Source organism: Plecotus auritus (genome assembly GCF_963455305.1).
Source record: "Plecotus auritus genome assembly, chromosome: 6".
Classification (NCBI taxonomy): Eukaryota; Metazoa; Chordata; class Mammalia; order Chiroptera; family Vespertilionidae; genus Plecotus; species Plecotus auritus.
Window position 1 is genome coordinate 139218391 of NC_137773.1, and position 72089 is coordinate 139290479.

A 72089-nucleotide genomic window follows, 5' to 3' on the forward strand; every position below is an offset into this window, starting at 1 on the left:
ACAAGCCTAAGATCAATATTCCATCAGCCCAAACCATCTCAACACCTTGAGAATCACCTGGCCACGTGCCACCTGCTATACAATGGGCAGCTATTGACCCAGACGTGCCTGCGCAGATATGGCCACGCTCCTCTCTGGTAATCTGGTCCCTCCTGATAACCCAGGCTTGGCAGCCAGAATGATCTCTTATCAGTTCATTATCTGCAGGGTAGAGAGTTCTATAACAGTACAATGGGTGCTTCAAAATAACACGGAGTTGTTCAAACCAAGTTTTCAGACTCTTAGAATTCCAAGGTTCTCTGATTGATTCTATTCTACAAAGTACTTATTTTAATCTTCGGCTGCGCTACCAAGAAATTGAATATTTTGATTTGTGATTTCGAAGGTTCATCCCCAGGGTTTTAAATCTTCAACGTTGGGAAGAGGTGATGTCTTTTTCTTTCCCCTGGGCATATTTCTATTTGCAGCTGTGCATGCTACCCACTGGCAAGCCATGGCACAAATTATTTTAAAAAATAGAAAATGAGAAGGTTGTTTTTTTTAAGTGCAGTATTAGGTACTGTAACCAAGTTTTCAGGGAAATAATAGCTATGTGTATGTTGCACTTACTCTGGGGAGGTAATCAAGCAACGGAGGAGGGAGGGGAGAGGAGAAGGGGGGGGAAAGGGGACTCCAGTGCTGTTTCTAAACTAGTGAAGTCTCTGCAAAGCCCCTCCCAGAGACGTGGCCTCTGGTGACAAAGAGCCAAAAGGGTGTCTTCTCACTAGTCTTAAGCTTGGCCTAGACCCCTGCACCCATCCTCCTCCCCCCAGTTGGTGCCTGGCTCACTCATTCACTTCTTATCTATGAGCTAATCTCATCTAAACTCCATTGATCTACATTCTGCTTGCCTCTGCAGAGCCTGTACCTAGTCCCCTATGTCCTATCTGGTCCCCGTCTCCCCAGGGTCTAGGCAGTCAGAGTAGTATACATGGGGCAGGCCCACAAGCCCCTCAACTCAGTCAAGCTGACTGCACGTGATCACCACATCAGTGATTATGTCACTGTCACCAACTCTGGGAAGAAGTACTCTCCCCACTTCTTCCGCCCTCCCCAACAAAGGGAATCTTATAGTGATAGTCAAGTACAGGAAGTGGGCAATGTGACCGATGCCAGCAGTTTGCAGCCATCTAGTAAACCTAATCTTCCCTAAACCAGGGACACTTAAGAGTAAATAGTTTGCACTTCTCCTCCCAACCAGAGGATAAATAGCTTAAATCACCCTACTCAGGGAGACAGATAGCAGAAATGTAATTAGTGCCATCTGCCAACCACACCCAAGGACAAATGAAATAAGAGAATAAATATCATTTTGGTACATCAGCATAAAGGGGATGCATATTCTATTGAAATCCTCCTCTAAGACCTCCCCTAAACGCCCAGGCTCTAAAACTCCTCAAAAGGGATGTCCCAGGAGAAGTCTCCCTCCTGGGAGCATGCCCTGGACTTCCCCTCCTCTCTCCTTCTCCCACAGGCGTGCATCTCCTAAAATCCAAGAGACCAATGAGGCTAGCAGCCAGGGCAGCAATGGGCAGTGGCAGTTCCTCCCAGGCACCCGTGAACCTGTCCCCAAGGCCCCCTTTTCTCTGACTTCTTAGTGAGCCAAAGCAGCCCAGCCTGGGCTCATTTCCCCACCAAGTTCTTCTCCTGTTATGCAAGGCCCCTCCTTGTGTCCCTGTCCCCAGCTTTAATAAACGTCCTCTAAAATTCACCTGGACTCGTGTTATGAAGTTTTTCCTGCACAAAATCAAGAACCAACACAGTACCAGCCAGCCATAGGGCCAGATCCCTGTCCAGTATCAGTTGGACTAGATGACTTTTGCTCTCTCCTATTTCTGAAATTCTGTGATTCTAAGAGAAATTCATGGAAAAACCTAATCCAAGGTTTCTGAACAAGGACCAATGTGACTTCTAAATGAGAGAGCTCCCCCTACTGGACATACACCTTTTCATCTCTGAATTTTGCTGTTTCATCAGCTCTTGCAACCAGGAGGCAGCAGCCTATCTTCTCCTACCAACTTTTTCTAGATCCTGAAGAGGCCACTAGAGACCGCATGCCACACCCTGGTTTGAGAATCAGCGGTGGGAAAGTGACATTGTCATAAGCAACGAAAAGACCACTGGTCAGAAGGAATCTGTGCCATCATCTACAGCAAGCATGTCAAACTCACGGCCCACAACGAATATTTTTGTGGCCCAGCCAATATAACAGTATGTAAGAAACATTTTAATAAGCATTGCATAACTTAATTTTTACAATATCCTGTTACACATAATTATTAATAACAAACTACAACATTTGCTAATGACTGATTACTATAATCGTGTTGCATTCATTTCCCTTATACATCTTATGTGAAGGCGCACCATTTCTTTCCACTAATACTAGCAGCAAATATTTTAGCAGCCAATTGCCACATCATTAGTCTTGTACTGACTTGTTTGCTGTGCTAGACAGGAAATATTTCATTTTCGGAGAACAAGAAAAATAGGTTTATTTGTGTTACGCTTATTAATTTGTGCAGTTATTCAGTGTCTGGTAAGTTAATGTTCAAGAAAAAGTATTAATTTTTATTAAAATGTTCTATTATTTTATGTTAACGATACTCATTTATTTCAGCCCTTTGTATTCAACATGTCTCTACAGAAATAAACCTACCTTTCTATGAAAATTGAAGCTTTTGTTTTTTTTCGGCCCACAAACTTAAACCTTGTTTATTTGGCCCTTGTTAGCCTTTGAACTGTCTGCACTGAACACCTACCACATACATGGAGGACACGATGCTGAGAAGTGAACACAGACCAGCACTAAGAAGTACGAGACCCTATAAGCATGTATGACATGGATTTACGACCTGTGTGAGTGAGTGACACAGGGCCCGTGGTCCAGGACGGCTTCCAGGAAGAACTGACTTTCTAGGATGATGTCTGAAGGATGAATGGAACAGGGTAGGTGCTCACTATTTGTAAAAATTAAATAACTAAGACACCCAGCCCATCATTTTATTTCAGTTACGCAGTGTTTTTTGCCTGCCTGCTCCTGGATAGACTGTGGGTGCTCTGAGGACAGGTACCACAGCTTGTATAATACCTGGTGGCCTGTAAAGTGAGTTATTTAAACAGAGGAAACCAGGTGATTTCAGGCTCTACGTCACACTGAGTAGTTGAGTATTATACCAGAAACCTGTGCTGCCTGTATTTTCACCAATATCACTTTGACTTGAAAGTAATGGAAATGTGAGTGGCATTTAAAATTTCGTCTCCAAATATGGCTCATTGGCATCACATTTAAAAGAGCTTTGATAATGGGGACCCCTCCATACCCATTTTGAGGGGATAATGCATGAGACTCATGAATAGCCAATGGGGTGGGAGGGAGTTAAGACAATTGTTAATCTATGCAGCAAAGGTACAGACAATATCTGCTTTAATGAGAAGGAATGGAAGAAAACACACTTATTGAGCACCTTCATTAATGCAGACATAGGTCTGCCCACTGCATTGTGTCCTTATGATAAACATGTGAAATGGATTTGGTCAACTTCAATGGGTAAATTGACATACATTAGGCCTGAGTCACAATGGTTGTGTATGTAATAACAACAATTACATTTCTGTCAGCCTCCTCCAATTATAACAGGACAAAAATAGATTTGGAGCCATTACCATGCACCAGGCTTAGGCACAGTAGTTTATATAAGAGCATCGTTGACTTAATCCTGGGTACCACAATTATCCTTCCTTAATCTAAGAAATTCCATAGCCTGCCTGGAGCCACATAGCTGTAGGCTGGTGGAAGCAGGACTCTTCATCGGCCCATCTGACTCAAAGGCCAGGTTCCTGGCCACATGCTACGCAGTGTCCCTGAGCAGGACAGGTCTGGGGGACTAAGGAGACTTGGAGCACACAGGAAGTCATTCAAAGGGAAACCTTGTTTTTAGCCTGTCCTAACTCCGTCCTATGGCCTGTGCAGAAAGCTAAAAACAAAATAGTCACCCCTCTGTTCAGACAGGAAGGGAAGGGGTGAATTTGTTCTCGGAACCTCGGCTGTAAAAAATCCTAATGGGAGAATTCGAACTTTGTAGATGATGTCGATGTGAATAAAATGCTCTGGGTTCCTGCCATTGAACTTTTAGGCTCATTGCCATGTCTGACCCCTTCACCATGTTCTGTTAAAGCAGGACTTTGCTAGAAGGACATGGAAGTTTAAACTATAAGATCAGGGGACAAGCCCCAGAGCTTAAACAAGGATCTGTGAAAGCTTTTTACCGTCTGCCTCTCCAAACCAACCCTGATTCGTCTATGTGAATGCCATCCACACTCCTCCCTAGCTGGCCATGCCTGTTCCACACTCTTGGACTTGACCCCATACTCACCTCCTAGGACACTTGGTGTATTCCTCAGGGGCAGAGGCTGAGCTTCATTCATCTCTATGATCCCCAGTGGCTAGCCCAGTGGCTCATCCAGAACACACGCTCAGAATAAGTTAGCTGCTATGACAGTGCCCTGGTCTGCTCGGGCTGCCATAACAGAATACTGCAGACTGGGAGGCTTCGACAGCAGACAGTTATCTCTCACGGTTCTGGAGGCTGGAAGTCCAAGATCGAGGTGCCAGCAGAGTTGACTTCTAGTGAGGACTCTCTTCTTGCCTGCAGACGCCACTTTTCACGGGGTCCTCATATATCATTACCGCTGTGCACACATGGAGAGAGAGCTCTGGTCTCTTCTTGTTATAAGGCATCAGTCCAATTCAATTAGGGCCCTGCCCTTATGACCTCTTTTAACCTTAATTACCTCCTTAAAGACCCATCTCCAAAGACAGTCACATTGGGGATTAGGGTTTCAACATATGGACCTTGGGGGTGAAGGTGGAACACCATTTAGTCCATAACAGATATTATTACCAATTTCACCATCAGCTTGCTTACTCATCTTTGTATTTCCAGTGCCAGTGTGGCCCCAACACAGAATAGAAGCTCCAATGAATATTTAGTAAATTCAATCCCATTTCACGTACCTACCGACTAGCTGGCAGTCAGTGTGAACATCCCTGTGCCACACAAAAGAAAAAAAACACAAAAAACAGCCACAGAGCCTTAAAGATGTAAGTTTCCTGGGTCTGGCAGGTAATCATCTATTCTTTCAAGCTGGAGATATTTATGGAGGTTGCAAAAATCGAAAATGAGATCTGTCAAAAGAGAGAGAAAAATGAATACAAATGAGTGGGTCAATCAATAATCAATCAAGGTGTGCTAAGTGTGGGTCAGAGGTGGTTGCAGCTGCTTTTTCTATTGGCCCCAGACCTTATGAGCTGAAGCATGTTTTTGAAGTTCTGCTTCTTAATTGGTTCATCAGACATACCATTAGGGGATTATAAATCATAAAAAACTGGCTCTTACTGTGAGAACCACAAGGGCTTTCCATGTAGATGAGGGCATTTGCAAAACAATCAGGACAAAAGACATTAATTGTAATTAGACAATGACTGTGATGCCAATATTATGTACATTCATTATAACATAAATGCCATTTTTCACACATGACCTCTAATTCATCAAGTTGTTGGAGGCAGAGAGATAAATTTCTGCTCCTGGAATTAACTGGAGTCATTGACTCTTCTTTTATTACCAAAAAATTAATATCTTGTGGGTGGCCTGGGAAAGAGCCATTTCAAGACATGTTCTTTGGGATCAGATGAATTGGATTCCAATTCCCACTGTGCCACTCCTTACCTGACTATCCTTGGAGGAGATATTTGCTGTCCCTGTGTCTCAGCTTCTCGCCTGGAAAAAAGAGGCAGAATCATGAGCAGTGATTAGATGTATGTGAGAGTTCTTTGCTTGTATTGAATAGCTGCAATATCCTGCCTCATTCAAACCCTTTAACCTTTATTCCCAAAGAGTCATCTCATGACCAAGGGAGCCCACATACACTACAGTCTTAAAAGAAGGTAAAAATCATCAGGCCCTGGCTGGTTTACTCAGTGGTTAGAGCATTGGACTGCAGACCAAAGGGCCCTGAGTTTGATTCCCAGTCAAGGGCATGTACCTCGGGTGCAGGTTTGATCCCCAGTGCTGGTCAGGGCACGTATGAAAGGCAACCAATCAATGAGTCTCTCTCACATCAATGTTTCTCTCTCTCTCTCTCTCTCTCTCTCTCTCTCTCTCTCTCTCTCTCTCTCTCTCTCTCCCCTCTCTCTCACCCTCCCCCCTCCTCCCTACCCTCCACTCTCTCTAAAAATCAATGGAAAAAATATCCTCAGGTTAGGATTAAAAAAAAAATCACCAGAAGTTCTTTACACTCTAATGCAGGCAGTCTATATAAAAATCAAACTTCAAATGAGAATGTATGCTGTGAGTCAAACACATCCCAGGGCATGGAATTATGGCCCAAACCAGCACAGTTCATCTGCAGGAGCCACTACTTGACTCATGACACTAAGGTCACCAACAGCTGGGAAGGGAAGTCCCAGGAGTGGCACTCTGAGGAAAATGAAACACAGAGAGGTTAAGCAAGCGAACTCAGGTAACATAGGTGTAAAGTTGTGGAGTGTGGATTTGAACCCAGGTCTGAGTGAACACAGAGGTTGAAGGTTTACCTATTATGCTACCATATTTGCCCACTGAGTAAACATCACTCTAACCTCACCGCCTTTGCTTTTTCCAAGAAAAGCCTTAAAGATGCTCTGATAAAATTTAGGACAGAACAATGGACTACTGCATCACTAGGTACACCTGGAATGTATGTAGCAAGTAGCTAAAATCCAAGCAATTCGGCCAATCCACAGGCTGCTATTTCCTAAGATGTCCAACAGCCAACCTGGGCTGATACTTCATGGGGGCCTCTCAATTTTGAATCACATCACCCCAGCTCTGGTGCACCTTCTCTGAAAATATAGTGGCCAACATCTGGAGCCAGGTGAGATAAATTAGCCCCTCATCCAGATGCTTTGATGTTCATTTTTTAAAATATTTTTTGTATTGATTTCAGAGAGGAAGGGAGAGGGAGAGAGAGATAGAGACATCAATGATGAGAGAGAATCATTGATTGGCTGCCTCCTGCTACCCAACACTGGGGATTGAGCCTGAAACCTGGGCATATGCCCTGACTGGGAATCAAACCATTAACTCCTGGTTCATAGGTCATTGCTCAACCACTGAACCACACTGGCTGGGCTTGATGTTCATTAATGTGACAACATCTTATTAAGAACGTGTTATGTTCAGAGTACTACATGAGCTGGTATCTGGTAGGGAACTGTCTAGTTTTTCTTATCTTCCAGATATGTTGTATAATAAAAAATAAAAAAATGGTCTGAGCCCTCATAGAAAAGAAATAAGTGGGGGGAAATGACAGGGATTATAAAACAAAGTCTCAGACTAATTTGCATTGAGCTAGCAGGATTTATTACTAATAATAACATAATGAGGTTCGTGGAGAACTATGGCATGTCAAGGGATATAATGAATGCTCTATGTATACAGCAAGTCCTTGAAAAACATTGTTTCAATCAATGTCATTTCATTATAACATTGATGAGATGCTGTAGGAACTTAACTCTTGTTTATATCAAAATTGATTTCATTATAAATTAATTCGCTTAAAGTCGCAGAACCTATCAACGACGTTGAATGAAGACTGATTGTATTGGGTTACAGGTAATCTCTGCACCAGTTCCCATTTGAGACATAAGGATTCGGGGACTGGAAGAGGTTGGTCACCAAGGAAATGGTGAACTCAAACTTGTGACCGCTTGACGGCAGAACCCTCACTCAGCTGTCCCCTTAGTGACTTTTCTATGTCTTTGCTACTCTACTCAGCCAGGCACATGGACCAGCTGCATCTGCCTCCCTGCAGCTTGTTAGATATGCAGGATGTCAGCCTCTCCCCAGATACTGAACAGGAATCTACACGTCACCTGGGTCCTCAGGTGAGCATGTGCTAGCTGTTCTAGGTGAGGTTCACAGACAGCTTGCCTCATATCACCCAAGTGCCTGTGCGAAAGCCACTTAACCTGAGCTCCATTCCAGGTTTACTAAGTAAGATTCTCTGGGTGTGGGACCCAGGAATCTGTATGGTAGCCAGTTCTTCAGATTCTCCTAATGGCACAATAACATCTGAAAACCAATGCTTGGTGCCATCCCTTCCTTGTAAGGTCTAGATGTGGGGTTCTATGTTTTCTTTGGAAGGTGTGTCCATCTGAGGGGTCCTAGGAAGACAGTCACTGTTGCTGCCTCAGAATACCAGGGAAGCTTTCAACCTTCCTGTCAAAGCCAATGCAGCCATTCCATCCAATTCAGCAAACATGTGCTGTTTCCCTACACTCAGCATTAGGATCAGGGGAACACAAGGGTGGACTCTGAACCAGGCGGGTGAAAAGCAAAGACACAAGTAAATGCCACCCAAGGCACAGGATCCTAATGACACAACAGAGATGCACACCATCTGCGTCAGCTCTCCCGAAATGCGAAGCCCGCTGCCCTAACTCAGCCAGCTGGCCACATCTGGCCCCAGAGCCGCCATCCTGACCAGGGCAGCAGCCCGCCTGCAGTCTGAGCTCCTCCTCTGGGTGCAGCCTGAGGTCAGTGAGACTCGTGGACAAGAACCCTTAGGTCCCTAGGAGCTCCCGGCCTGTGTCTGCACACCAACCACATTGGCCTTATGTATTCACCTGGCTTTGGCTTTGGTTTTCCTCTTCAGATGTGGAATAATCTACTAAGATTAAAGCTTTGTGCTCTGTCAGGTACAAACCCCTGCTGATGTCCAACAATGGCCCTGTCAGCTCCCTGGAGCGGGCCAGCTTCTGGATTTTGAGCATTCATTCATTCATTTCACAAACACATGCCCAGGATGGAGATACTGTACCACAGAGATACAAGACCGACTCTGTACTCTACACCTGGAAATCTTACTTAGAAGCTAACAGGAGGACAGACAGTCAATAATTAATTACAAGCAGAGCCCAATGCAATAAAGGGGCAGACCAGGGTCCTGTGAAAGTGAATAATAGGGGAGCCACACTCAATCAGGGGCGCTTGGAAGGCTTTTCCGAGGAAGTGAGAGTTCAGTGGATACCTGAAGATCCCCCAAGATGGAACTGGTTACCTGCACCCCTGCCATCTGTTGCAGGTCAAAAAGGCTTGCCACTGAACATCCACTGCTCTGTTATGCTAATGGCCACGTAACATGCACTGAACATCTACTGTTGTGAACAAATGAAGCTTTGTGCTATATGTTACGGACTGAATGTCTGTGTCGCCCACAAAACTCATATGTTGAAGCCTTAATCTTTCATGTACCTGCACTTGGACAGGGGACTGCTAAGAAGTAATTTAGGTTAAATATGTCATAGGGAGGGGCTCTGATTCTATAGGATTAGTGTCCTGATAAGTAAACACCTGAGAGCACACTCTCTCTCCCTCTCTCTCTTCCTCCTTCCCTCTCCCATTTCCTTTCTCTCACTCTTCTTCTCTCCCTCTTTCCCTCCCTCTCTTTATCTCTCTTCCTCTCTCTCCCTCTCTCTTTCTGCCAAGTGAGAAGGGAGCTGCCTGCAAGCTATGAAGAAGGTTCTCACCAGAAACCGAACCCTGTTGATTTGGGTTAGGGCTGGATTATTTGGGGAAATACAACAATGACCACAGACCAAAAATAAAAAACCACCAACACATACATACATACACACACACACACACACACACACACACACACACACACACACACCACAAGCCAATTTTCTGAGGCCAAGTAATGGCATGTGGCATGTAACCTGAACGCTCTCTGGTCCCGTGAAACTATAGTTCTCAAAGCTGAAGTCACCAAGATTAAAGAAGAATGTGCTCCAACTGCCTGAAATGAAACTCCCCATGCTCTTGGCCCTGTGGTTTCTTTGCAGATATTTCACACCCATTTTCAGCCCCTCATCTCCAGCATAAGGCAGGTGACTGAGCTCTGGGACTCATCTCTGAGGGGCATTTCAGTAGACAGCATTCCAATGCTGCTTTGTATCTTTCCCTGTGGATTATTTCAGCATGTCTGATAATCATTCCCTTATTCTAAAAACCTTGTAATGACCCTCCATGTCCTACTTAATAAAGTACAAACCTCTTCCCGGCCCGTGTTGCTCAGTGATTGAGCATCGACCTATGAATTAGAACGTTACGGTTTGATTCCTGGTCAGGGCATATGCTGGGGTTGCTCACTCAATCCCCAGTGTGGGGTGTGCAGAAGGCAGCCAATAAATGATTCTCTTTCATCATTGATGTTTCTATCTCTCTCCCTTTTCCTTCCTCTCTGAAGTCAATAAAATATATTTTCAAAAATAAAGTAGAAACTTCTTAGCCTGTGCAAAAGATACTGGTTGCAAACAATAGAATCAGACTACTATGTATCAGTAGCACCCATTCCTGTTGTGGGCATCTCATCAATGTCTCCAGACATTTTAGGGGGCAAACATTTTAGGGAGAACCACTGCTGTAAGTATAACCTCACTTCCAGGTGCCCTTTCTTCTGAACTCTGGGAGGCCTTCACCTGGCAATCTCCTACCCATCATGCATGGTTGGCTGAGACGGCACCTCCTCCTGAAAGTTCTCACTGGCCTTGCAGAACTGATTGGGTGCCCTTCTCTGACGCTCTTCTATACCCCTACTCACCTGGATTGTGTGCCTGTCATACTGTAGGACAAGCACCTGATAATGTCTGCTCCTTGTAGACTGAGTCCCTTGTGAGCAGGGCCCATCTATTGATTGTTCTTGTTCCACGCCTATGCTTGGCGGGGTGAATTATAACAGGTAGACATCAGATAACTCTTTAGGGACAAAGAATGTGGGCAGGTAATATTAGCACCACTGTGCTCTGAGGTCAAGGCTATTAACTGACTTGCTTATCCAAGGTCATAAAGCTAGTTAAATTGTTTGCTGCTTTTATTTCCTTAATTTCTCTAAATTCCAAATATTTGTCTCCATCTCCATGGAAATTAGCCAGGTCAGAGTCATCCTTGCTCACCTGGCCTTCTTATAATTCTGGTAGTATCCCCTCCAGCCCTGCCATCTGATCTTCACATGCCAGTCTGCTGGTCTTCCAAAACACAACCCCTCTGCCCTCACCTCCCACCTCCATCATAGCTCTAACTTGAAAGGAAAGCACCTTCCCACCTCTGCACCCCTCTCCACCTCCCTCCGCCACTCCCCACCCCCCAGCGTGTACACCTCTAGAGGCACATTTCAGATTTTCCTTCTGTTCCACATGGAGCAACTCCCTCCACATCAGGGCCTCAACACATACCTTTCCCCTTTTATGAAATGTTCTCTCTCTTTTTTTTCACCTTATAAGCTCTTCTATTCTTCATGCTCTCAGTTCTAAGGTCACTTCTCTTCCTTCTTTGCCACTTCACAGCATGAGCTAGATCAAGTCCCCCTCCCTCCCATTGTAAGCTGTTCTGCCCCCATACCTTCCCTTCACATCACTTATAATTTAGAACTGCTTGTGACATTATGTGTTTGATGTACAGCTCTCAACTCTACCTCTAAAATATAGACTCTACAACGATTCATCTATGTTTCTTTTGCTCACTAGAATTATACCATTACATTACACATGGGCCTGGCATAGTAGACACTTAGTAAACATTTATGGAAAGAAGGAAGAAAGGAAGGAAGGGAAGCGGAAGGAGAAAAGAAAGAAAGAAGGTAGAAAGGGGGAAGGAAGGAGGGGAAGGAGGAGCACGCAAAGACACGAATAGTCAACAATACTAAATCCATAGAATTATCACTGGTAGCTTTTATACTGTGACATTCTTAAAGAAAATGCCCCTTGACAAGAATGGCCAGACCTGCTTCCCATATTAAACCATCCACTCATCCAGTAAGCAACTGTTGTTTGGAATCTGCTACACACACACAAGACATCGCAAATCAATAGAGTGTGTGACCTTTAAAGGAAATGACATTTTGTGGGATATATTGGCAGCAGGGGACACAGGGCACTTCTGGGGCAGCGTGTACACCTCTAGAGGCACATTTCGGATTTTCTCTCTCATACCTGCCTGCACCTGGGCTGTGGTTGCACCTTCCCCACGTGAAAACCTGAGGTCAGGCCTCCTTTCTCCTGCAGACAGAGAAGGTCTTTGACTTTTGACCCTTTAACCATGGCACAGACCTTTGGCGGGTCACACTGGTCAGGCAGAGGGTGGGGGCGGTGGGAAAAGGGGCTCTGGAATTGGACCAGTGAAGGATGAGAGCTAATGGAGAAGAGCAGGAACAGCAGGGTCAGGAGGTGGGGTAGTCTCTCTCCCTGTCCTTTAAGCTTTCTCTGATCAAAGATGGGAGAGAAGTGAGACCTGGCTTCTCCCGGGCTGGTTCTCAGCAAAATGGGTGCTTTAGGACAAGCCTGGCATTGGGCAGCTGAGGGTCAGTCACCCTGATGCTGTCTACTCCTCTGGCCCCTGCACTTCTCCATGGCCTCTCCCTACCCGCCCATTCAGGACACCCAACCACCATTCCCCAAATGCTCCACTGTGGAAATCCCACCTGTGGTAGTTAATTTTATGTGTCAACTTGACTGGTCCATGGCACCCAGTTTTAGGTCAAGCGCCAGTCTGGATGGTGTTGTGAAGGAATACGTAGGTGTAATTAACGTTGATATTGGAAGACTCTTAAGTAAAATAGCTTACACTCCATAATGTGGGTGGATCTCATCCCATCAGATGAAGGCCAGAAGAGGAAAGACTGAGAGTCCCAGAAGATGAAGGCATTCTACTTTCCAGGCTGCCTATAGATTCAAGCTGCAATATTGGCTCTTCCCTGGATCTCCAGCCTGTATGGCCTTCACATTTGGGACTTAATATACCCCATAATCGTGTGAGCCAAATCCTTAAAATCTACCTATCAATCTAACTATCCACACGCACACGTATGTGCGTGCACACATGCACACACACTCTATTGTTTCTTTATAGAACCCTAATATACACCATTCCTACTCCTTCGAAGCACAATGCACAGCTCTGGGTTTGGCCCTCTGGACTTGCTGGGACAATCTGATTTACTATTTCTGGCTGCAGCATTAATAGATATGAACAGAGTATGAGATTACCCCTCTGGAAGAATACTCGTTGTAGCTAAGGCCTACAAGTGTGTTCACCGACTGATTTTAATCACACACCATCCCAAGTAAGGAGAGCAAGTATTAGTGTGTCCATTTTTTAAAAAAAGGAAAGTGAGGTTCAGAAAGTAAAATAGTGTGTGCAAACTCATGTGTCTGATGAGTTGGCAGCATTAGGACTCAAACCCCATGTGTGTGTCCCCAATTCAGGGCTGTTTCTGGAGCCATATAGGTCAGCCTAGAGCCAGGATCCTGACATTACATGACCTAATGCTGGGACCTTGAGACATGGATTCTGGCAGAGAGAGACGCTGAAAGATGTGGTAGAAAGAGCTTGGATTTCTATTGAGTCAGACCTGAGATAAGCATCTCAAATGTGATGCTACCTCCCTGTGACATCATCTCATCCTTCTTGACCTCAGTTTATTCATCTCTAAAATGAGGGGATTGGACTAACTAGGTAATTGATTTCTAGGAGGGTCTTTCTCTCTCCTTATGCAGCTTCCAAAGTGCCATGACTAGGGAGAAAGGGCCAAGCACTCATAATAAACTACACCCAGGAAGGCATAAAGGTGTCTAGTGTGTGTGTGTTGTTTTTATCACTTCTCCATGCTGCCAGGGTCTGTTCTGAGTTTTTTCACCCTTAACACCTGTGTCTGACACATCCTTCCAGCTCATAATGAGCTTTCATTCAAGCCACTGATCAATAGCAGGAACCAGCAGGTCTGTCTCTCCTGCTTGTTTTCTCTATCTTCAATCTGCCAAGACAGATTAGGCTATTTCCAAGGTCACTCAATATTCGGGGACAGAATGGAAAGATATCTGGTGGGCTGTTCATAGAACAAGACTGCAAACAGACAAGATGAGAGCTCAACTGTATGTTCCATGGCAGATTCAATTGTCATCAAGGTCAAGAAGGGTATGTTTTCTTACTGAACCTTTTCCTACCTCAGACTTGCTGGCTTGTCCATCTGCTACCAAGTCAGCATCCTCCCTAGTAGAACACCAACTTATAAACACCGGACCAGTTGCACCATCCAGAGGTGCGATATAATCTCATGAGCCGAGGTGGCCCTTCCTATGCAATCTGCTTCCACAGTTTGCTGAAACATTCATTACGAGGCTAAATAAAGTACAGGACCTGGCACAGTCCCTTTCCTTGCCAATGGAATTCTGAGATTTTGTTGCAATGGCTGAGGTCTAATTCTTGACAAGTACTTAAACTCACCCAATAGATTCTATGGCAGGGGTGGGCAAACTTTTTGATTCGAGGGCCACAATGGGTTCTTAAACTGGACTGGAGGGCCGGAACAAAAGCATGGACGGAGTGTTTGTGTGAACTAATATAAATTCAAAGTAAAGGAGCGGAGGGGAGAGCAAGAGAACCGGATAGAACAGCCGGATCCGGCCTGCGGGCCGTAGTTTGCCCAAGGCTGTTCTATGGAGTGCTTGTAGAGAAAGAGTCTGCTCAGCCTCCAACCTCTAAAAACATGCAGAGGTTTCCTTGTTCAGAGAAACAATACAATAAGCACCGTGTCACCATATTCACTCCATTATTTAGGAGGAACTAGAAAAAATAAAATGTGGAAGAATACAAGTGAAAAAGAGTTTTCCATTTAACCCTGAAAGCATTGGGTCAAAAGCTGTAAAGATGAAACCCAGGTTGCAATATATGAAATATGGAAAGGAATCTGTCTCAACTCTTATTATGGGTTGAATTATATCCCCTCCAAATTTATATATTGATGTCCTAACCCTCAGAACCTCAAAATGTAATTATAATGGAGTTTAAACTGTAACTTTAAAGAGCTAAATAAATTAAAATGAGGTCATTAGGGTGAGCTCTAATCAATGTGACTGGTGAGCTTATAAGAAGAGAAAACTTGGACATAGTCACATTCAGAGGAAGGATGATCTGAAGTGATACGGGAGAAGGGGGCCATCTACCAGCCAAGGAGAGGGGCGTGGAACACAGCCTTCCCTCAAGGCCCTCAGAGAGAACCAACCCTGCCAACACCTTGATCTCAGATCTAGCTTTCAGAGCTGTGAGGAAAATTATTTCTGTTGTGTATTGTATGCCATGCAAGCTGTGGTAACTTTGTTCCAGCAGCCCTAGCAAATGCATTACACTCTCTCTAAAGACCCTGCAATATTTGATAAGTAACTGAAGTACATTCAGATGTAGCATCCCCTTTCTGAAAAGGCTTACAATGTCAACAAAAATGGTCAGTGTTTCAAAGCAGATGCTCTCTAGAGGAAAAATAAATGTAAATACAATATCCTATCTAATAATCCTATCTAATAAAGAGGAATATGCTAATTAACCATCACTCCATCACAAATATGGCTGCACCCACAGCTGAGGCCAAGTTCCCATAAGGAGCCTTACAAGCAATCAGCAGGGACCTGAGGCTATGCCCTCCCCCGCCCCCATAGAGCTTGACAGGGGACCTCAGGCTGCGCCCCCCGCTCTAGTGTCAGGCTGGGGGACCTCAGGCCATGCCCCCCACCTTGGCACCAGGCCAGGGGACCTGAAGCCATGCCTCCCACCTGGTGGGGCTTGACGGGGGACCTCAAGGTGCGCTTCCCTTCCTGGTGCTGGGCTAGGGGACCTCAGGCTGCTCCTTCCACCAGGTGGGGCTTGACAGGGGACTTCAGGCCACACCCCCCACACCGGCACCAGGCTGGGGGACCTCAGACCGAAATCCCTGCACAGCGGGGCTTGACAGGGGACCTCAAGGTGCACCCCCAGTGCTGGGTCAGGGGAACTCAGGCCGCGCCCCCCACCCTAGCACCAGGCCGGGAAACCTCAGACCCACCCCCCACCCAGCGGGCCTTGATGCGGGACCTCAGGCCGTGCCCCTGCCCCAGCACCGGGCCAGGGGACCTGAGGCTATGCCCCCCTGCCTGGCTGGGCTTGACAGGGGACCTCAGACCACACCCCCCACCTGGCAAGGCTTGACAGGGGACCTCAGGCTGTGCCTCCCACCTTGGCACCAGGCTGGGGGACCTCAGGCCACACCCCCCACCCGGCAGGGCTTAACAGGGACCTCAGGCCTCGCCCTCTGCCCCAGCGCCAGGCTGGGGGACCTCAGGCCAATACCCCCACCCCGGTGCCAGGCCAGGGGACCTGAGGCCACGCCCCCTGCCCGGCGGGGCTTGATGGGGGACCTCAAGATGCGTTTCCCGTCCTGGTGCTGGGCTAGGGGACCTCTGGCCGCACCCCCCACCAGATGGGGCTTGACAGGGGACTTCAGGCTGTGCCCCCCCCCCTTACCCTGGGACCAGGCCGGGGAACCTCAGGCCGCACCCCCCGCCCCAGCACCAGGCCAGGGGACCTGAGGCTGTGCCCCCCTGCCTGGCGGGGCTTGACAGAGGACCTCAAGGTGCACTCCCAGTGCTGGATCAGGGGAACTCAGGCTGCGCACTCTGCCCAGCAGGGCTTGATGGGGGACCTGAGGCTGCACCCCCTGCCAGTGGGGCTTGACTGGGGACCTGAGGCTGCACCTCCCCCGCCCCCACCTGGCAGGGCTTGACGGGAGACTTCAGGCCATGCCTCCCACCCAGCGGGGCTTGACAAGGGATCTCAAGGCACGCCCCCCACCCCGGTCTGGGTTGGGGGACCTCAGGCCATGCCCCCCGTCCTGGCGCAGGGCCAGGGGACCTGAGGCTATATCCCCTGCCTGGCGGAGCTTGACAAGGGTGGGATTGGCCAGGTCTGGATCTAGCCCAATGGGGGCGGGGCCAGCCGGGTCTGGGTCTCATGCGATTTTGGGGCGCATGTGGGTGGGCAGGGACTTGACTCTGGGTCCATGGTGCGCCCCAGACTCTGACAGGAGGAAGGTTTTCATATACATTTTACTAATTTTCTTTCATCTCTGACACTTCTATTATAGAGAAAGGGCAAATAGCAATATTAAATGATTTCCTCTAATTAATCCCCTTTTAATGTGCATGAATTTCATGCACCAGGCCACTAGTGTATATATAAGAGAGGATAAGAGAAGAGAAAAAGCAAGAGAGAAAGAGATACTTTCTCCAAATCCCTTATTTTTTATGGTACTTGAAAGCTGTCAGAATCAGCTCTGTGAACAGTACCTTTGTCAGATGTAGTGCTGGGTGCTGTTCAGTGATTCATGTATTCATTCTACAAATTGGTTATTGAATGTCCCCTATGTTCCACACACTGTTCTCAGAACTGAGGGTACAGATGTGGATAAAATCACTGCTCGCACTGAGTTTACCATGTAGTAGGGGAAATAGGTGATAGACACATAAGTATATAAATAATATGTTAGGCAGTGATATAAGCTATGGAGCCAAATAAATCATGGAAAATGAATAAAGTATTGAGATTTGACATTTTAGACAGCATGAACAGGGCATGCTGATTACTGACCCAATGTCTTTCTGCTCTTTATAGCAGGGAGTTGGAAGCTTAAAAACTACATTTCCCAGATTCGCTTGCAGCCAGGAGTGGCTAAGTTCAGCCAATGCTCCCTCTGCCAATGGGAAAAACTGATAGGAGACAGGAAGGCGGGAAGGCAGGAAGGAGAAGGAGAAGGAGAAGGAGAAGGAGAAGGAGAAGGAGAAGGAGAAGGAGAAGGAGAAGGAGAAGAAGGAGAAGAAGGAGAAGAAGGAGAAGAAGGAGAAGAAGGAGAAGAAGGAGAAGAAGGAGAAGAAGGAGAAGAAGGAGAAGAAGGAGAAGAAGGAGAAGAAGGAGAAGAAGGAGAAGAAGGAGAAGGAGAAGAAGGAGAAGAAGGAGAAGAAGGAGAAGAAGGAGAAGAAGGAGAAGAAAGAGAAGAAGGAAAAAGCCATAGTCTTTTTGTTTCTGGTAGCGCTTTAAGCAACTGCACCTACCAAGGCCTGAGTAGGGGTTTACTCAGTTCCATATCAGAAGAGTGATACTGATAGCAGTTAATGACTCTGACAGTGGTGACATCAGGAGAAGGTCTCTTCTAGCTCCTGAACACCATTGGAAGTGAAGAGTCTGGTCTTCCTGCGAGGCCATGGTGGTGGTGAGTCTGGCAGCAGTCATCTCTGTGGCACAGTGAGCATGGGTGCTAAGTTATACTATTTCTCCTTTTCTCTTCCAGCCATCCTGCTGTCACTAAGCTTGGTTTAAGCCCACCTATCCCTTCTGCTATACTAGCCCTTGAAATCCTCTCTATTAAATTCTGTTTGAAATACCTACAGTTGTTCCCGTGTTTCCAATTACCAGACATTGACCAGTACAAAAGGTCTAAGAAAGTGACATTTGAGTAGAGACTTGAAGAAAATGGGATGCGCTTTGTGAGTAACTGGGGAAATACAGATCCTGAGGCCACTGAGATGAGACTATTTCTCTAAAAAGTTTCAGGCTTCCCTATTGAATATGTGGGAAGGAAGAGAATGACAATGTAAGGTGGGAATTATCATAACGCTAAAGGGATATTAGAGTCCAACATGAAGAAACTGTGGGAACTATTATTTAAAACAGAGGCTGACTGACTATGGCCCACAGGTCAAATCCAGCCAACCATCTGTTTTTACAAATAAAGTTTTATTGGCACACAGCCCATAACCCAATAACTTACATATTGCATATGATAGCATTTGCACTTCAATGGTAGAGTTGAGTAGTTAAAGAGAACTTATAGCCCATAGGCCTAACATATTCACCTTTGGCCCTTTATAGAAAAAAGTTTACCAATCTTGATTTAAGGAGTAGTCATCTCACTGATGAAGTAAAAGTGATTTCAGATACAAAAGTAACTATCCATGGCTAGTAAAAAAAAAAAAAATGTAGCTTTGACCTACATAATGTAGAGTCTTGGTACAAAGTGAGTAGAAGGATGATGAAATAGAAACCTGCAACCATTATATTACATACCTTGTCACCTCAAAAAAATCTGAATATTGTCAGGAAACTATCAACAAGCACCAGGCAGTGATTGAGGCAATGAAGGGAGGCACTAAAATCCTCAGTGGCATGATTTCTTGAACAAGAAAACACCTGATTAAGTGATCAGAACAAAGCAAAAGCCTGTGTCCAGGAAGTGGTGGGAATCCAGGGATACTGGATAAGAGAAAACTTCAGTTTTGGAAAACCAATTCTAATCCTAAACCCTGGGGCAGGAGGGGAGAGAAATGCATTTTCAATACCAATCATATCTTTCCCCAAATGAACACCCTACTCCACTTCATCTTTCCTTCTTTTTGCCTAGGTTACACCCCATTCTGAGCATTGAGGTAGAATAGTAAAAACCCATCTTTGAATATGGAAATTTAGCTTGTTTTCTTAAAATGTACAGAACCAGAAACTAACATCTGCATTTCAGTCTTCAGATTTCCATGGACCTTGATGAGCCAAGAGGCAGTTAACACAAGCATTTCAGGGTAAACTCAGTTTTCTATTGGCAAATAAATCTTTTTATATTAAGGTGAAACAATAATAATCATTTTAAACAATCATGTAGAGTGTGATTACAAAATAGCTCATTTGGAAAGAACATTATCAGCTTATGAGATCCTCAGAGATTCTAAGATGGAAGGTGCTATGGATAAAACCAACTGTTATGGGCTTTGTTATTTCCGCAGCACACGGAAGCAAAATTCACATTTTAATACCGTAATGAGAAAACAATGCAAATTCTGATTAAGTAAAAAGTGAGAGCACTTGTTAAAGACAAACACAACATCTCTCATATCCTTGCTGACATTGAGGGGAAATTGCAGGAGAGGTTTCCAAACTCTCAGAGCTCCTCAGGTACCATTCAGCTCTGTGCACTCACATTCTGAGCACGCTCTCTTCAGCATCTGGGTAATAGCAAGGTTTTTCTAGCAAATGCAAACAATTACACTTTGCAATATTCCACTCAGTTGCTGTTTACCCAAGGTTTCCAGAAAAGAAAATTCTGTCTGGCCTAGTCTAAGTCTCGCTGAGCTCACTTCAATGGTGAGTTTTCCAGAACAGTGGTAACCTCCCTGACGTGGACTTCTTGGTAAAATGTCAACACTGAGTTACTCAACCATCAAAGGAGCAGAAACCTTGAGTATTGTTGCCAAGGTTTGGTTATGTGTCTTCTGAGTTCTAGAGTAACTCCTAAAATAAGAAACAACTAGCATTCATTCACTCAACAAACAGTAACTGAGCCCCTTTCTTGTACCAGATGCTATTCTAGGTGCTGAAGACAGTTAGGAAGATAATAGTCAGAATTCTTCCTTCATGGAACTTCATATCTAACATAGATTGGAAAGACAATGCATTATATCAATAGTTTTATGAAAAGATGTATCTAAAAGTGTTTCCTCCTGAATATGGCAGCCATCCTCATTAATCTTATTTATAAAGGACAAATATCATTTACTTTCTTTCATAACACAATTATAGCTAGTTTTGAGCAAAGCCATTATCCAAATTATGAATTCTTGACATCTGAACCAATGCAACTTAATCCTAATTGTACTGGTAAAGACAGTATCTACTTTCTGAACTATTCATGAACATCTTCTCTGCTCCTGCAGGTTTTTCCTTACTGCCACGCACATCAGGCCTGCTTCTCCACAAAGCAGAAATTGTGGGTGCTTGGAGAGTATATTCTTATTTTAATTGGCCTTTTACATTTTCATGTTCTTATCTCAATTCCCTCATTAACCCACTACAATCTGGCTTCTACTTCTGTCACAACAGTTGACTATTGCCAAGTTTATTAATGAAGTCCCTGTTGCCAAACCCAACAGTCAAGGACCATTCCTGTTTATTGATTGCTTTGCCTGGAGGTGAGCGCCCTCTCTTATCCTTGTCTTCCATGGCACCGCATGTTTGTGATTTTCCTCTTACTTTCTTGGCCTCCTTTGCCACTAATTCTCCTTTAAATGTTGCGATTCCCCCAAGGAGGTGTATACCACCTATTCTCTTGGCTTCATACTCTTCCTACTAGCTTTTATAACCATCTTTGTGCCAATGACTCATGAATGTATGTGTCCAGCTCATGCCTCTCCCCTAAACTAAAGTACAACATGCTCAACTGTCTACTTCACATTTCCCCTTGGATTTACCATCATACCTCAAAATCAACATATCTAAAACTAAACTCTTGATCTAATTCCCTATCCCTGTTTTTTCCAAAGTCCTCTGTCTCCATGAAAAGCAGCACCACTTGTAAAAAACCGTCCTCTTTCCTAACCCACCACATCCCAGTCAATGTCAAGAGCTACTAATTCTACTTCCTAGATATCTCTAGGACCTACCCAAACCTACTATAACTAGAGTCCAAGCCAACATTTCTTTTTTCTTGACCACTGCAAGACCTATCTCCCATATTTACCCCTTTCCAGCCAATTCTCCATATAGCAGCCAGAGTGATCTCTTCAAGTCTGATAATGTTTTCCTGCTTCAAATCCTTCAGTTACTCTCAACTGCTCTTAGAATAAAATCTAAAATCCTTAACCTAGTCATGCCTGATCAGGCACCTGCCAATTATCCTTTGCTGATCAATCAAATTGACCTTTCATTTCCTCAAATAAGCTATACATTACCTACCTCAGGACTTTTGCACATCCTCTTTTTAGTGCCTAGATTGCCCTTCCTGCTCCTTTGAAATTTAAACTTAAATGTCATTTTATCCCCAGACTATGTCAAGCACCCCTTTTTCCAAGCATAGAACTCACTGCACATCCCCATTTCTAGCACAACATTTGTAATCAAATGACTGATGTATTTCTCCCATACAGGAATGTCAGCTCCGTGAGGGCACAAAATAACTTAAGTACATTTGAAAGAATGAGCGAGTCAGTGAATCAATAACTAAAAGAGTTTTGAGAACTTCCTATCATCTGGAGCGTGGCATCCCATGACTTTCAGCCCAGATACCGCATGACTGGTGATTAATGAAAGCCTTCATGCATTATCTAGTGTTTACATGGAGGGGAGAAAAAAGGTTGCTTTGTTATCACAAGCAAGTAAGCCACACGAGAAAATGCATGTTAATTAATCCATGCTCATAGTTAATTAGTTAATCAGTTGTGTGTTCTCCCAACCTTCTTTTTCTCTATCTTCTCTCCATAATACAAGCAGTCAAGAACTCAGCGAGAAAAACAGCATCCTGTTGTGTCAGGTCTGGTCCTAGCTGGCTCAGAGCAGTGACCAGCTATCCCATCTCAAAGGACTGTTACATCCTTTCCATATATCTTACCCCCCGCCCCCAATGCAAGTGTGCACTGAAAATATTTTAAAAGTCAGTGGTTGGCACTAGCTGGATTCCATTCTGTTTCACCTTCTTTGACCTTCTGCTATGTGTGTTTTTACTTTTTTCAGATCTCCAACTTCTAATCCCCTCCCCCCAATACCATCCATCTCTAGTTATGTCCTTCTATATCAGATACACTACTCTAGTGTGTTAGGTAGTTATTACTGTATATCAGATCAGTTCAAATTTTAGTGGCTTAAAACAACCACCATTTATTATATCTCAAGTGTGTGAAGGTTGGCCAGGTGAGCTGGGTTTGGCCAGAGGAGGCTGTGTTCCACGTTTTCTCACCCTCCTGAGACCAGGGGGCTCACCTGACCATGTCACTCTCAAATCACTGATCAAGATGCAGGAAGTGAAAGTCCCAATATAGAAGTCCAAACTGAGCTTCTGCTTGTGTCATATCTGCTATCACCTCATTGGCTATAGCCAGTCACGTGCCCAGGCCCAGAGCCAAGGAGTAGGACTGTCACCCTTCCCCTGAAAAACTGCTGAGGCTAAGGCTGCCATCTACTCTCCCAAACTGATTTGACATCCATTTGAACACAATCTTAGTATTCCATATAGAGCACAGATTGAAGACAGACACTCTAGCATCCCCTACCTCTTTACTCTCTTGTCCCTTTAACTAGCTCTCCTTCCTAGTTGGTCTCATTTTGAGGATGAGCATGAGACAGCATGGTTCATGATGACCACTTGATAGTGAAGACTAAAAAAAAAGGCCAATGGTTGAATGTTCTACTTTAAATCTTTTCTAAGGTGAGTTTCTATCTCTAGGCAGAGAGAAATTTCTTTTGAAGGCAAACAAATGCTAGCTATATTGGTGTTATCTATGCCCTTATTATACAAAATGTAATCCATACACCAGCAACTTGCTGGAAATGCAGAAGCTCAGACTCTGCCCTAGACCTCCTGAACCAAAAGCCACCTTTTAACAAAATCCCCATGTGATTTGCATATATGTTAAAGTTTGAGAAACACTGAACTATGTCTTGACTCCTTCAAATTCAGGAAAAGAACAAGAGATAACTTTGAAAATGATGATTCCTGAAATCAGAGCTGACCAGTTCTCACTCTTTATAGGAATAGAAATGGGCAGCATAGAGCAATGATGCTATTGCCAATAGACTATTAGACTCAAAGCTTTGGTTTTCAAAATCTCCCATGGGGATGTGGACAATGCATCCTTCAACAAACAGTCTATTTCTTTTGAAATCATTAAATTTCAAACAAATTACAAGAAAGGTCAGGCTGAAAATTAAAGCTATAATTTTATTGGGTGACTCCTGTTGGGCGGACAAAGCTGTTTTTCCTCACTGCTTTACTTTTATTGAATTTCTGGGTCATTTGAAAGGGGAAAAAAAAGATATGCCCAGAGTGAATGATATACAGTGTTTGAGTCAAAGAAAAAGTATAAAAAATTATCATTAATTGTTAAATACTAGTTTATGATGGATGACAAAAATAACTCAGGAACCGTGTAGAAAAGAAAAGCAACCAAGCAATTTTCTTATGTAGGAATAATATGCATAGCAAATATAAAAAAGAAAGTGAATTTTCAAATATAATATACCTATGAGGAATGTAGGGGGAAATATGCTGCATGTAATCTGGACAAGAGCAATCTATCTCCATCTCCATCTATACCTCCATCTATATATCTATATCTATATCTATACCTATATCCAAATCTGTATCTATATCTATATCTATATCTATATCTATATCTATACCTATATCTATATCTATATCTATATCTATATCTATACCTATATCCAAATCTATATCTATATCTATATCTATATCTATATCTATACCTATACCTATATCTATATCTATACCTATATCTATACCTATACCTATACCTATACCTATATCTATATCTATACCTATATCCAAATCTATATCTATATCTATATCTATATCATCTATATCTATACCTATACCTATATCTATATCTATATCTATATCTATACCTATATCTATATCTATATCTATACCTATATCTATACCTATACCTATACCTATATCTATATCTATACCTATATCCAAATCTATATCTATATCTATGCCTATACCTATACCTATACCTATATCTATATCTATACCTATACCTATACCTATATCTATATCTATATCTATATCTATATCTATACCTATATCCAAATCTATATCTATATCTATGCCTATACCTATACCTATACCTATACCTATACCTATACCTATATCTATATCTATATCTGCAAAAGCCTCCTGTATCCTTTTGTAATTCCTCCCTTTCTCCATCCCTTTCCCCAGGCAACCATTTAGCTGCTTTCTGTTATTATAAAATAGCTCACGTTTTTTACAGTTTTATATAAATGAAACCATACATTATGTATTCTTTCTTTTGGTCTGGCCTCTTTCACTCAGCATAATGATTTGAGATGTATCCATATTGGATCAGAACTGGATTCCTTTTTATTGCTGAGTAGTTTCCCGTTGTATGACTAAACCATCGCCTGTTAATGAGACTTGGGTCATTTCTATTTGGGCAATTAGAAATAAAGTTGCCATGGAAATGTGGGTAGAAGTCTTTATGTGGACATATGTTTTTCTTTGTCTTGGTACAGTACATACCTAAGAGTAGAATGACTGGACATAGGGTAGGTGTGAGTCTAACTCTTTAAAAAGCACTGTCCAACATCTGCTGAAGTGGTCATATCATTTCACATTCACACCAGCAGTGTATGATAGTTCTGGTCCCACCACATCCTCATCAACACTTGATAGGGTCCTTCTTTTTCATTTCAGCCATAAATGGGTGTGTAGGGTTATTTCACATGGTTATCATTTGCATTTCTCTAATGAATTAATTACTCTGGCCATATTTTCATTTTCTGATTGCCCATTGATACATCTTATTTTTGAAGTGTCTATTCAAATATCAGCCCATCTTTACTGGGTTATTTTGCTTCTTATTATGAAGTTGTACAAATTCTTTATATATTCTGGATATAAGTCCTTTATCTGATATAGTTTATAAGAAAATTTTAAAGGTTCTTTCCTATTATCACAATTTAATATTCAATGGTTTGGATGTATTCCTGAGGATTTGGATACTTGTAATTATGGAATCGAATGCTACAAGAAGTATTTTACTTTTCACTCAATTATTTGTAATTCATGCAGATGTAATCCACTCAAGAGTGCATACATGCAATGTAAAGAATTCCAAAGCTTATTTATTTTGTTTTTCTAAGACTACAGAAGTTTAAAGTATACACAGTGGCTTTATATTAAGAGCAACTATTTTGTCCACTGCCCAGTAGCTGTGGAAGAAATGGATGCTACTTGGGAAAAAAAAAGAAGGAAAGTAAAGTTGTCATAGAGAAAGGAATCTTGTACCTTAGGGGCCCAAACAAGTACATGCCCTAAAAGGCCTCAACATGCTAAAAAGCCTGATTTAAAGGGGTCATGAGGTGATTTCTAAGAGATCACAGACATGACACTGGACAATAAAGCCAGGTCTCACTTAGAGACCAAACGAATAGGTTTGGTTACTGGTCAGTGAGGTCATGGGAGCTAAAAAGATCACAGAAATGGTCAGATAAGGTCAATATCCCTGGGTTCGTAGCCAACACCGAGTCCCTCAGGGCACAAGGAACTCAATGCTTCCTTAGGTGTTGGGAATGTGTCAGGCATTGTTCTTGAGCTTGAGAACAAAGAAGGGGGAAAGACAGGATTCCTGCCTTCAAGTTGCTCACACTCTAAGGAAGGCAGATTACTTTAAAAAAAGAAAGGGAAGCCTAGGAAGAGAATCCAAGAGCAATTGAGAGCAGCAGGGCCCATCAAACAGAACAAGAACAAGGACGAGCCATCGGAGCCCAGCACAACCAACAGTGTGGTACAAACTGTGATGCATGATGCTTTTTCTGGCATCCCAGCGCAGACATCTTCCCCAAGGGGAAGACTTGGGGTAACAGATTCCAAATAAGGCCCAAGGGTAGAACCAGAAACCAACAAGATAATAGCAACATTGATGGTGTCAGTTAAGGGGCAGAAAGCCTCATACTTTGGAAGATTAACTTAGACCACAGAAAGACATCCCCCAAATTGTTTTCCTGTGATCAGCCTGTTTCTGGACCTAGATGGCTGGCCGCACATGAAGGCTGGCAAACCAAGAACAGAATCTAAGAAATGAATGACTCCAAAGAGCCATTGCCTCTCACTACCTCCCTTAGCTAAGACCGTGCCTGTCTCTGAGATGGTTGTATTATAATTGCTATAATCATATGTCCAAGTTCATTGTTTGTCAAAAATTCTATGGGATATTATTTAGACTCTTCTTACACTGAGTCCCATAAAAGAACCACAAAAAAAACCAGGAAGGAAATCCAACGATCTGTGACAACATGGATGAACCTGGAGGACATTATGCAAAGTGAAATAGCCAGACACAGAAAGACAAACACTGTATGATCTCACTTACTAATACATGTGGAATCTAATAAAGGCAAACTCCTATGATCAGAGTGTAGAATGCCAAGGCCTTGGGAGTGGGGGAAATGGGGAGATGTGGCTGAAAGGGTACAAACTTTCAGCAGTAAGATAGTGAGTTCCAGGGATCAAATGTAAAGCATTCTGATTATAGTTAGCAATGCTGTATTGTGTACTTAAAATTTGATAACAGAGTAGATCTTAAGTGTTCTCACCGCACACAAAAAAAGAAGAAAGTAACTATGTGAGATGATGGGTATGTTACTTAACTTGACTGTGCTAATCATTTCACAATGCACAGTATATCAGAACAGCATGCTGTACACCTTAGAAATAAAATCACATTTACAACCTAAAAATAAATAAATAAACTTTAAAATAAAAATATGGTTTAAAATATTATATTTAAGACAATGGCTGAGAGGTTGTGCAGCAAGGAGTAACTCAAAACCTCAACTCAGAACTGTCCCAATGACAGTGCACTGCCTCTGGAGTGAAGGCAGCTTGGTCCACTGATTAGGCCCTGAACATCAGGACTCCCCACACACAGCTGTCCCCCAATGCCAGAGGTCTCCACCACCAAGCTTCCCAGAAAATGGGATTCATGCCCAGCCTGTTTCCTCCTGCCACTTCACTCAAAATCTCGCCTGTGTTTGCATCTCATTGGCTGAGCCAGTCACATGACTGAGCCCAGTAGCAAGGGAGTCTGGGAAACTTAGTGTTCCACTCCCACCTTGGGTAGGAAAAAATCATATTGTAGGAAATTCTCCTAACGAATGACTTTTCAGAAGATTCTGTGTGGCCACAAAACATAACAAATGTCCACTCTGTTCATGGGCACATCTATCCAACCCAGCCCGCAGTTGCCACCCTGGGGTTGTGAGCGGGAAAAGAGGGACCGGAATACCCATGACACAGGTGTGACAACGCATCTAGTTTTACTAAACATCATACTCCTTCCCACCCAGTCAAGTGGTTCTCACTAATGTCCATTTCTTCTTATCTCTTTACAGAGGTTCAAGTCAAGCTTCCGCCATGGAATGATGGATAAAACTGAGTCTCGAGACTTAGCTAGAGAACAAGCCTACTCTCCTTTTAAAGAGCTTTTGTCTGCTCCACACACGATAATGGTTATCTAACCATTGCTATCGTATTTGGCATGTACATTGAAACTTGTAAAAAAAAATATTCTTTACTTCTACGGGTGCAAAGCCAAGAGTCTGAACCATGATAAAAACACTGGAGGCCACAGAGAGCGGGGAAGTTCCAAAGACTAACAAAGGTTATTTTTCGATAATCACAGACTGAAAAGAAGGTCATGTTGGCAAGATAAGGAGACTCTCTGAAAAGAGGGAATCAAAGCAACCAATTAAAATGAATCTATACTATTAATATCACAGAGGTGTGAAATAAAGACTAATGATTATAGCCGAAACCGGTTTGGCTCAGTGGATAGAGCGTCGGCCTGCGGACTGAGGGGTCCCGGGTTCGATTCCGGTCAAGGGCATGTACCTTGGTTGCGGGCACATCCCCAGTGGGAGGTGTGCAGGAGGCAGCTGATCGATGTTTCTATCTCGTCGATGTTTCTAGCTCTCTATCCCTCTCCCTTCCTCTCTGTAAAAATATCAATAAAATATATTTAAAAAAATAAATAAATAAAGATTAATGATTATAAACCAGGAGATAGAGTTAAATTGTCAGGTAAATGGATATCTTAATATCAGGTATCTTCTGATATTATAATGAAGTCAGTCTAAAAATGTTCCAGTAGGCATCTGTCTATCTTTACAAAAAAATGTAGTACATTTGAAAAAGAATACACACACACACACAAAGGAGCAGCAAACTTCTTTGTTTGTGGAATCCTCATTTAAAAAAAAACAACAACATAAGAAAAGTAACTCTATAAGGCAAAGTTAGATGTAACTTTTCAAATAAGTTTTTCTAGGGAAAATTCTCAGAAATGCTTTCTTCTTGAGAGCAACCCTTTACTTAAAATGCTTTAATTTTACTTGACTGTCTCAATATTTCAAAAAGATAAGCTTTTAATATCCAGATTGATGTTCTGGGTAAATATCCAAAGCCATAATTAATGTGCATTATGAATATAAAATATAATATACAGTATATTCTATTTTGGATGCAATGTTTTATTTTTTATAAAACAATGAATATATGATTTGACACATGAAAAAGCAACCAAAAATTTATTTCATAATTAAGTTTTTAAGTTCTTATTAAGTGGGGTAATGCATACAATTTCAAACTAGTAATAGATTTCTCTTAAGTGAATTTAATATGTGCATAAAAACACTTTGATCAAAATAAATATCTTAAGCTTGACAGCGTTAAAAATATGCCTAAGATTAGCTTCAGAACTGTCAGAAAACTTAGAAAAGTTAAGCCTTCTGTCCGCATAGTTTCTTAAAGAGCCACTTCATTAAAAAAAAAAAAAAAAAAAAAAGATCCTCTTTCAAACAAATGTGTGGCCATCACCCTGGATAAACTCCTGACCAGCATGTAGCCGGCAGCCTACCTCCCTAATCCAGCACTGCCTTGCTCATTAGCAGCAATAGGGCCCCATATGCCTCGTAAGCATGACTTTTCAATGCATCCTCTTGAAGGAATGGGGCTTTGCATTTTCCAAGCTTTCCGGAAAAAAAAAAAAAAAAAACTTTTCAAAGAAACTTTATATATTACACACAGCCACCTTTTCCCTGCTTCTGTGGACCTGCAGGACCCACACAGGCTGCTTTCATTATGCAATGAATGTTTCCCAAGTCCAAGCCGCACCTGCAGAGACAGAGATGAATGAGAAAGGGTGGATGCTCACCAAGGAGGCGATTGATTTCCCTGGTACAGCTGCTAATCACGTTGGTGACATTAAGCCTGGACAGAGAAGAATTACACTCTCAGCAGATGGTGACAGTGCCCTTTACTTGCAAGTTCCTGGGTGTAGAGAGCTGGTCCTGGACAACATAGTGAAGTTAGAAAAGTTCCCCAACTCGGCACACTCTCTTCCCCACCTCCAAGCACCTGGGAGCTCACACTATTCCTCACAGGGAGAACATCCCTGCACTCCCCTCAGCTGCTCGGAGACCCGGGTTCCATATCTTTAAAGTGGGGATAACAATATTACAATTTTTGTGTTTGATAAAGGAGCTAATGTAGTGGCTAGGTCCATGTGCTAGGCTAGTGGGAGGTATTGTTCATTTATATCAACATAGGTAATGTCAACCCTGTAGTATTGATCATATCTGGTTACTGTCCTGTGCTAAACTGATAAGCCTAGCCAACGTTACTCATTTAGAGCATCCTCTTCTACTCTCACTAGCTCCAGAGCCAGGCATAACTGACAGTGGCTTTACACACTTTTGTAAGTACTATCCATTTAGTTGTTACTATGCACCAAGCACTGCGAAAAGGATTTAACACAAAAAACCTCATTTAATCTCTGCAACAAACTGAGGAGGGAGGTGCTAGCATCCTGTGTGGTAGGGACAGCAGGGAAGGAGTGGGAGCACTTCCTAGTGCTCCTCGAACACCATGCAGACAGCCATCGACTCCATTGACATGAAGGACTCTCTTAGAAAGCAGACGTCTCCCACATGTGATCAGAAACAAAGTGTGTGGTGCACATCCTGAAGATGGACATGCAAATCTATTCACGTCCCACCACCATCCTGTTCTGTCATCTTGAACAGTGACTTTTATTTTTTCTTAGACTAAGTTTCCTCACATGGGAAGCAAAGGCTAGATGTTGTCTACAGTTTTTTAAATCTCTAACATTGTATGTAGACAGTTACATAAATTAGTCTCACTCTGTTGCAAAACACAGGGACCCATCTGAGCTAGCTCTTGAGGCAGGAGTTTGTCATAGGATGCCCAAAGCTAGAATCAGAAAGTGGTCCAGCCCCAAGACAGCTCAAAGGCCAGCCATCAAATCATGGGCGTCTCAGCTTTTCTTGAGCTTTGCCTCTATTGTTCTCTTTGCTCTCTCCACCAGGGCTCTCCACTTCCAATGTTTCTCTGCTGCTTTTTTCATGACCCTAATATCAGTTTGCACATTTTCTTCCTCATAGCATTCTATGGCCTTTTTGCCCTCACCATTAGCTAGGTAAGCTTCCTGGTTTTCCAGTTTGCTGGAGGATTATCTGATTGGTCCAAGCAAACATTTAAAGCCAGGCCACATGGTCATTGGTCACTGCTCAACCTATGGATTGGTTGTTTCCCAGCTGCTTTCAGCTGGGATCAGAGCCACTTCATACAAAACAGTGGAGCAGTTTTCTCAGGAGAAGAAATGTTCAGGGAGGGCACCAGAATGTCTAGCATAGCTACTAAACCATACCAAAGTCTCAATGAAAAGATCTGCTTTTACCACAGAATGGTAGCTATACATACAGTAGCTCCACATACTGCTGTGGCTAGAACACACACACACACACACACACACACACACACACACACACAGCTGACTCACTCATGCACATGCACATGAAGAAGCACAAATTCTGTATCTGTACAAATGTAAATGTAAAACATCCATTTTTCTATAATGCCTTAGAAAGAGGAAGCAACCCCTAACATCCAAGAGCTGGCCTGGCACTGCCAGCGAGCCTTGGATGTTCTCTGCTGAACATAAACAATTTCACAAAGATCAGACTCAGACACGGCTGCTTTGTGAACATGGTGGGTCAGGACAAAAACGAAACCATAAGCATGTCTGAACACAGAGAAAACACGAACACTGTCCAAGACACCACAAAAATAACCAGACATCCCTCTCCTGACTAATATGAGTAACTGCTCCTTTCTTACTAATTACAGCTTGAGCCTCTGTCTAATCTTCCCTCCTTCTGGATATAATGTATTAAGGCACCAAACAGAATTACCCCTGCATCCTGATAGCATCCAATCACAGCACAGCCCCACTTCCTTAAACCCCACTCCCAAACCATAAGACGCCAGGCTAAATCTCATCTAAGTCTTTTCTAACACTTTCTAACAGAGACACCTCATGGTTCACCACAATGAGTAATGAACATGACTTGTTCAACTGCAGGTGTGTTCTCGGTGGTCTTTCACTGGAGGGCATTCACATGCTTTATACCTTATGAAGCAATTTCATTTATGTGACATTCACTCAGTTAACCTCTCACCTAGTATCACTAGTCAATAAGTGAAGCAACTAAGGTGCAAGGAAAGTTACCTGAGGTGCACAACTGGTCATCAGCAAAGGCCAAATTTAAATATAGGGCTGACTGATTCTAAACCCACTGCTCCTTATTCTGGAAGGAAACAACCTCCTCAAAGCAACTATTTTCCTTGGAAAAGTTATAGAAGCCAAACAGTCTCATGTTTCTCTCCTTCCACCCCTTCCTGCTTTAAAAATCAAGGTGAACAACACAAAACTGATTATTATTTTTAACCCAAAGTTGTGATCAATTAGAATCTGAGGCTTGGCTAGAAATAAGGGCCATTCCCATAATTTAGGAGAAAATGCCATTGGCATGGGAGACAGCGGCCCTGGACCATATACAGCCCCTGGGGACGTCTCCATCTCAACACCAGCCAATCTGGACCAAGCTGACCATTTACCATCCTTCTCCCTCTTCCCTTTCTCGGGAAAATGGCAAAGATCCAGTCTCCACTGCTATTCAAGCAGGTGGACAGGAACACGTAAATGGAAAAGTCATCTCAATGTGTACTTTCTATGAAGAGTTGCTCCTATAAATGAAGTACTAAATGACAGAGTTAATAAAACATTGAGAAAGATGCATTTTCTCACCTGAGAACTTAATTGCTACAGCACATTTAACAAGAAGCTCGACATTCTATTTCATAATAAGTGTTTTATTCTCCAATTGCACCTTTGATTTATAAACTGCAGGGTAAGGGCCCATCATTGTCCACAGGGAACATTTCTCTTCCTACATACCAAGGTTTAATTTACATACATCAGACTAAAACTAATTTATTTGACCATATAACTCAAGTGCCATTAATTCTGTCATTATAACTTTGAAAAATTAACTTTGAAAATAAATTAAGCCATTGCCCTTCTTCACAAATACACATATCCTTTGGGATTTTGTACAGGCCAAGGGCTCAGATTATCACTATGAATGGCAGTTAGAGAAGATTCCAACTTATGCCCTCCATAATGGTATAAACCAAGATTATAAATAACAACATTTTTCTTGATTCCTTATAAATATTTTTAGGACTTACTTTTCTTAGCAAGGCTAAATGGGGGTTTAAGTTATCAATCTTAAAAGAATTTTACCAAAGGATTTTATATGATAGAAAGCATGCACACACCTTGTTTTAAAAAATATATGTTCTTAAATGTTCCATCTTCATCAATAAATATTATTTAATATCATTAACAAAGATTATATTTTGACTCTATCAATCAAATCTCAGCCAAGAATAGGTGGTACACTCAAAATCAATACCCTTAAGAGGGTTTACTTATACCAAGAGATGGATTACAAATGTGTGGACATAGGACAATCCTGGGGGGAGGCGGGGCACATGTACCTGGGACTTTCAGCGGTGACACCAGGTGGCCCTTAGGACAGAGGGACCAAGGCAAGGAGTGGTTTCCAGATCCTGGAAGGAGGGAGTCCAATAGTAGAGGCTGCCTCTAGAGGAGCAGCGGCTTACTGTGGGATGAGGAATACACCTGTTCTAAAGAAGCTCACAGAGGGAGGGCAAGGGAGTGAAGACCCTGATCTCACTCTTCTCTCTCCTTTCATTTTTTTTGGGGGGGGAGGGAGGATGTAGAACTACCATTGGCCACAGCCAACTGGGTGGGAAAGGGCATGTGGAAGATGCCAGCACTGTGCTGAGGACAGAGTTGTCTGCCCTCAAGAAGCATGCAGTCTTTGGAGGGAGAATTAGGTAAGATAGAGTACACTATGAATAAACATTATAGAATTTTAGGGGAAGACAATTTTAAACTCTAATAACATGTCTTTTTTGCCTGTAGAGGAGCCCTTCTCTGTTTGGTAGAAGCACCCTTCTTTTCTTTAGCATAGTGGTTCTCCAACGTTAGCGTACATGTGAGTTACCAGGAGAGCTCAATAAAATGCAGATTACTGGGCATGACCCACAGCATTTTTGATTCAGTTGTTCTGGGGTGAGATTTGAGAATTTTGATTTATTTTTTTCCCATTGATATATAATTGACATATATATCTATATAGTTCAGGTGTGCAACCTAATGATTTGGTATTTGTATGTATTGCAAAATAATCACCACAAGTCTGGTTAACATCTATCACGGCACAGTTATAATTTTTTTCTTATGATGAGAATTTTTAAGACCTATTCTCTTAGCAACTGCAAAATATACCACACGATATTATTAACTACAGTCACTATTCTGGGTGTGACATTTCTAACAGGTTCCTGGGTGATGCTAATGTTGCTGGTGTCCAGGAACCAGTTTGAGAACCAATGCCTTATGGAAGTTACCTGTCTGTCCTCCCTGTTCCAAACCTCAGTCCCTATGGCTCCCATCAGGCTATCAACTTCTCACCCATCCACTGCTGGTCCATGACGCAGGCCTATCCAATCAGTATCGTCCATCACTCTGAATCCCACCTCCAAGGGCTGCTCTGCATTGGCATTAGTCTGTGTAAAGATCTCCCCAATCTCTCCTTTCTTCTCCTTTCCTGGAGACTGGCCCCACTCTCACATGCTCACTACATTATTTACTCAGGGGATTTATCTTCAGGAAATGATTCAAAGTCTGTTCCAAGATTTAGCAATAGGATATCCATCACATTATTAACCAACAAAATATCTAGTTATAGTGGGGATTTGGTTAGATCAAGTATGATATGTCCACCCAACAGTATACAACAAAGCCATTAAAAACTTGAATGCAAAAATACATTTCTTGATATAGGTGTTCACAATACATTAAGCTAAAAAAGTAAGTCACAAAACTATTTGTAAGATACTGTCCCTTCTTAAATATATATGAAGGTTAATACACCATTGTATTAACTGTTTCTAGGTAGATGAGATTATGGTTATATTTTAATTTCTTTGTTTGCCTGTCTGTTCCTTTTTAAATGAGCATGGATTGCTTTGGTAATAAAAAACAATAAAAGAAAATTTCATTTTGAGACACACACAGAGTTCTCATACTGACTGTATCTAATTTAAGGGCCCAAAAAATAAGCAACTATTTTCTTCTGTTTTCTCAGACCTCTGTGGTCCCATAAAATCCAGATGTATTGGTTATAATTAGGTTTTGCTGCATGTGACCTCAAACCCAAATTAAGAGAAGCTTAGAACTGAGGTTTCATTTTCTCCCATAAATCTTATGGGTATTAACAGTCCAAGATAAACATGACAGCTTACAAATCCCAAGGCACTCAGCCATCTCCCAGGCTTCCACTTTACTGTTGCTGTGGTCCAAGATAGCTGTTGGAGCCTTGAACATTGTCACCATTCTAACCAGTAGACAGGAGAAGAGGGAAAGAGAAGGAAATATTCTCCCACTTAAAGACACTTGCCAGAAGTATATACCACTTCTGCTTTGACCCTGTGCACTGGCCAAATCTCCCCATTAACCCTATATAATAGGTTCTATTAATATCCCCATTGTACAGATGAAGAAACTGAAGCACAGAGAGCTGAAGTAATTTGCCCAAAGTCACACAGCTAGTGAGTAGTTTGAATCCTAACTTGAGCCTTCTCGTTTCTCTTCTTAAACCTCACCAAACTTCAGGTTCCTTATCAGCAAAATGGGGATAGTAACTCACAAGTTTACTATGAGGATTAAAAGATAAAAAGCATATGAAGTCCACAGCACAGTCCCTGGTACAAAATAAGGGTTCAACTAATAGTTCTCTTCTTGAGATTTCTTTCCTCTTCCTCCTGCTTTACCTCATTCCTTCATCTTAAATGACGACTCCTTGCATTCCACTTTGACCGATCTACAGTATGACAACCTGGAAGTCATTATAATGTGTTCCCACAGTAGGTCCTCGGGTTACGTCGGAGATCCGTTCCTACGGCGCGACATAACGCGATTTTCGCCGTAAGTTGGAACCCACCTACGTCAGCACCTACGTCACTCACATGGAGCACACACACAGCAGTAATGCAGTGAAACAGTAAAAAAAAAAAAAAAAATTAAAAGAAAGATAACAATTCCTGATCTTTACTTGTGGTAAATAAATAAAAAACATAAAGCACATATGTACAGACATCGAAATGACTGAACTTATTTTTTTTATAAATAAATGGGAGATGGCAACATAATCACGAAATGACGTACGTCGAATCAGACGTAACCTGAGGACTGTCTGTATTTCCTTTATCTATAGGGTCCACCTTAAGTGAACTTGAAAATACTATAAAAAAAAAGAATAAAAAACTCACACACTCAAGATTTTAAGCTAATTAGGGAGCCAGCATTAATAACGGTCCTCAGCAGGGAATTCTTTTTTTACAAAAAAAATAAGTGTTCTTCATTTATACCCCACCTTATTCCAAAATGGATTTGAGATAGTTTCCACGAATGGATATGCCTCAGAAAGATAAATTAAATTAACAGGAAGAAAAATAAAACAAGGAACCTGATTTAGAGCCATCACCAAAGTCAGTAAGCTTCCTAGGGCTGCTCCACTAATTTGGCTGAATTTTTCAGAAGAGAATATTGCAAAGAAGCCGGAGTGGGTCATGAGTCACAGTGTCCACGGGGCTGAGCCCACTAGTGCTCAAGAAAAGCCCTTAACACGGAGGCCAGAGAAAGATGCCTCCCTGGGGATCCAGAATGAAGACACCAAATACTAACAAACACCATGCCTGGCAGCCCCCAGAACAGCCTGAAGACTCACTTCCTAGTTGCTATGTTTTGTAAAACCAGGGCTCAAGTTAGCATCATCTATTGTAAAGCCAGGGTTCAAGTTCGAATCATGTATTATTTAAGAGGCCCCTGGAGGGCTGAGGAATTAATGCTGGTATTCATGCTGCTGCATTAGTCACATGCAAGGAAAATGTGAAAGCTGAAAAATCAGAAAGGCCTTCCAGCCCAAAGGTCTTGAGGCTATTTATCGGATTCCATGGATTCCACGGAGATGTCAGGAGGGAGGGGAGGGCTGGGAGCCCCTGAGAGGGCAGGGTCTTGCACTCCACATCCCTGGCATCAACCAGAACAAAGTCTGGAAACCACAATGGCCTCAGCGCAGTGCAGCAATTCAGTGAGCAGACTTTGAGTTATTTGGAGGCCTGAGAACTCAGGTCAGGATTCAAACTACTCATGAGCTGTGTGACTTTTGGCAAATTACTTCAGCTCTGTGTTTCAGTGTCTTCATCTGTACAATGGGGATATTAATAGAACCTATTATTTAGGGTCAGTGGGAAGATTACACTGCTTGATGAAGATAAAGTCCGGTGACATTGTGATTTATAATAAGTATATTATATTTAAGTTTGGCCTTCCCTCATGGTTCTTGGCTCACATAGTAGGCACTCAATAAATATTTGTTAAATGAACGACAGAAAAGAACAACGCAGAGAAAATGGCATAATAACAATATATAGTTCATATTCCTCTAATGAAAATAGCTAACATATGTTAAATAAATTTCCTAACCTTAGAAGACAAAATCTAGGAGAAAAAATTTATTTGCAACAATGAAGCTATATAATGAACATGCTTTGCTTTTTTCTGCAATTTCTAATCATTTTTATTCAAGTGTTTTATAAATATTTTTAAAACTTAATGAGTTTTCAAATGCTTCAAAATAGTAGGGAATTATTTTGAAACATTCAAGTTGTTTCATAATCATTTTCAAAAATTTTAACTAGTCAGCAAGCTTAGAAAATAAACTAGTTCAATATCTAAAACTGTACTGATATTGTGCCTTAAAATGTTAGGATTTAAAAATGAGGAAAAACAGTTTGGAAATAATTGTGAAAGCCAAATGTTTTCAAACTGATCATGCTTGAAATTTAAAGTTTTCTTTACCTTTGTGAAGAAGGAGAAAGAATAAATCAAACATCTCAAAACCACTTAAAAAGCAACATTTCCAAATTTGGGGGGAAAGCCAATTAAAAAATGTCAAGTACACTTTTTATAACCTTGTACTTGATGGTAAAGACCTGAAAATGTATCTGTCAATAGAAAAACTAGAAATAAATAAGGCATTTCAAAGAGAAATATTTCAAAATAATATCAAAGATATTCAGTGAAGAAAGTAAATTGCAGAATCATAGGTAAATCATAATCCCATTTAGATTTTTTCTAGGAAGTTGAATGTGTAAAATATACTCATGCATTTGCATGTCTGGAGCGATAGTAGCAGTGGTTGCCCCTGGAGTGAGAGACTGGGAGGGTTAAGTGAACACGGGGACTTTATTTATCTCCCTTTGTACTGTTTAAAGATTATTCAAAATGTGATGAGTTATCTACCGAGTTGTGGTTTTTTTTAAATATAAAAACCATAAAAACGGTTTCAAATATTTTAATCATCAGAGGGTATGAGATACTAAGATGAATTAAATTTATTTGCAGCTTTTGAGGGATTTAAAATACAGTAAAACAGCCAGAAATGTTGAGGAATCATTGTTCTACGATGTAATAAGCTCTATGACAAAGTTCAGGAGATGTACAGATAAAGGAACATCTCAATCTGTTAGGAAGCCTTCCCAGAAGATAAATGGGCCAGTTCTTGAGGGACACCCAGAGCTGGGTCAAAATATTTCAGGCAGGTTAGCATGAAAGGGCACCTTGGGGACACAGGTGGCTGTTTAGCTTGGCTGGGGGATGGGCTCAAGACTCCTCCATGGTTATCCCTAGGAAGGCTGGGTCCAAACTGGAATGAGCTTGGAATAAATAGGAGGTAAATAAGTCAATACATCTTTTAAACTTCTTACAGTGCCAGTCTGCTGGTGATGAATATTTTCTGCTTTAGTATATCTGAACACATGTTTATTTCACACTTTCTTGAAATATATTTCACTTGGTATACAATTCTATGTTTACCGTTTTCTCTTTCTTTCTGGAATAGATTCTTCCTAAGAGCCTCCTGAAGATACCAACCCTGAGTAACCTTGGTTTCAAATCTCTAGCCTTCAAAACTTTGAAGGAATAAGTTTCTGTTGTTCTAAGCCACCTAGTGTGTTCATTTGTTTCGAGTTGTAAGAAACTAATACAGGTATAGATCAAAGTTCTTTTCTTTGCATATGGGTATCTAATTGTTCCACACCATTTGTTGAAAAAACTATCTTTTATCCACTGAATTGCATTTGCAACCTGCATAATAATGCAAAAACTAACTCCAAACAGATCATAAACCTAAATGTAAACCCTAAATCTATAAACTTGTAGAATAAAACATAGAAGAAGGCTTTTGTGAGCTTCAGTTAAAGTTTTTTTAGGTATGACATCAAAAGCATGTTCTATGAAAGAATAAAAAGATAAACATTATCAAAATGAAACATTTCTGGTCTTCAAATGAAAAGACACACCCAGCCTAGGAGAAATATTTGCAAATTTTGTGTCAGGTTGCTTGATCCCCAGTAGAGGACATGCGGGAGGCAGCAGATCAATGTTTCTCTCTCATTGATGTTTCTCTCTCTATCCCTCTCCCTTCCTTCTCTCTCTCTAAAATCAATAAAAACACAACATTCCAAGTTACAACCCTTGCCTTTTAATTATATCACTTAATATGCTCAGCAACCCTCTGAAGAAAAGGCTCTGATCTCCATTTTACAGGCAAGGAAACTGCGGCTTAGCAAAGCTAATGAACTTGCCCAAGCCCATCAGTCAGGTAAGTAAGACTTGAACCCAGGTTTTCCTGTTGAATGTTCAAGTTCTAACCCCCTAATCATCCCACTGCATCAGGGATTCTCAACCTCTGCACTGTGACTTTTGGGGCCAGATGATTTCTTGTTGTGGGGCTGTCCTGTGCATTGTAGCCTGTTTACCAGCATCCCTGGCCACTATTCACTAGTTAGTAGTAGCATCCCACTCCAGTAATGGCAACCAATGATATCCCCAGATATTGACAAATGTCCCCTGGTGGGCAACGTTGCCCCAGTTGAGATGTAAGATGCTCCCGAAGTCCATTTCACTCTAATATTCTACATTCCTACTTCTGCTAGAAACTCGACCAATTGACATCCTTCGGTAGAGCAGAGAGGCTGGTGATGCTGTTCATCACACAAAACCAACAAAACCTAGTAGAAACCTCCCTCCCGGACTTGCCTACCTTATCCTGACAGGGTGGCAGCTAGTTCAACATGCACCTTTGTTTAGCACAAACACGCAACAGACAAATTATTGCATTGCATCCTTTTCCCCTTTGAACGTCTTTGAAGTTGGCATGTGTCTTATAATCAACAGCCTATCAAGATTTGATTGGGAGCATCTTGTCTTTCTAGGTTGTACATTAAATAGGGACGCCTCTTACAATCAGTGGCATCCTAAATGTGATGATACACAATTTGCAAAGCCCGCCCCCCCCCACACACACACACCCCAGGAGAACACAGATTTTAAAAAGTCACCACCTCTGAACAGAGGTGACCCCAAAGGCCATGGTTTGGCAAGGGAACAGTGCACTGGCATGAAGAGAAAAGGGAGAGCCCCGGGCAGCATTTCGGCCCCAGGGGCATTCGGTGAGCCTGCTGTCCCTCACTGCCCAAACCCAGAGGCTCGAAATGAAAATATCATCAGAGAACACTGCAGAGCACATGGCTTCTCAAGCCAGAAATAATTTCAAGTTACGATTTCTTGAAACAGTTTTCAATTTTTTTTCAAAGCCAAACAAAGCAGCTTGTTTTAGACTGAGACTGCCAGCCAATTACCTGCAATTCAAAAGTAAATGAATAAACATCCACGTGTGTGTGTGTGTGTGTGTGTGTGTGTGTGTGTGTGTGTGTGTGTGTTTTAAAGGGAAATGCTCCCTCAACAGGAGACAAATGTAGCAAAACAGCTATTAATATTGTTCCCTGAAGAAGAATGAGTTAGTACAAAACTGGGAAGGACAGGAGGCGGGCATCTTTCTCTGTCTCATAAATACAGCCTTCCTGAAAATTGATGTGATTACTTGTGAAGCCAGAGTTCCTCTCTTTTTTCTTCTTTGATGGCTGTGTGTGCCTTAATGTGCTTTAAATGTGTAATAAAAATATAATGAAAAACATACTTTTATTCAATGTGGCTGCTGCAACATATGCTAGAAAGCCCGAATCCTATAAAGTTGAATTTTATGGCACTTCTTAAACCTGTTCCTTCCACTTACAGCCTCCCTACAATATTGGTCAGAATTTAGTGCTCCTCTCTCCCAGTTCCGTCTCCCAAGAAAAGTACGGAACTTGGACTTTCAGTTCCCATTCCTGCTCCTTCTAGGCTAGCTCTCCCTACTGCCCCCTTCTTCTCAGCCTCTCCCCGTATCTCACCCCAAAAACAGTCATGCTACACATGCTCATCAAAAAATCATCAAAACCACGTGACCAGGCTCCCCAGCCAAAAAAGACACATTTTTTGTTAAAATGTTAAACAGTGGCGTTAGATGGGCACTCAGTAAACTACAGCCCATGTGCCAAATCTAGCTCTCCTTTTTCTACAAATAACATTTTATTGGGACACAGCCTTACTTGTTTAGATATTATCTATAGCCGCTCCGTGCTACCAAGGTAGAATTGAGTAGAGACTGGATAGCACACAATGCCTACAACATTTACCATCTGGCCCTTTACAGGAAAAGGTTGCCAACCCCTGGGTCAGAGCGGGAAGCCTGGTTCACATCTCAGCTCTGTGCTTTCCAGCTCTGCCTATTGGGTGAGCTAGTTACCCTATTAGTGATTCAGTTTCCTTGTGAGTCAAATGGAGATCAGAAGAAGAACTTACATCCTGGCGTTGTTGTGCAAATGCATAGCACTTGGACCAGTGCCTGGCTCGAGCTGTGGTAAGAACTCAAATGTTGGGTGTTGTTACTATGTCAACAGGCGTCCTCTGCTCACTAGCATTTTCTGCCTTCACTCCCCAAAGAACAGAAAACTTGGTCCACCGTTCCCTGTCTTCCCTTCCTAACCTTTCTCTGTCTTCTCAACCCCCCGCCTGCATCTTCCCCGCGCCAATAACACCCCTCAGATCGGCATCATTGAGCTCCTCCACGTGATCAACTGCTACCACTACTGAAATCTTCCCTTCATTCCACTTTTCTGTTCACAGCTGAATAAGACTGTGGACCACACCACTCTTGGGAATGGACTTCCTCCCTGGAACTATCCACCCAAGGGCATGGATTGACTAGGACAGTGGCAGTCAGGTCTCATGCTTTAAAGAAAATCAGTTTCTTCCCCACACTCAGCCCACCATGAAAGCCACATGAAACAGCATGCTCTCATACTGGCCACATTCTACCCACACAGTGTGAGCCCTGCGGGACCCCAGTCTTCACTCTGATATCTGCCTTAATGACATGAGGATCTTTGGTTATCCTACTCTGAGAACTGGAAAGAACTTGTCTTCTTTTTTATACATTTTATAAATTGATTTTTATGGTTATTATTTCTTTATTTGTACCTTAGGGACAGTAAATTTTATAGTATTTTTTCTTTTTTTAATTGTTTATTACATACTAGAGGCATGGTGCATGAAATTCGTGCACGGCGGGGGAGGGGGGGTGTCCCTCAGCCCAGCCTGCACCCTCTCCAACCTGGGACCCCTCGAAGGATGTCCAACTGCCCGTTTAGGTCCAATCCCGGAAGCTTCAGGATCAGGCCTAAACGGGCAGTCGGACATCCCTCTCACAATCCAGGACTGCTGGCTCCCAACTGCTCACCTGCCTGCCTTCCTGATTGCCCCTAACTGCTTCTGCCTGCCAGCCTGATGACCCTCTAACCACTCCCCTGCCAGCCTGATTGATGCCTAACTGCTCCTCTGCCAGCCTATTTGCCCCTAACTGCCCTCCCCTGCAGGCCTGGTCACCCCTAACTGCCCTCCCCTGCAGGCCTGGTACCCCCCAACTGCTCTCCCCTGCAGGCTTGGGTCCCCCCCAACTGCCCTTCCCTGCAGACCCAGTCACCCCCAACTTTCCTCCTCTGCCGGCCGGGTCACCCCTAACTGCCCTCCCCAGCAGGCTTAATCACCCCCAACTGCCCTCCCCTGCTGGCCTGATCACCCACAACTGCCCTCTCTTGCAGGCCTGGTTCCTCCCAACTGCCCTCCCCTGCTGGCCATCTTGTGTTCACATGGGGGCAGCCATCTTGTGTGTTGGAGTGATGGTCAATCTGCATATTACTCTTTTATTAGATAAGATAGAGGCCTGGTGCATGGATGGGGGCCAGCTGGTTTGCCATGAAGGGTGTCCCGGATCAGGGTGGGGGTTCCCTTGGGGCGTGGGGCAGCCTAGGCGAGGGGCCTGTGGTGGTGTGCAGGCCAGCCAAGCCCCCCGGGGACCCAAGCAGAGGCCCTGGGATCTGGGATTTATTTATCTTCTACAATTGAAACTTTGTAGCCTGGAGTGGAGCCAAGCCTTCTGCTCTCTCCGTGGCGGCAGCCATTTTTGGGGGGATTTATGTATCTTCTATAATTGAAACTTTGTAGCCTTAAGTGGAGGCCAAAGCAGGCCAGGGCTGCAGGAGCTTGGCTTCCTCCGTCGCAGCAGGCAACCCTAGCCTCCTGCTCTCTCCAGCTCGGTGGCTGCTGCCATTTCTGTTGGGATTTATTTATCTTCTATAATTGAAACTTTGTAGCATTCAGTGGAGGCCTGGGCCAGCAAGGGCAGGCGGAAAGCTTGGCTTTCCATTGCCAGGGAAACCTAAGCCTCCCTCCTGCTCTCTGTGGCTGCAGCCATCTTGGTTGGGTTTATTTGCATATTCCCTCCTGATTGGCTTGTGGGTGTGGCTGGTGGGCGTGGCTTGTGGGTGTGGCAGAGTGATGGTTAATTTGCATATTACTCTTTTATTAGATAGGAGGATTAGATAGGATAGAGGCCTGGTGCATGGGTTGGGGCCGGCTGGTTTTCCCTGAAGGGTGTTCCAGATCAGGGTGGGGGTTCCCTTGGGGCATGAGGTGGCCTGGGCGAGGAGCCTGTGGTGGTTTGCAGGCTGGCCACACCCCCCAGCGACCCAGGCTGAGGCCCTGGTATCTGGGATTTATTTATCTTCTATAATTGAAATTTTGTAACCTTGAGCGGAAGCCAGAGCCAGCCAGGGTGGGCAGGAAGCTTGGCTTCCTCCATCACCAGGGGCAACCCAAGCCTCCAGCTGGCTCCAGCTCCATGGCTGCCACCATTTTTGTTGGGATTTATTTATCTTCTATAATTGAAACTTCGTAGCCTTGAGTGGAGGCCAGGGCAGGCGGAAAGCTTAGCTTCCTCCATCACCAGGGGCAAACCAAGCCTCTGGCTGGCACCAGCTCCGTGGCTGCCACCATTTTTGTTGGGATTTATTTATCTTCTATAATTGAAACTTCGTAGCCTTGAGCGGAGGCCAGGGCAGGCCAGGGCGGCGGAAAGTTTGGCTTCCTCCATCGCAGGGGGCAACCTAAGCCTCCTGCTCTCTCCAGCTCTGTGGCCGCCACCATATTTGTTGTGTTAATTTGCATACTCACTCCTGATTGGCTGGTGGGTATGGCTTGTGGGCGTAACAAAGGTACGGTCAATTTGCATGTATCTCTTTTATTAGATAGGATAGTAGTACACTGTTGGGGAGAGGGGGAAAGAGATCAACTAAAGGACTTGTATGCATGCCTATAAGCACAACCAATGGACACAAGACATTGGGGGGATGGGATGAGGGCATGTGACAGGGGATAGAGGAGGCTGAGGGAAGGTCAAAGGTAAATTGATTTTTTTAGAGAGAGAGGAAGGAAGAGGGAGTGAGAAACATCGATTTGTTGCCTCCCATACCCTCCCATACAAGCCCCAAATGGTGATCAAAACAATAACCTGGGTATGTGCCCTGACTGGAAATCAAACCCATGACCTTTCAGTGTATGGGACGGCACTCCAACCAACTGAGCTACACCAGCCATGGCTAACTTTTCTTCTTTGAAAACAATGATAATAAACTGGGCTCTCCAAAAAGCAGTCCTTAGATGGCAATTGGGAGTCGGACCAGAGTGCACCAAAATGGTCAAGAGGACAGGCAGGATGCAGTCACCTGCAGCTTCAGATACAACATGTGTCAAATAAATTACCCCCAGTGAAAGGAGGGTGTGCGGTTAGGTGAGACTGAGATTTTAAGTAAAAACTGAAATACGCTTGTTAAATAAGGCTGCCATGTGGCTGTTAGAAAAGAATTGCCTTAACCAGAAGCAACTGAACGTGTTTGAATTTGAAACAAAGAATATTTATTCTTCTGATAGAATTGCTCCGGGATGTTTGCAATAAGAGCCGATCTCCACCTGCAAGGTATTATTAATGTTACTAGGCTGTCAATCAAGCTCTGTTTTTCACATCATTTGTCATAGAAGAAAACGTCCCCCTTTCTCTGCATATAAGATGTATTATTTCTCCTCACTAGTACTATAGAAAAAACCTATCCTTATAAATGACATATGGAGTTTTTTATACGTTTACTCTCCTTACTGTAAACACCACTGACACTCTAAAGTTAGTTTGGACCATATTGTGCAATGTGGTAAGTGAGAGGCAAGGCTATTTTTAACATTAAGCAGCCGTTTCAGAGTCCCTCCTTTTGCAGCCATTTGTTCAGGCACTCACTCAATCAAGACCAGTTTTCTTAGTATTTATTTTGTCAGCTGTTAAAGGTGGGAAGAGAATGTGAAAGCATTAATAAGCTATAATCGTGGCCTTCAGAGAGTTTAAAGTACAACTGTGTTGCAGAGAGCATTTGTTATTTAGGGTCTGCCCAGCATCTTTCCCTCCCTTTTGGTGATGGCCCCCTGATCTCGACACATATAGTCCCCACTCCCATTCCAATATGAGGTCACATGACCCATGTCAGTAGATCAGCTCACCACCTAAGACATGGTGATTGGTTCAGAGGTGACCACATGATCGAGTTTGTCCTATACGAGTGAACTCCAGGGCTTGTTGTGGCACCTTCATGGAAAAGGTGCTTCCTCCTCTTTCTGTTGAATGTGAACCAAAATGATTCAGGCTGGAGCTGCAGCAGCATTTGCTCCCAAAGAGGAGAATCTAGCTAAGAATGCAGCTAAAACAGAGCTCAAGGATGAAGAAATGGAAATGGGATCTTGATGACATTGTTAGCATCCTAAACCAAACATTCAACTCTATTTTACGCATTTTGGTGATGGGACCCATTAATGTCCCTTTTATGGCAAGGCCAGTTCACATCAGATTTTCTGATAAACAGATGTTTAACCAACCCAAGGTGAAGTAAGATGGTATTTTCTGAAGAGGAAATTCAGATGCCCATCAATTCTATGTGGCAACAATGTAATGTGGCCATTGAGAGATTGAATGTGTCCTTAGTATGTAATGTCAGAAATGAAGATTATAGACCCACAGAGATGTGGTTCTTAATTTTGGCTGGTCAGACCCCATCTAGAATATTCTCAAATTTAAGGTATATCAACAGACAAATGGAAAATATTCATAGGAGGGAGAGCAAGATGAGGTAATTTCTACAAGGGGAGGGGACAATTGTCTATCCAAGGGGAGGTGGAGAAGCACTTGATCATGTGGTCACCTCTGAACCAAGAATGACTAAAATACTTGAGATGTTTGTCTAGGAGAAGAAAATAACAGGAGAAGAAATAATTTTACAATGCGTTTCCCAATGACTTAAATGTCTGAATGACTGGGGCATCTTTTTTTTAAATATACTTTATTAATTTTTTTGCAGAGAGAAAGGGAGAGGGATAGAGAGTTAGAAACATTGATGAGAGAAAAACATCAATCAGCTACCTCCTGCACACCCCCTACTGGGGATATGCCTGCAACCCAGGTACATACCCTTGACCGGAATCGAACCTGGGACCCTTCAGTCTGCAGGCCAACGCTCTATCCACCGAGCCAAACCAGCTACAGCGGATTGGGGCATCTTAAGGACCACAAAATCAATAATGTTCTCCTCTTACCTGTATTTCAAGCCAGCCTTTGGTTTTTTACTTAGGCTGAGGGACTGAAAACCTGACAGCGTGCTTTACTGGTCTGTGACAGGGAGCCTAAAAGCAGAATGAATCAATGTTACGTGGAAGTTAATTAGGTTACAGGCGATGTTGGAGTATTGGATGTCATTCATTCATCCAGACTTGCCTGCTCTTAGTTATTACCAAAGGCAACTGTGTAGGAGCAGTTCTCATGTCAGCACAGTCAGATTCCCTAACAAACTGAGACTTAAAGGAATGAACACTATCGCATAACACAGCTGCCCGATCGATGCAATTACAGCCCTGCCCACAGCTCTTCAATCTCATGTGACTCAACAGCATATTCCAGCATTAGGGGATTTATGTGGCAAACACTTTGGAGTGTCTAATGATCATAGGACACTGTGAATGTAAACTCTTGTTGTTCAGCAGGATGCAATGTATGCCCTTAAAGAATTCGTCAGTTAGTGTGTGATCTTGCACACATAAGAGAAGCCCAGGGTAATGCAGAGAAGGCATCTAAGAAACATTCAGTTCCTCTTTCTCTTGTTCTAGACCAGGGGTGGGGAATCTTTTTTTCTGCCAAGGGTCATTTGAATATTTATAACATCATTCGCAGGCCATACAAAATTACCAACTTAAAAAATTAGCCTGCTATATTTGGTCAAACATTTAATTAACTCACCCCTAATGCCTTGGCAGAGCCAGACCAAATGATTGCACGGGTCTTATACTACAACGAGAGTTGGGCATTCCCCACCCCTGCTCTAGACAGACACTGCTACCAATCCTGACAATCTTTCCCATTGAGCCTAAATACAACCTCAGAATCCTTCTCAACACAACCTTCCAGGCAGCTATTATTAATCCACCAGATTTTATTCCTGAGATGAAATCTACTTCCCACACTTGAGTTCAGGTTTACAGAGAGAAAAAATTGATTCCTGCTGCAGAGATTGCTGGTACTAAAAGAGTAGCTACAATGTCTCCATAGAGATTTGAGTAACTTTGCCCTTCTATGGAAGAAAAACAACATGAACCATGACTGAGGTGGGAACAAAGAGCAGAGGCGTTTGACTAAAGTCCATGAGAATGAAAACGAGGCCAGAGTTAAATGATTGAGACATTAGATGCTACACTGCAGCTAGAAGTTATTTGGAGGGTCAAAAGAACCATCAAAGATATTATATCAGGAAAGTGTTATGTTTTAGAAATATCAGTGGCTGGATTCTGGGAAGAACAAGAACAGGAAGAATAAAAAATATATTAAAATACAGAGAGATGAGTTAAACAGTCAAAGCATATAGAGGAGTATGTAGGCCTGACAATGAAAAAGCGAGTTGGAGTGGAAGGATGAAGAAGGGAAAAGCAATTTGAGTGAGTGAGAGGATATGGTATCAATAGTGAAGATAGAGAAGGCTGGTTCTGTTTGGAGCGGGCTGAGCTTGAATGTGGTGCCGTTGACATTTTCAGGTAGACGTTGAAGGAGAAATCGAACTTGAGGGAGAATAGAAGGTGGAGACATGGAGGTCAGAGCTCCAGTCGTGGGTAAGTACGAGTGTGGTGTGGATGAGAGGAAGGATGGCCAAGGGGCTCCTTCAAATAAAGGCTATATTTGGGAGGCAGTCTGAAGTCAGGGAGTCATGTGAAGGGACCAGAAATGGGGCACACAGTTTTCTAAGATAATAGTTCCTATTTAGGGTTAAGATTATTTTGAATCAAATAGGATCTTTTGGGGGAGGTGGAGAAGCAAGCCCCTGTAGCTGCATTGGCACTGCCTGTTGGTGTCAGAAGCATTCACTTCCTGGACCTGCAGACCTCGGGGTGGAAAGAGCTGTGCAGAGAGCTATAAAGAGACTATTTCAGTGACAGATTCAGGTCCAAGCCTAACTGGCCTCCCAGGGCTATCCACTCATGTACCCAAGTCCATTTATGGCACCCATTCTGAGTCCATCCTTGGCTTGATGATGGGGATACAGAAGTGAATGAAACCCAGCACTTGTTAATATTCAAATATGTTAACAAAAATGTGATGGAGAAGACAATTGTCTATCCAAGGGGAGGGGTAATCGGAAAGGCCAATCATGTCTAAGAGGTTTGTCCTTGACTTTCAAGAGCCCTGTTCTGGGCCTGGTACAATTAAAGTAGGATGGACGGATGGAAGGAGTATATATTTGTCGATGATAGTGACATGGAATTATTGTTAACATATTAGAGTTAGCATCTTTCTCATCTCCCTGCTAGCTAAAGAAGATACAGGTTTAATCCTTTCTCTTTCTATATCCTGCAAAAAGAATACTACAATTGTCACAGTTTTTCTTCACTAATTTTTTGGGAGGAAGGACCAAGAAAACCCACATATATGTTGATTCCAGTTTTTCCATTCTCAAGATTGAGAATTACTAATGTAGTTCACCACTCTATCCCCCATCCCTGCTCTATGTGGGTGGTATGTGGTGGGGACAGAATGTCCAAAATGAGGAAGAGAACTCTTTCTGAGGATAAGAGTGAGTATTCACTAAATATCACTAATGCAACTGTATATTTTAGAAGTAATAAATTATTTGACTGTTTTAATGTCAAATGCACTTACTATATATATATATATATATATATATATATATATATATGCACATTTTAATACAAATACAAACAAAAAAATGATTTTGCATCCATATCTATTCAAGTCAACCACTGTTTACTTTTCTTAAATCCACACTGTATTAGATGAAAATATGTTTTAAGCAAGCTTTTTAGAGCAACAAAATACTTACAAAAGCAATAATAGAAGACACAATTGATATTACATCTATGTATGAATAGGAAAGCATTCTGGCATAAAGTTTAGTGTCCTTTTTTCACGACAGTACATTTAATTTCAAGGAACACTTATAGAGGTGGCTTCAAAGATAAATCATTTTTATTTTCAGTTGCTTCAGGGGTAAATTTTAATGGTAAATTTTAACTACCCTCTCATTTTTTCTTTTAAAAAGGGATACAGAAAAAAAAATGGGAAAACTTAATTTTTCAACCCTGTAGCATAAGTATTAGGGACAGTCAAAAACAAAAAAACGGAGAAGTAGGGGGAAATGAAAAAAGCTTTTGGCTATCATATTGTTACAATATATCACTACTATCCCATAAAATTTTTATGCGACATCTCAAGATGTGATTTTAAAAAGTCATAAGTTTAAAATAAAACTGTTCCTCTGGTTCCCATCTAATCAGTCTATTTGGGAAGCTGTAGCAAATATTATACCTGAATTCTGAGAGAAAATAGAAAGCAGGCTCAAAGGGCAGGGGGGGCGGGGAGGGGAGAATAAAGAAAAAAAACACATTATTTTTATTGTATTTTATGTTAATACAGTCAAATATAAAAATTATATTTGTTTTATTCTTTAACAATATAATTACTCATTAACCCATTCGCAAAATCTATAGAAAGTTGGCAAAGGCTCTATCAGTCTAATGTCAAATATTATAAAAGTTAGTTATTTTTCATTTCCTCCATTGACCCATCCATTCATCCACCCCACCATCCATCCATCCATTCATCTATCCACTCCATCATCTATTCATCCATCCATCCACCCCACTATCCATTCATCCATCCATTCCATCCATCCATCCATCCCACTGTCCATCCATCCATCCATCCATCCATCCATCCATCCCACCATCCATCCATCCCACTATCCATTCATCCATCCATTCCATCCATCCATCCATCTATCCATCCATCCATCCATCCATCCATCCACCCCACTGTCCATTCATCCATCCATTCCATCCATCCACCCACCTATCTATCATCATTTAGCTATTCCTCCACCCACCTCTCTATCTATGTATGCATCCATTCATTTCATTTACCAAATGTTCAATTAATCAATGAAATGCAAAGTGTCAACCTCAAAACTCTTTGAAAAATATCATCTTAATAACTTTAGAGCAAGGCTGATGGAGCTATGACACGGGAGAGGTACCAAAAAGTACTGAGAGTTCAGAAGAGATAGCAACCTCACAGTGGAGATCAAGGAGCCTTCCTGAAGCCGAAGACTGAAGGTAGAAATGAAGACGCAGTGGCGGCTAATTCATGCCTTGCAGCAGAGGCTGAATCAGAAAGTAGTATTATTAATAAATAGCTACTGTTTCAAAGCAAGCTCATTAGCTGCCAGAGAAACATATAACTATTGCTGCAAACCACTCCTGGAAAGTTTTACCATAAACCAAAAAAAGAAAAAGAAAAAGAATGGAGATGAAGAAGAAAGTGACAGGTCTGGGTGGATTTTTTTTAACTTTGTTAAGCAGAAAGCCCCACAATGCCTTTCCGAGGGGGGAGGGGGTCTACAATCAAAATGTCATCAGCTTGCCTCCTCCTGCTTTTCTGATCTCTCAGGAAAATTGCTCTTTAAAGAAAACTATGGTAGCACATTTCCACCCTTCTCTATGCAGCTGTCCAAAACGGTGGCATTTGGTTAATGTCAGCACTCAGGTATCATTCACATCAGATGCTGTGATTTTTTTTTTAACTTAGGGTCTTACTTCAGGTATAATATTTGCTACAGCTTCCCATATAACAATAAGCCATATACAAAAGCCCTCACCACCACTCCACCTGCAAAAACAAAAAAGGGGAGGGGAGGATAGGGGGAAGAAAAGAAAAAGGAGAAAAAGGCTAAAATCCCTGGGTATGTAAAGAGGTAACTGAGCAATATCTCTGGCACGCGATCATTTAGCACCAAGTTACTGTGGAAGCAGCCCTGCTTTTCTATCTCCTATCCTCCTCTTCTCTTTTTTCAACTCCATGGGTGCTCCGCGCTGGGACTTCTCTCCACCGAGTGGCAGGCTCGGTTCCTGTTTTCCCATCAGCAGCCCCACTGTTTAATCAAGGGAGCTAATCAACTGTGGAGTTCATAATGGATGTCAGTACCATTTCCTGTGTTATGATTGATGAGTCTAACTCGGGACTTAATGCCTTTGTTCAAAATTAGCTGACAATAGAATCGAGATTAATACCATTTTTTAAGCTGTATTGTGGCAGCAAACAAAAGTAGTTCTTGTGCAGCAATTGTGACACCCGGCTGACACTGGGGGAGATTTTAGGCAGAGCCTAGAATTTTCCTTTTAATGACTACATATATTTTAACATGCGTTAATGTCAATCTTCTATTTATGACAACGGATATTGTTTTTTCATGAGTAGCGGTGATAAAAAATTTCCTTTGTGTAGATATGTTTTTAAAAATTGAGTTCTCCACACACATGTATGCTTTGAGTAAATAAATTTCTATCCACCTCCTCTTCCGCCAAAAATCAAAATCACTTACTGAGTCACCTTTTTCCTACCTCAATCTCTTTCTGCCTCTCTAATCCATTCTCTCCCTTAAAGTAAAAGCTAATGAAATGCAGATTTCTCAAAGACAACTCCCTGGGATAGCTGTGCCTGTGAAAGCAGTGGCCCATGCTCCCCATGGAAGGGTCCTGCCTGGTACTGGTCTTGTCTAATTGTCAGTCCTGCATCCAGCAGGCACTGCTTCATTTACAGCATCTTTTCCATTCTCTCCTATTTTCCTTTATTTTTTGATTAATCAACAATGCTTCTTAGTAATAAAGTAATAATCTCAAAAGAACGTCTTGATAGATTGCAACCATTAAAGGACTTTCTCCACAGAGAAATGTACTTGAAATATTATTCATCAGGTTGAGGGAAAGGGGGAGAGGGGGCCTGTAGAGGAGTCCTTAGCAGTTACAAAAGAAAAAACTAAGACTAAAATTATTCATTTCAGCGCAATGGGGAAAGAGTGATTTTTAAATTATTAAGTTCCTGAGAAAACAAAACATTATAAAATTGGGCAGCATGCAGATGATCTTCTGCATAACAATAAGTAACTCTGTTCTCTTGATCTTTTAAAATCTTCATTAGCCCCTAGAAACAGTTATCTCCTGAGATAACAAAGATCTCGACAATTACCCTATTATGTAAATCCCTTTCCATTTGCTTTACTTAAACCTCATGAGCACTATAACCTATGGAGGAAGGGGTCTTCATTCACTGGCCTGTACATATGAACTTCATTTATCTTCTCTAGGAGTTGCCACCCACTGTCCTCAGTAGAATTCCTGTTGCTCCCTGGGGAGAAGACTCCATAACATCTCAATTTGATTGTATAACCTGGCTAGTAAAAGTCTCAGCTTGATTCTTTAGACTCCATTGTGTTTGTTTCAAAGCATCAACTTCCTGTCCAGTCGCAGCTAGCTTCTCTGCCTTCCCTCACCAATGCAGGCTGCAACGGCGACTCAAGATCCTAGAAGAGGCAGGTGGACAGCACCTGCAGTTTCTTGCACATCCCTGCTTTCTTCATGGATGGTGGCGAGAGGGAGAGAAAGGAGAGGGAAACAGACATCTTTCTTTGCCTGGTCATAACCACTCTCTCCATGGACTTGAGGAGCATGTGTGGGGGCTCCAACAGGCCCTTCTGAAGGGGGCTTCACTCCACTCCCTGCCTAACAAGCGAAGCCTCAGCTCCTCAGCAGAACACTTAAGGCCCTTCACAACCTGATTCAAAACTCTCTTTCCAACCTCAACTCCTGCAAGTCCATTCCAGAGACCCTGAGTGCCAGCTCCATGAAACTTTTGTCAGTTTGCCAAATGTGCCATGCTCTGTTCGCATCCTGGCTTGTCCATTTACCCCCTTTATCCCTCAAATTAGGTGGCCCTTCTTCCCTTCTCAGCTCTCTAAATTCTTATTCATCTACCAGTCTTGAGACACATCTGTCTTCCAGGCAGTAGAAGAGGAATTGAGGGGGGCTGGGAATATGCCTGGTTCCTCTGGAATTCTGAAACAGAGGACTCTGTAACTACAAGCCCTAAAATCGGGAGAAAACAGAAAATATCCAAATGTATTTCTTTATAGTCATCGAAACATATAGGTGATATTTTCCCTTTGCTTTCAGTACTTTCTATAATGCTATTACCTTCCTTGCTAAAAGTAAATTTAAAAATAACAATACATCATATATAAAAGCCATCAGGAAAACATTTAAAATTTCTTTCACAAGCCACATCTTTACTCCCACATAAATGATGCTGTTTCCTTAAATCAAATAAATTATAAATATGATCTATCAAAATAAAAACCCTAATTATCTTACTGAATGTTACCTCCTTGAGAAAACACACACACACAAACACTACATCCTTGAGGAAATACACACACAGCAGAATTTCATCAAGACAGTCTTTTATATGTTGTCTCACAGAATCACCTAAGGCAGTGGTCGCAAACTCATTAGTCAACAGAGCCAAATATCAACAGTACAATGATTGAAATGTCTTTTGAGAGCCGAAAACCGACTTCTGCACATGGGCCACGAAGTTTCAATCGCACTGTACGCCTGCACGTGGTATTTTGTGGAAGAGCCACACTCAAGGGGCCAAGAGCCGCATGTGGCTCGAGAGCCGGTTTGCCGACCACTGACCTAAGGGAATATTGCAAGGTGATGCTTTACATCAAAAACAACAAAATAGCCCTAGCTGGTTTGGCTCAGTGGATAGAGCATCATCGACCTGCGGACTAAAAGGTCCCAGGTTCGATTCCACTCAACGGCACATGCCCAGGTTGGGGGCTCGATCCCCAGTGGAGAGCGGGCAGGAGGCAGCCAATCAATGGTTCTCTCTCATCATTGATGTTTCTATCTATCTCTCCCTTCCTCTCTGAAATTAATAAAAATATTTTTTTTAAAGTACAACAGTCAGATGATGTTAAAACACCATATTCCTTGTGCCAAAGAATAAAACAGTAAAAAATATTCTAAATTTACATCTATAAATCAATGGTCTTTTTACAACAGACAGGAGATCTAAAATTGGTTATCTGAAATAGAATTTTCTATCATGTTATCTCCTCTCCTCTCCCTAAAATAAACTATCTGTATAGAAATAATCTATAGTTTAGGAAAAATGTTTGCTTTAACTAAGTAAAATATTTCTTTTCTGAAATGACTTGTTTATGGTTTCATTAGGCAACATTCAGTAGTAGAGATACAGGTTGAAAATTAGTTTGGACTTTTCCCTTCTTAGAAGGTTTAGCAAAATTTCCCTAATGGATTCAGGTTGGCAGCTATGTGGGGGTCCCGTGGGAGGCAGTGTATGGGTGGGTAACCGACTGTCTTCACCCATTAGATCTTCCCCAGTATTGGCCTCCGGGTTCCAGGCAGCACAGCTCTGGACATCTAAAACTAAACAAATCTCTCCTCTCCAGCTCTCAGGTTTTCCCTGCTGTGCAACTGGACAAATGCAGTACAGTTTATTCCATTAAGGCCAAAAGTACCATAGATTTTAACTTTGGTTTAAATTAAATTTAACTTTAATTTAAAATGCAATCTTTTACTAGAGGCAAACAGAGTCTTTAGGGAAGCACAATACTGGTGCATCTATACGAAGTAGGCAAATGATGTAAAATAAACACTGGCTATCACCAGCTTCCAGAAAATGACATGACTGACCTTTTCTGACCACAGTGTGGATGCTATCGTATGGGCCCTCACCTGGACAAGCCCACCGAGCATAAACTCAAAATCTGTCATACAGGACTATACCTAGAATTGCTGGTATAGTGGGGGTAAGAACCCCACTCAAGAAAAATGTTATATAACATTTCAATATAATCTATTTGAAACTGTGAATTCTGTTCAAAAATTGCTCATGCTGATAAATGGCTATTATCCTATATAATAAAAGGCTAATATGCAAATTGTCCCCTCAACTGGGAGTTTGACCATGGGGGTGGGGCCAGCCAACCAACTTCCCACATCCGCTCCCTTCCAACCCCCCTCCCCCGACGGCCAAGTCTACTGGACCCCACATGTGCATGAATTCAGCCACCGGGCCTCTAGTACAAAAATAAAAATAAAAGGTGTGTCCTTCCGCTGATGGGAATTTTGGTGGCCTGGAGGCAGCGCAGTGCATCGTGCAGTGAGTGTCTGAGAGTTACTATGCTGAATAGAAGCCCCAGCTCTGGCAATAACTAAATGTGCTGTTCAGAGGTGGGATATCACAGCTTATGAATATTCTTAATTCTTGAATTTCTCAATTGTAAAGTTGGATGAAACTGGGGTCTTTCGAAAGTTTTAAATCTAGTTAAGGAAACTTAACTAGTGAAAAATCTCAATCTGATTGTATAACCTGGTTAGTAAAACAGTCTCAGGTTGATTCTTTAGACTCTGTTGTGTTTGTTTCAAAGCATCAACTTCCAGTCCAGTTCCCAGCTAGCCTCTGTGCCTTCCCTCACCAATGCAGGCTGCAATATCGGCACAAGGTCCTAGAGAGGAGGCAGGTGAACAGCATCTGCAATTTCAATTTGCTCATGTGAAATCTTATGCAAGACCCCGTAACATAAACAGATAAAAGATTCCACTCCTCTAATTGAAGAGACGAGGTAGGGTAGAGGCCCATTCATCCTGGGGAAACCCTGGAAATCTAAGTGCTATGGTCTGAAATAGGTTGGCTGTGGAGGACAACTTCTCAAAATCTTTCCAGCTCCAGCTCTCAAAATCAGGACTCTGCCAAGTATAGCCTTTAAAATGATATTAAATCCAGCCCATTGCCTGTTTTGGTAAATAACATTCTATTGGAACTCAGCAATGCCATTCATTTAAGTACTATCTATGGCTATTTTCGTACTACAAGGACAGAGTTGTGTGGTGTGACAAGACCTAACTTTTTACTTTCTATCCCTTGGCAGAAAAAGTTTGCCAATCTATGCTAAATATTTTTAGCTCAATAACTGGCTCACAGTGGGTATTCAATCAATGCTAGTATCCCTCCCATCACACAATTCTGTAGTTAAAGGAAATGGAATGCCAAGTTACTGGTTGGAACACTTTCCCAAAAGGAAGCCAATCTACAAAGATTACATGGACAAAGGTTAAGAGGATAAAACAGGGTGGATTGAGTTTCAAATAATGTGAACCCGTCATCATTCTAACCATGCAATTGATGAGTAAAGTAATGGTGTCACTTTCTTTCTCATTGAGCATGGTCCCAATCCAGGGACCTTCAGAAAAAGAAATAGAAATTTCAGGTGGCTACTTGCTAAATGAGAAATGGGAGAGTCCAAAAAGAGAAAATCAGGTGCCTTGGATCATTTAGTCAATAAAAAGCAAATAAAATCATCAATCCAGTTATTGGAAAGCAAAACTGTAAAGACACCAAGATAGAAAACCAGAATAAAATATTAGTGATTGCAGCAGCCACCAGATGATCAGAGCACTGCCTAAAGTAAATGGTATCCACATTTCAACTTGGGCTTCGCATATAGTATGCAGGGATATTCTTATCTATCACCCAACTGTGGAAAAAATGGCTTTGGCCATTAATTAATTACTGGATTGTCACAACCCATTTTATGCTCACCCATCTTTTCTTTTCATAAGCTGACTTGGTTAGCACTTGTTTTTGTAATTACAGTCTCCTGACAAGCACCTCTCCCATACCTGTCATTTTACAACAGAATCTGCTGAGGGGAGTGGGGAATCCCCTATGTATAGAGACTTCAGTACCTTGCCATCCAGTCTCACATGTGGTTCTGAAACAGCAGGGAAGGGTGCGGAACTGCCATTCTGATACTGCATAGGTGAGCAAGAGCCCTAAGGAAATCAATAACTTCTTTTTTATATATGACTCCTTTAAATGTGTGTGCAGAATTAACAACTCTACCTCAGATGCATGTCAATGAATCCTGGGATTAGCTCTCTATTTGGGCTGACAAGCAGTTATTTCTGAGCTCCTATAATTACCAGGATGACTAATTTAATGAATGCCATAGCCAATGTTAACATCCCACAGAGCAGGGTATGTGATGGGGCTTGCTGGGAACAAGGAAGGGGGGACTTCACAGACTTTTTACAAATATTAAAATCAGAATTTCAGTTTTGTGGGGGTTTTTTGCCAATTTTCTTGGCCATATTTCATATTCTCACTCCTCTGGCTCCACACAGTCCTGCTGTCATCCAGCCACACCTGTGAGTACCAACTACATCAAGGGTTGCCTGATCATGGTGTCATCTGCTTATCTCTCTGTATGGACACACTACTAGACTGCAAACCCCATGGGCACTAAAAGGAGTCTTACTTATCTGTAAGTTTCTTATCCCTAACATAATATATGGTACCTTCCTGTTCTGTTTAGTAAACATTTGTTGACTTAACTTACACATGGCTTTGCTAGTATGACAAGGCTCATGCAAACTGTGAAATCCTATAGGGCACACACCATATTTCTTTTCTATGTATCACAGTGCTTACCTTCAACAAGGCCTCTCACACAGTAGTCACTAAAAGAATGTTTGTGGAAAGAAGAAAGGATTTTAACTGGGAGGTGAAACGTCCATTGGATGCCATGAAAATATGACTTTGACCAAATATGTTGTGGGACTAAATCAGGAGTCAATGATTATTTCCTGCAAAGAGCCAACAGGAAGTATTTCAGGCTTACAGGTTTTACTGTCTCTGTTGCAACCACTCAATTCTGCTGTTGTTTGTTGTACCAAAAAAGCAGACTTAGACTATAGGTAAATAAATGACTGTGGCTGTGTTCCAATAAAACTTTATTAACAAAATCAGATGGTGGGCCAAATTTTCTTGCTATAATTTGCTGATTCCTGATATAAATGAGAAAGGCAACACAATAAAGATTTTGGAACAGAATCCAGTAAAGTATATATATGACCTCAGCATATAAACAGGGTGTTTAAATGAAAAACAAAAACAAAAAAAAAGCAGTTACCATTCTGGAAAAAAATTACAAGTGGACTATATTAGAATTAAGAACAATGGAATACATTGCATTCATGAAATGAACAAACCGTAGCAACAAACACATGTAAATAAAATCTCACAACATAACATTGAACAGAAGAAGAAGCTCACAAATGTATAGAAAAACACATCAGCCCTAGCCGGTTTGGCTCAGTGGATAGAGCGTGGGCCTGCAGACTGAAGGGTCCTGGGTTTGATTCCAGTCAAGGGCACATGTCCAAGTTGTGGGCTTGATCCCCAGCAAGGGGTGTGTAAGAGGCAGCCAATCAATAATATCCTCTCATCATTGATGTTTCTATCTCTCCCTCCCTTCCTCTCTGAAATAAATAAAAATATATATAAGAGAAAAACACATCGAGAGAGGGAAAAGGTAAGCTATAGGGTGGGAAAGAAATGTGTCACTAGTATATAACTAACAAAGGTCATGTAACCAACCATAAATGTGTACTGAAACCAATTTCTATGTGTGGGTCTTTTCCACACCAACAAGCAATTCTGTGACACCAGCTATGTGTCCTACAATTAAACTCAATTCTGACACTGTGCACCTGGAGACAGTATCAGATTCTATAGGTTAAGGGCTCAGTCCTATGAGACTGCCCATCCCACTTCAGATACAAGTCACAAGCAAGTCCGTGCCTCTGACGGACTGGCTGTAAATCAGAAGTCCCCAGGACCTTCGGGTTTGATTAATTTGCTAGAGGGACTCACAGAGACCGGGAAACATTTTACTTACTAGATCCTTGGTTTATTATATTGATATAAGAAACATCCAAACCTGTAAGAATTTTTATGAGTTTATTTCAGCCAGACTGGGGACAATTGTTGGGGAGCAAAATCTCAGTGGATTGAGAAAATGCTCTAGAGAATGGCAGTCTCGCCCCTTATTTTACACATTACAATTAAAGGAGGAGGCGTAAGGAGGGTGACATGAAATTCATTGGTGGTAGATTAGGAAAGTGGGAGAAAGCAAAGGGATGACAGTTAAATGAAGAGACATATTTCTTGTACATTGGTGGACATAGGATAGTTAACAATTAACACATTAGAGATGGTATGCGAGAGAACAAGATAACAATGAAGTGTTCCCTGGTCTCCTGTTCTGGTGGGAAATTGTGCCCTGAGGGGCCTAGAAAAAAGGGGATTATTCTGACATTTCAAAGGCATGTTATCCTAGATGCAAAAATAGACTGGCTCAGTTAAGGCAAAGATTGACCTTTGTCAAGAAAGATACAGGCCTAGGACATAACTGCCTGCCATGACTCACTTTTGGCTAGAAAGTTTAAATTTCAGACCATTACGTCTCTGAGTTTGTAAGGCCCACCCTGCAGAACTCCCTTGAGCTTGTCAGGTTCAGTATGTGGCCCCTTTTCACCCACAATTACAAAAGGATACAGATCAGAAACAACATAGGGCTTGGTATGGGAAACCACCATAAATCCATGCTGTCTCCATGGACAACACCCTCCCAGTACCTACCCTGACGTGTTCAACAACCAGGAAGCTCTGAACCCTGTCTTTTGGGGGTTTCTTGGAGGCTTCATTACATGGGCAGGATCGATTACATCATCAGCAATTGCCAATTGATTAAATCTCTATCCCCTCTCCCCTCCAAGGAACCGAAAGTTCTACCCCTCTAATGACAAGGTTGGGTCTCCTGCTAACCAGCCCCCATGCTTAGGAGTGTGTGGTCTAAAAGGCATTTTTTTTTTAACACAAAAATGGCATATTTGTTGCTCTCATCTCTTAGGAAATCCCAAGAGTTCTAGGAGCTCTGTGACAGAAAGAGATAAAGACACCAAATATATACTTCTTATTACAAATCACATCAAAACATGTAACACCTAAAGAACCCCTACATATCAATAAGAGAAAGATAAGTGAAATAGAAAAATGGAAAAAGAAAAAAGAAATAAGCATTTCACAAAATAGGTATATCAAGTGGCCATTAAATGTGTGAAAATATGATTAATTTCATGAGTAATCCTGGAAATACAAATAAAAATCACAAGAATGTACCACTACATGCTCTCTAGAATGGTAAAAAATTTAAATGCTAGAGGCTGTCCAAGATGGGGACATAGGAGGATCCTGAACTCGCCTCCTTGCTCGGACACCCCGAATCTACAACGTATGGAAAAATTTCCTCTGAAAACCACCTGAGCAGCTCACATCAGGCAAATAGAAGGCCCACATAGAAGCGGGTAGGACAGGCTAAAGCATAATCTCACCATAAGCCTCACCCCAGATGATGTGATCCAGTCAGGAGGGAACTCACACACCCAGCCCTTCTCTCACGGGCTCCCCAACTATTATAACCGGCACTGGAAAGACAACCCCTGAAAACATTTGGCTTTGAAAAACAGCAGGGCTCATGTCCATGAGACCCAAAGGGCTGTGTGGAAGAAGAATCTGGAGCTGGTTCCTGGCTGGCTGCCACCTCCTGGGCACTGCACAGCCAGCGGACAGACACACACCCCAGGCTTTCTGTGGAAGAGGACGATTTGTTTGTCCTGGAGCTTCAGCCAAGGGGCAGGCTTCAGGTTTGGGGCACACCTAGGTGCCTACAGACGTGATCTCAGGGGACATAGGACACCATCTTTGCGCTCTCCCCCTGCCTCGCTCACCCATATTCCCCAGGAAGGAGCTTGTATACTTATCTGGAGTCCAAGTTTTTGCTACTGCCCCCATGGGGGTCAACCCTAGATCGCCTGGCACTAGTGGCCAGTGGGGCTTATACTTTTGGTCTCACTTCAAAACTTGCTGCCTGCAGATCTGGCTGCCAATCAGTCTGAATTCTAGGTGCTGACTGAGATCCCCCCTTTAGTTTTGGCACACCTTCAACTACGGTTAAAAACAAAACAGGGCAATCACAAAGGTTCAAGAGACAAGCAAGAGCTAGGGCAAGGTTGAACACCAGTTTTATCTCCTACATCAGGCCACTCCTTCAAGACTAGAAGAAATGGACACTTCATCTAATGCACAGACACCATCACAGAGTCAAGCAAAAGGAAGAAATGGAGGAATATGTTCCAAACAAAAGAACAAGATAAAACTTCAGGGAGAAACTTGAATGAAAATGGCTAATAACACCAAGTGTTGGTAAAGATTCAACCAGAAGAACTCTTGGGTGTTGCTTTGGGAGTGTGAATTGGTAAAATCACAATCTATTCATGTTGAATATACACTCTCAGGCAATACTTTTAAGAGGCATGCATGCCCAAATGCAACAAAACTCATGTTTAAGAATGTGCATAGCAGCATTATTTGCTGGAAACAATCCATGTGTTCATCAACAATGGAATGAATAAATGCTCATACAATGGAATACTCTACAACAATGACATAAACAAGTCATGGCTACACACACAACATAGATTGGATGGACAAACCTGATATTGAAAAGAGGGGGGGAAAGCCAGATATAAATGAACACATACAATATTATCCCATTTATATGAAGTGCAAAAATAGGCAAAAATATAGCCAGTGAGTACAATAGAAGTTGGCCCCATGGTCATGTTTATGGGGCAGAAAGTGGTTGGCATCAAGGTGGGCACCCTGAGGACTCTGCATTCTGGTCATTGGTTTCTTGACCTGTAATTACATAGGGACTTGCTAAATAAGAAATTATTAAGCTGTATATTTATCTATGTGTGTACATTTTTCTGTATGTGGTGATAGTTCACAATTTTTAATAAGTCTTTAAATGATTTGAGGACTGCCACTTGTGAAATTGGAGATTTTTAAAAATAAAAACAGCACCTTTAGCAGGGCTATTTTTTTCCAGTGATGCCACTGTGTCTTATGGATGTCATATTCCCTACGGCAAAATTGATTTCACGAGACTTTTGAGGCTAAATCACAAAGGGCATTACAGCTTCTGTCTGGTTCTTGGGGGCTCCCTCTGGGAACAGAGCTGCTGTGTTGAGACAGTTTCAGACCACACGGAGAGGCCATCAGTGGGCTCCAATTGAAAGCCACAGCAGAGCCCATCTTCAGAGTCATCCCAACCAGGCACCACACATGTGAGTGAAGAAATCTCCAGAAGATGCCCACGCCCAGCCATTGGAGTCTTCCCAGCTGAGGCCCAGACATCCTGGAGCAGAGACAAGCCACCCACCGTGATCCACAGAAACCACAAGCACAAAGAAATGGCTATTGTTTTATGCCACCAAATTTACAGTGTCTGTTATACAACCACAGCTATTCAAACAACCACTGTAATACTGTTATTTCTAATTTTTGTCAGAATTTGAAGATAGGTAGGTGAGGCTGAGAGCAAAGGTGAATTGCCCTGTGTTATGTGGTGGAGCCTCCATTTAAACCTGAGTCTCTGTCTGTCTCCAAAGTCTGTGTGCTGGCCATGTGTCATGCTGCCTTCTTACAGGGTAGAGTCGTGACCACAGAAAAATACCTCAGAAATGTGTGCCACAGAGATAAGAAAATTTCCTCCATGTGACACCTGATGCTGAACCCAATCCCCAGAATTTCCATAAGAAGACTAAGAGGATTTAACATAGACTCTGCCACATGACAGCTCCGTGGGATGGCCAATTCACCCAGCCCCCACTTCTCACCCAAGACGCTGGGACATAGAATGGGATCATGCCTGCTTGTGATCACCGTTGGAGGCTTTATGAGGATAAAAAATGAGAGAATAATGAAAATTAAAAATAATAATAATGCCATCAGACATGTTACTTCTTGGCCAATTAACTAGTTTTGAGAACATGACATTCTAAAACACATCTACACAGCACTTAGGGTTTCAAAGCATGTTTACAACATATCTGGGATGAAAGCACTCAGTAAAGTGTAGGGCATGATGACAGACAGCATTATTATTAACACCTAGGGAGACAATAAAAGCTAAGGAGCATCAGTCTGACATGGCCAATGGAACCAAAAATGAAATAAAAGAGGAAATGAATGGAGGATGGGGGCATTCAATGGTTTCCCTTCTTTATACCCTTGGCATCATAGCCAGATATGCATGAGTTCAAATTTCCAGAATGGTATCTGGATATTTCCTTTCAAGCCAGCCACTGAAAATCTTTGAAATCTCAGAACTGGCAAAATAGTCCTATACAATTTCACAGGACAAATTTTCCTCCCAACTCTGCTCTCTCCTGGTCAGCACATTTAGGGTGGCTAGAATGACATTCCCCTTTATGAGCTAAACCTCTGGGACAGGACACCATCCCTCTGAAGAACCAAACCCCCCACAAAAGGGTGGTTAGGATTCCACCCACTGGTCTCAATTCAAGGACTTGCTGCTTTTCTAAACTATAGGAGATTAAAATGTGCTGGGTGACTCATGTGATTCTTCTTCTTTTTTTTTAATTCCCACTGAAGCACATACAATGGGAAGAACATGAGGTCAAGAAAAAAAGTAGGAATAGAAATTCACTTTGTATCTCTGGGAAGAAATGGGAAGATGGCCAATCATGTTCTGAAGTGACTTTCACTGCGCTCCAAGGAGCAAAATACAATGAAAGACCCAAAGAGTGAGGTTAGAGGTCATTTCTCTGCACAGCTTTTGAGCTGATGTATTTTATTCTTAGTCTTTTGTTGTATTCTTCTCCTCCTGAGGTGGAAAATGTCACTTCAGAACTTGCTCTGCCATTTTCCACTTTTCATGGAGTCTGTAATGGAGTCAGGGGCTGGTCTGCCTTCAAAGGACAAAGAATTCTTTGTTGATTTTAAGTCTTTATAGAGTTCCATGTGCTCAGACCATGTTAAGTTTTGTGTCTGACCTGGTGCCCCAAATATAGTTGGTGATCAAGAGATGGTTGGTTATTCATTCAAATATTGACTGTGCTGGGCCCTCAGCTCAAGTTGATGAAACGGACCACCTCTGCCCTCCTGGAGCTCCCCGTGTTACAACAGTGATGGAGGCACTAGGTACCAGAAGCAGAGGTGACCAGATGTCTGCCACATTCATGCTCTCCTTCATAAGGTAGTTACTGAGAAGCAGTTTCCCACCATGTGGCTAGCCCCCCTTTGCATCTCAGCAGGGTCATGCTCATCATATCCTAACCAAAAAAAGATGGAGAAGTGATATACAGCTTCCAGACCCAGACCATACAATCTTCCCACAGAATCCTACATGCTCTCTGTCTCTACCCGCCTCTATTGGCTGGATGCCAATGCTTATAGGAGCCACATATTTAAGTTGGAAGAACCTCTGTCAGCCTGGATCCCTGAATGACTCTATGGAGCAGAGATTCTGCCCTCAATCTCTACACCACCACTCCATCATCACTGATTGAACTCTACATGAGTGAAAAATAAACTTCTATTCCAAAAAGCCACTGAGATGGAAAGTTTATCTATTAATACTGCTAGCATTATATTAACTACTCATATAGCACATACTATTTCATTCATTCATTTGTGTGTGTTTTTTTAATTTATTTACATACAACTGAGAGCCTACTATTGGCTAGGCACAGTTCCAGGTGCTTGGGACATTATGGGTGGGGAGGAACATAAAATAAACAAAAAGATAAATACATAAGAGAATTGAAATTGAAATACTGCAATGCAGGTATTTTAGTCTATTTGGATTGCTACAACAAAAAAAACACAAATTTCACTATGTCCTCAGTGTTAGGGGCTCAGGAGCTCTGTAGGATCTTTTTATAAGAGCACTAATCCCATTGATGAGGGCCCCACTACTATTATCACCTTGGGGGGTTAGGATTTCAACATATGATTTGGGCAGGTGGAACACAGACATTCAGATCATAGAAGGAGGAAAAACAAACTTTACTTTGAGAGAAAATGAGAAGCATCTCTGATGAGATGATAATTTGACCTAAGACCTAAAGGACAAAAAAGAGCCAGCCATGCTTACATTTGGGGAAAGGACACTGCAAGCTGAAGGAACAACAGACATAAGGGCCTCAAGTTAAGAGATCACTAGGCATATTCTAGGAACCAACCCAAGATGTGTGTACTGTACTAGCTAAATCGTAATAAAAGGTATAAATCAAGACAGCTCCTAGTGAATCAGGAGGTGTGGTCCCATACTCATGACCTTCCCAACCACTTTTCCAAGGTCAATCACTGCTGCCCTGTAGTCCAAAAGCTTTATTGCCTTCCCAGTGCTCCATGCTCTGGCTGTGATTACCCCTGGTAAGGACTGACTGACCCCCAAAACCATGTTTCTTAGCAGCTGCAGCAGCAGGTACAATTCTAGAACACTGCTTGGAGTCATCTCCTTTCATCAAGGAAACATTTTCAATTTATGTTGTTGTTGTTGTTTTCCATTGGGAGTTCTATTGGCTTGAATATCTCCAAGCATCTTGACCTGAAGGTTTCAAGAAACCAACACCACACAAATTACTAAGTATTTCCTAATAAAATAAATAAATAAAAGGCAGGGCAATCACAATAACCTCAGTTATAGAGTGTTTCCTGTAGTAGGAAGAAGAAAATGTTATAGTTTCAATTCGGGACCCTGGGACCACATTTGATATGAACTCTCCTGCCCTTACATGAAATATTGAATTAATTTCTGTTATCAACTGGAAAATGTTGCTTGTGAATTACCCTGGCTGAAAATATTTGCTTTTTTTTCTCCTTCAGATTCTCCTGTGTCAATAGCCTAGGGGATAAACTGTCTGATTTAGTTATAGAGAAAATCGCTGTTTTTATTTGATGCCTGTTTTTCTCCAAGGGGACAAGAAAAACATTCTCACCACTACCAACTTGTTTTTAAGAAAAGAAGAAGGTGCCATTTCACTAAAAATCTATCACACAGCCTGATAAGGAGATTGCTCTGAGCTAAGGTAGGGAATGCTCCAAGAGATGATTTAAGTAGAAAGGAGGAAGTGAGGTTGGAGAGAAGGAGAAGTTTGAATACTGTAATTCCAGAAGTTTGAATACTATAATTCTCTGGGGGCAAAGGGAATCAGAACCTTTGATGTCCAATAGTCTCTACAGGCAAAGAAGAGAATTGTTGAGAGGGAGTCAGGTAAGTGGAGTCAGGAAGCTGGATTCTGGTCCTGACTCTATTCCCAAGTGGTTGTGAGCATGTAGCCACCAGTACGGGCCTCAGTTTCTTCATCAGTAACATGAACTTTGTTTAGTCTCTGTCCATCCTAATGGTCTATGGTTTTTTCAACAATGTTCATTGAGCATTGTGATAGTTATTTTTATGTGTCAATTTGGCTGGGCTATAGTATCACGACATTTCATCAAACACTACTATTCTAGGTGTTTCTGTGAAAGTATTGTTTGAATGAGACTAACTTTTAAATCTAAAAACTTAAGTAAATCACATTACCCTCTATAATGTGAATGGGCCCCATCCAGTCTCAGTATCCCTGGGCCTAAGTGTCATTGTTTGTAAAAGGGGGTAATGACCTATCAGTACGCCCAACCTGCTGCAATGATCAATGAGACCATTCTTATCAGTAGGGTCCCAACAGGACACAGATGCAACACTCAAGAATCATTCAAACAGGGCTGCTTGACAAGGGATTCATTTCAAACCTCAATGGGCAGTGCAGGCATCTGGTCTAACAACAATGGAGCTGTCTGGATGCATAGGAACTAAGGGACAAAAGAGAGAACATGGACTAAAACACAGTTGTGTAGAGCACATTCATGGGCACACAGGGACTGAATATGTGCCATAGCTAACTGCATAGAGGTGGAGGGAGTCAGGAGAATGAAGAGTCTGATCTTCCTCTCCTCCTCACCTCATCCCACTGACCCCCCACAGAAGGGACTGGCAGGTGAGCCTGTTGGTGAACTTTCAGGTCACCTCTCAGGTGTTGAGAAGAAGAGAGAAGACTAGAGAGTGGGCTCAGAAGAACAAAGAGACACTCTCAAGCATGGAATATAACAGAACCATAAAACACATGAAAAATGTACAGCCTCACTGGAATCAGAAGAAAAAAATAATTTTAAGTATTTTTATATCAAATTTGGAAGAAGCATTTTTAAGGTCATATCAAATATCACTGTAGATCTGATAAAACAGGAACACGCAATTCAGCTGATTGAGGTAAAGATATTCATAGTTTCTGGAAGACAATTTGGAATAAGTAGCTACTTACCCTTTGACCCAGTCTTTTTATTGAAATACCTAGAGATATTCCTATACTAAAATATTAACCATAGCATTATTAATAAGAATGCAAAGTTAGAAAATTAAATGTCTAAGAACAGAGCCTTAGTTGAATACACTGTAGTATGTTTATATGATAGAAAACTCTACAACCATGGAAAATCATACTGTTGAAGAATAGAGAATAGTTACATATAATAAAATGTGGAAGATACAATATTTATGACCAAAAAAATCAAGTTATAAAACATATACCATGAAACCTAGGCCTATTAGCATATTGCTTGTATATCTGGGAGTACATCTAAATCCAATCAGGAAGGAAGTGTACCAAAATGTTAGCAGTAACTACTTCTGGATCAAGGGATTTGGGGTGATTCTTATCACCTGTTGGCTGAGGAAACAGGAGAAAGACTAAGGAAAATAAGTGCCAGAAATTGGTATGCTTCACACCAGAGAGAAAATCAAGGTTTGAAATTTCAGATGACAACTTTGTGCCACACCCAAAAATCAATAATATCACACCCAGTAGGCATAAAAGTGTCCTTAAGTCATATCAGAGAACCCCAAACAGGGAAGAAATAGGGGTGTCCCCAGAGTCCTCTTCTCTGGTGGGGAAAGAGGAGATTCTAAAAACTAATCAATGTTACAAGTCAAGTACCTATTATTCCTTAATGTGGTGATTGGAAGTCAAGCTTTAGTTACTTTCAACAATAAACTCTAAAGTGAATGGCTCTATCAAAATGCACGCTTCCCTGATCTCATTAAGTGACACCATTTTTGCTTGGGGGTCCCAAAAGCTGCGACAACAGTTTCTTAGAGACAAGGAAACCCAGTTTGCCAAACTATTTTGCATACATCTCTTCCCATGTATTGTTCCACCTTCATTTCCACATCTACATGGAAGCAGCTGTACAAAGCCCCTAGCACAATGGCTGGCTGATGGTTGATCATTACTGTTGTTACTGAGCTCTTCAACAATCGAGGACCCAAGCCATTGTTCTAAGCTGGTAGGTGAGGAAAGTGAGGCTCAGAGTGGTGAAGCTTCTTACACAGGAGAGGATGACTTGAGCTCAGGAATCCTGAGGCCAATATACTACAGATCTTGTAACATAGAAACCCACACCTGAAACCTATATGATGATGTTGACCAGTGTCACCCAATAAATTTAATGGAAAAAAGAATCCTGAGGCATTTCCCTTATATCAGCTTCTCTCCAGGTGGCTGAGTGTGCTTGAGTCAATGCAAGACCAAGAAGCCCCCGTGGGATGCAGACCCTCATGCGCAGCTCCTCAGGAGGGCACCACGTGTGAGAGCCTTAACCTGGGTGTGCTCGTGGTTCTGCAGTTCACTTCTCAAAATTCATCCCGGGGGATCCACCCAGAGGAACACAACCATTTATGCATACAGACATTTATGACAGTTATCTATTGAGTAAAATAGCAGCAAACAATAGAACTGTTGAACAATAAGGGGATGGGTAACTGAAGGATGATTTAGCTGTGTACCGGAATATGTGTAACCATTTTTAAATGCTTTCAAAGACTACCCAATGGCGTAAGAAATTGCTCACAGTACAAAGCTGGACAGAGAGAGAGAAAAATCTGACAAAGATGACAAATTGTAATCCCTAAGGATAAGTACAAAATGAGGAATTCAAAGAAAAACAACTGCTTCTTGCAGTCTCTTAAGTAAATAGTTACTGGGAGGACTTCTTTCTTTTAAGAATAAAACAGCTTGGAACCATAAAGAAACTTTTCTGCTGACCTCTGTCTTCAAAGTAGTTCAACAAAACTACGTTTATTTTAGTAATAGCTTTGCTCTGATCACAATTGTAATACATGCACAAAGCAGTAAACCTGAGAAAATACAAAACGAAAAGGAAACAAAAGCACCAATAAATGTCACATTTACCCTACCTACCCTGTGCCCCGAGGCAGGCACTCGACGGTTTTGTCCAAAACTCTCCCTTTACCTCCCAAGCTCATAATCAAGTCTTTAGATTCTGTAACTAGTGTGTATATGATTGTACGACCAAGAAGCATAATATTCCTTAACTCTATAAGCATATTGTGTGCCCTATGCTTTTGTTGTTCAAAATGAACTAAGTTGTGGTTGTTGTTTTATTATTTATTTTATTTTTTCCAACACCTTTTATTCCCCCTATGTCCTCTACCACCTCCACCCATCCTCCCTCCACCCCCTCAATCACCACCTTGTAGTCCATGTCCATGAATTCTCTCTCTCTTTTTTTTTTTTTTTTTTTTTTTTGCTTACCACTCCCCGTCTCCTATCCCTCCCCTCCTTCCCCACCCCCCCCCGCTCCCAGCTGTCTGCTTGCTCTCTATCTATGAGTATGTCTCTATTTTGCTGGTATGAACTAAGTTTTAAAAACAAACAAACCCTATCAATCTACCAAAAACTACTGACCACCTTTCCCTTCCCCAAACATCATGGAAAATTCTTTTAGTCCAATGAATGAGTAAATTAATACATAAAGGAAATAAGTTTGAATTAATGAATGCATGCCAAGTAAATGTTTTTGACCTGGAAGAGAGAGTATGAGGCTATCTGCAAAGCTGCTCTCTGGCCCGTAAACAATTAACAGCAACACAACACAAGGCAGAGTTGCCACCAGGTCTTATCTATCTGTCTTGCCCCAGGAATATCTGAGCTATTGTCTGCAATCCTCAGTTTGGTAAGCACAATTCACTTCTTATAGCACTTTATTTTTCTTTTGCCTGATGGGTTTTAAACAATTCGGTATCTAAGTGTTCATGTTGAATGAGGCAGCAAGGAAGAGAAAAAAATCTGGGAATGAGGCCTAATTATCTTCAACTCACTGGAGGAGCTCAGCCTGGGTCCCACCCATGGGTCCCTGGGTCCTCTGAGCTGGCCAGGGCTTCCTCTCTTATATCTGGAGACAAGAACCAGGATGTCTACAGACCTAGGTACTGCCCTTACCGCCATCCCACCACTGACACCAGTCAGTCTTCTCTTGCTCATCAAGGTCAAAGTACTAAGAACACAGAGTTCTGGTGTCGTTCGCTCATGGTCTTATCCTATCTAATAAAGAGGGGATATGCTAATTGACTGTCACACCCTCACAAAGATGGAAGCACCCACAGCCAATAAGAAGGGAATATGCTAATTGACTGCCACACCCTCAAAGATGGCAGTGCCCACAGCCACAAGATGGCGGCACCTAGTCCCCTCAGCCCCATTGGGGCAGCAGGTGCACAGCAAGGCCGGGCCCGCCCCCAGGCGGATCCGGCCGCTCCGCATGCCTGCCTCCGGAGTCCCCCAGCCCCTCAGCCCCCCAGCCGCTCAGGGCCAGCCCAAGGCACAGGCAAGCCTCGGATGTTGGCTGCCCAGTCGCCCAGGGCCGCCCGAGGCTCAGGTAACCAGGGCTAGCCGAAGCTTGCGCTGCCAGCAATGGAAGCAGCAGAGGCGTGATGAGGGTGTTGCCTTCCCCTGATTGCCAGGTTGCCTTCCACCCCTGAGGGCTCCTGGACTGTAAGAAGGGGCAGGCCAGGCTGAGGGACGCCCCCCTCCAGTGCATGAATTTTCATGCAGCGGGCCTCTAGTCCAGTGATAAAGAGCAGAGACCAAGTGAAGACATGATCCCTCTTTGCAAGCTCAGTGTTACTCTAAGGGAGAGATATTCTTTGAAAACTCACAGGTTGGTTATTATTAAGCATTCATTACTCATTCATTCACTCAGTAAATCCATGTTAAGTGCCTACCATCCCAAGCTCTATTCAATGAGTGGGTGAAACAGAATGAGGCAGACATGATCTTGGTCCTCATGGAGACCACAGCCCAGCGGAGGAAACAATTCGAAGTTAAAGGAAATAATCAGACTGTTGTATAGAAACAATAGGACCGACTCTGGGTGGTCAAGGAAGGCTGTGTGGTGGGCACTGTTGTACTACCTAGTCCTTCAAAAAAGGACTTCATACCTGCAAGTACTGGCGGCTCTTGGCCTTCAGCTGCCAGCCCCCTCAGCTGCAGAGAGCCACCTCCCCCAGGTCACATCCTTCCCAGCAGGAGGAGGAACCCCCATTTAAATCTGATGAATGAGAGCCTACAAAGACCTGGCCAGGGCAGCCTGCTGGAGGCAACACTGCAAGACCACTCCAGCTCAAGAGCACCCCACATGGTCAGCTGAGGCTGTGCACAACCTACATTGCTCCATGCCTCCCTCAGCCCACTCCAGCTCCATCCTCCTCCCTCTCACAGGGATGAGCCCCCAAGGGTCTCCCATACTGAACAT